Source organism: Phaseolus vulgaris, chromosome 3 (assembly GCF_000499845.2).
Source record: "Phaseolus vulgaris cultivar G19833 chromosome 3, P. vulgaris v2.0, whole genome shotgun sequence".
Lineage (NCBI taxonomy): Eukaryota > Viridiplantae > Streptophyta > Magnoliopsida > Fabales > Fabaceae > Phaseolus > Phaseolus vulgaris.
Window position 1 is genome coordinate 20,392,085 of NC_023757.2, and position 70,965 is coordinate 20,463,049.

The window sequence follows — 70,965 nt, forward strand, 5'->3', positions numbered from 1 at the left end:
AAATAGTTTTTTCCTGAAATGCAACGTAAGAATATCCACTGAGTTTGGGACAAAACGCCACAAATTTCATGTCAAGCGGAAGAGTATTCACCCACGAAAAAAACCAAACAGTTTCGCACACAAACGATCCTTCATTTCAGCCCTAACAGTGATGAATTAAAAATTTATTGCCATCTTGTGGCACGAATGTGGGGCTCAAATCCCGGCAAAAACTCAACAGACACACTGACGAACGTCTGGGAAAAATTTCAGACAAAATTACCCAAGGAGTAAGGCGTAGTAAGTCCTAGACCGAGAGTAAACAAAACTGGTTTTCCGAAAACAGAAGGTCCCGGCTTTTCATCCCTGTATCTTCTTTTTGTGATTTTTTACGGACGTGCGTCCTTACTTGGGTGCAAACAACATACGAAAGTACTTGTGTGAAATTTTTCAGTGCAATACGGACCCTGAATAAAATTGTAGAAAGTAGGGCGAAATTTCACAAGTTTTGGTAGACGATAGCCATGATTTGCACAAAATTTCTGAAAAATTCTCCGAAAATAGTTTTTTTCCTGAAATTCCACGTAAGAATCTCCACTGAGTTTGGGACAAAACGCCACAAATTTCAGGTCAAACGGATGAGTATTCAACCACGAAAAAAATCAAACAGTTTAGCACACAAATGAACCTTCTTTTCAGCTCTGGCAGTGATGAATAAAAAATTTATTGCCAATCTTGTGGGTTGAATCTAGGGCTCAAATATCAGCCAAAACTCAACAGACACACTGACGAACGTCGGGTAAAAATTTCGGACCAAAATACCCAAGGAGTAAGGCGTAGGAAGTCCCAGACCAAGAGTGAACTAAACTGGTTTTCCGAAAATAGAAGGTCCCAGCTTTTCTTCCCCGTATCTTCTTTCTGTGATTTGTTTACGGACGTGCCTCCTTACCTGGATGCAAACAACATATGAAAGTACTTGTGTGAATTTTTTCAGCGCAATACGAACCCAAGATAAAATTGCAGAAAGCAGAGCGAAATTTCCCAAGTTGATAACTTTGGTTTGCACAAAATTTCTGAAAATTCTTCGGAAATAGGTTTTTCCTGAAATTCCACGTAAGAATCTCCACTTGGTTTGGGACAAAACGCCACAAATTTCAGGTCAAACGGATGAGTATTCTCACCCACGAAAAAATTCAAACAGTTTCGCACAGAAACGAACCTTCCTTTCAGCTCTGGCAGTGATGAATAAAAAATTTATTGTCAATCTTGTGGGACGAATCTGGGGCCCAAATCTCATCCAAAACTCAACAGACACATTGACGAACATCTGGTAAAAATTTCAAACGAAAATACCGAAGGAGTAAGGTGTAGTAAGTCCTAGACCGAGAGTCAACAAAACTGGTTTTCCGAAAACAGAAGGTCCCGACTTTTCTTCCCCGTATCTTCTTTTTGTTATTTTTTTACGGACGTGCCTCCTTACCTGAGTGCAAACAATATATGAAAGTACTTGAGTGAATTGTTTCAGCGCAATACGGACACAAAATAAAATTGCAGAAAGTAGGGCAAAATTTCACAAGTTTGGTAGAGGATAGCCTTGGTTTGTACAAAATTTCTGAAAAATTCTCTAGAAATAGTTTTTTCCTGAAATTTCACGTAAAAATTTCCACTGAGTTTGGGACAAAACTCCACAAATTTCATGTCAAACGGATGAGTATTCACCCACGAAAAAATCAAACAGTTTCGCACAGAAACGAACCTTCCTTTCAGCCCTGGCAGTCATGAATAAATTTTTTTTTTGCCAATCTTGTGGCACGAATCTGGGGCAGAAATTTCAGCCAAAACTCAACAGACACACTGACGAACGTCTGGGAAAAATTTCAGACCAAATTACCCAAGGAGTAAGGTGTAGTAAGTCTTAGACCGACAGTAGACAAAGCTGGTTTTTCAAAAACAGAAGGTCCCGGCTTTTCATCCCCGTATCTTGTTTTTGTGATTTGTTTACGGACGTGCCTCCTTACCTGGGTGCAAACAACATATGAAAGTACTTGTGTAAAATTTTTCAGCGCAATACGGACCCTGAATAAAATTGCAGAAAGTAGGGCGAAATTTCACAAGTTTTGGTAGAGAGCCTTGGTTGGCACAAAATTTCTGAAAAATTCTCCGGAAATAGTTTTTTTTCCTGAAATTCCACGTCAGAATCTCCACTAAGTTTGGAACAAAATGCAACAAATTTCAGGTCAAACGGATAAGTAATCACGCACGAAAAAAATCAAACAGCTTCGCACAAAGACTAACCTTCCTTTCAGCCATGGCAGTGATGAATAAAAAAATTATAGCCAATCTTGTGGGACGAATCTAGGGCTCAAATCTAAGCCAAACTCAACAGACACACTGACGAACGACTGATAAAAATTTCAGACCCAAATACCCAAGGAGTAAGGCCTAGTAAGTCCCAGACCGAGAGTGAACGAACTGGTTTTCTTAAAACAGAAGGTCCCGACTTTTCATCCCCGTATCTTCTTTTTGTGATTTTTTACGGACGTGCCTCCTTACCTTGGTGCAAACAACATATGAAAGTACTTGAGTGAATTGTTTCAGCGCAATACGGACCCAGAATAAAATTGCAGAAACTAGAGCGAAATTTCCCATGTTTCGGTAAAGGATAGCCTTGGTTTGCACAAAATTTCTGAAAAATTCTCCGGAAATAGTTTTTTTCCTGAAATTCCACGTAAGAATCTCCATTGAGTTTGGGACAAAACGCCACAAATTTCAGGTCAAACGGATGAGTATTCAACCACGAAAAAAATCAAACAATTTCGGACACAAACGAACCTTCCTTTCAGCCCTGGAAGTGATGAATAAAAAATTTATTTTCCAATCTTGTGGCACGAATCTAAGACTCAAATCTCAGCAAAACACAACAGACACACTGACGAACGTCTGGTAAATATTTCAGACAAAATACCCAAGGAGTAAGGCCTAGTAAGTCCCAGACTCAGAGTGAACCAAACTGGTTTTCCGAAAACAAAAGGTCCCGACTTTTCTTCCCCGTATCTTCTTTTTGTGATTTGTTTACGGACGTGCCTCCTAATCTGGGTGCAAAAAACATATGAAAGTACTTGTGGAATTTTTTCGCGTAATACGGACCAGAATAAAATTTCAGAAGATAGGGCAAAATTTAACAAATTTTTCTAAAGGATAGCCTTTGTTTGCACAAAATTTCTGAAAAATTATGCGAAAGTAATTTTTTCCTGAAATTCCACGTATGAATCGCCACTGAGATTTGGACAAAACGCCATAAATTTCAGGTCAAACGAATGAGTATTCACCCACGAAAAAAATCAAACAGTTTCGCACACAAACGAACCTTCCTTTCAGCTCTGGCAGTGATGAATAAAAAAATTATTGTCAATCTTGTGCGACGAATCTGGGGCTCAAATCTCAGCCAAAACTCAACAGACACACTGACGAACGTCGGGTAAAAATTTCAGACCAAAATACCCAAGGAGTAAGGCGTAGTAAGTCCCAGACCGAGGGTGATCAAAACTGGTTTTCCGAAAACACAAGGTCCCGAGTTTTCTTCCCCGTATCTTCTTTTTGTGATTTTTTTACGGACGTGCCTCCTTACGTGGGTGCAAACAACATATGAAAGAACTTGTGTGAATTTTTTCAGCGCAATACGGACCCAAAATAAAATTGCAGAAAGTAGGGCGAAATTTCACAAGTTTTTGTAGAGGATAGCCTTGGTTTGTACAAAATTTTTGAAATTTTTTCTAGAAATAGTTTTTTCCTGAAATTTCACGTAAGAATTTCCACTGAGTTTGGGACAAAAATCCATAAATTTCATGTCAAACGGATGATTATTCACCCACGAAAAAAATCAAACAGTTTCCCACACTAACGAACCTTCCTTTCAGCCCTGGCAGTCATGAATAAAAAATTTATTTGCTAATCTTGTGGCACGAATCTTGGGCTCAAATCTCAGCCAAAACTCAACAGACACACTGACGAACGTCTGGGAAAAATATCAGACCAAATTACCCAAGGAGTAAGGCGTAGTAAGTCCTAGACCGAGAGTAAACAAAACTGGTTTTCCGAAAACAGAAGGTCCCGACTTTTCATCCCCGTATCTTGTTTTTGTGATTTGTTTACGGACGTGCCTCCTTAACTGGGTGCAAACAACATATGAAAGTACTTGTGTGAAATTTTTCACCGCAATACGGACCCTGAATAAAATTGCAGAAAGTAGGGCGAAATTTCACAAGTTTTGGTAGAGGATAGCCTTGGTTTGCACAAAATTTCTTAAAAATTCTACGGAAATAGTTTTTTCCTGAAATTCCATGTAAGAATCTCCACTGAGTTTGGGATAAAACGCCACAAATTTAATGTCAAACGGATGAGCATTCACCCACAAAAAAAATCAAACAGTTTCGCACACAAACAAACCTTCCTTTTAGCCCTGGCAGTGATTAATACAAAATTTATTGCCAATCTTGTGGGACGAATCTGGGGCTCAAATCTCAGCCAAAACTCAACAAACACACTGACGAACGTGTGGTAAAAAAATTTCGAACTAAAATACCCAAGGAGTAAGGCGTAGTAAGTACCAGACCGAGAGTGAACAAAACAGGTTTTCCAAAAATAGAAGGTCCCAACTTTTCTTCCCTGTATCTTCTTTTTGTGATCTTTTTACGGACGTGCCTCCTTACCTGGGTGCAGACAACATACGAAAGTACTTGTGTGAAATTTTTCAGCGCAATACAGACTTTGAATAAAATTGCAGAAAGTAGTGCGAAATTTCACAAGTTTTGGTAGAGGATAGCCTTGGTTTGCACAAAATTTCTGAAAAATTCTCTGGAAATAGTATTTTCCTGAAATTCCACGTAAGAATCTCCACTGAGTTTGGGACAAAATGCCACAAATTTCATGTCAAACGGATGAGTATTCACCACAGAAAAAAATCAAACAGTTTCGCACACAAACGAACCTTCCTTTCAGCCCTGGCAGTGATGAATAAAAAAATTATTGTCAATCTTGTGCGACGAATCTGGGGCTCAAATCTCAGCCAAAACTCAACAGACACACTGACGAACGTCGGGTAAAAATTTCAGACCAAAATACCCAAGGAGTAAGGCGTAGTAAGTCCCAGACCGAGGGTGATCAAAACTGGTTTTCCGAAAACACAAGGTCCCGAGTTTTCTTCCCCGTATCTTCTTTTTGTGATTTTTTTACGGACGTGCCTCCTTACGTGGGTGCAAACAACATATGAAAGTACTTGTGTGAAATTTTTTAGACAACTCACGCAAGCCTACTAAACGAATCTCATAAGTAAACGCCTGTTCGCATCGCAACTAATAGAAAAAAAACGACTAGACTAGTAGTGGAGTGCTCCTTGTTGTTCGGATCTTGACCGGGTCCGAGCTTCCGACCCTGAATAAAATTGCAGAAAGTAGGGCGAAATTTCACAAGTTTTGGTAGATAATAGCCTTGGTTTGCACAAAATTTTTGAAAAATTCTCCGGAAATAGTTTCTTCCTGAAATTCCACGTAAAAATCTCCATTGAGTTTGGGACAAAACGCCACAAATTTTAGGTCAAACGGATGAGTGTTCACCCACGAAAAAAATCAAACAGTTTCGCACACAAACGAACCTTCCTTTCAGCCCTGGCAGTTACGAAAAAAAATTTATTGGCAATCTTTTTGGACGTATCTGGGGCTCAAATCTCAGCCAAAACTCATTAGACACACTGACGAATGTCTGGTAAAAATTTCAGACCAAAATACCGAAGGAATAAGGCGTAGTAAGTCCCAGACCGAGAGTGAACAAAACTGGTTTTCCAAAAATAGAAGGTCCCGACTTTTCTTCCCCATGTCTTCTTTTTGTGATTTGTTTACGGACGTGCCTCCTTACTTGGGTGCGAACAACATATGAAAGTACTTTTGTGAATTTTTTCAGCGCAATACGGACCCAGAATAAAATTGCAAAAACTAGGGCGAAATTTCCGAAGTTTTGGTAGAGGATAGCCTTGGTTTGCACAAAATTTCTGAAAATTTTTTTGGAAATAGTTTTTTCCTGAAATTCGATGTAAGAATCTCCACTGAGTTTGGGATAAAAAGCCACAAATTTCTTGTTAAACGGATGAGCATTCACCCACAAAAAAAATCAAACAGTTCCTTTCAGCCCTGGCAGTGATTAATACAAAATTTATTGCCAATCTTGTGGGACGAATCTGGGGCTCAAATCTCAACCAAAACTCAACAGACACACTGACGAACGTGTGGTAAACAAATTTCGAACTAAAATACCCAAGGAGTAGGGCGTAGTAAGTTCCAGACCGAGAGTGAACAAAACAGGTTTTCCAAAAACAGAAGGTCCCAACTTTTCTTCCCTGTATCTTCTTTTCGTGATTTTTTTTACGGACGTGCCTCCTTACCTGGGTGCAAACAACATATGAAAGTACTTGTGTGAAATTTTTCAACGCAATACGGACCCTGAATAAAATTGCAGAAAGTAGGGCGAAATTTCACAAGTTTTGGTTGATGATAGCCTTGGTTTGCACAAAATTTCTTAAAAATTCTACGGAAATAGTTTTTTCCTGAAATTCCATGTAAGAATCTCCACTGAGTTTGGGATAAAACGCCACAAATTTAATGTCAAACGGATGAGCATTCACCCACAAAAAAAATCAAACAGTTTCGCACACAAACAAACCTTCCTTTTAGCCCTGGCAGTGATTAATACAAAATTTATTGCCAATCTTGTGGGACGAATCTGGGGCTCAAATCTCAGCCAAAACTCAACAAACACACTGACGAACGTGTGGTAAAAAAATTTCGAACTAAAATACCCAAGGAGTAAGGCGTAGTAAGTACCAGACCGAGAGTGAACAAAACAGGTTTTCCAAAAATAGAAGGTCCCAACTTTTCTTCCCTGTATCTTCCTTTTGTGATCTTTTTACGGACGTGCCTCCTTACCTGGGTGCAGACAACATACGAAAGTACTTGTGTGAAATTTTTCAGCGCAATACAGACTTTGAATAAAATTGCAGAAAGTAGTGCGAAATTTCACAAGTTTTGGTAGAGGATAGCCTTGGTTTGCACAAAATTTCTGAAAAATTCTCTGGAAATAGTATTTTCCTGAAATTCCACGTAAGAATCTCCACTGAGTTTGGGACAAAATGCCACAAATTTCATGTCAAACGGATGAGTATTCACCACTGAAAAAAATCAAACAGTTTCGCACACAAACGAACCTTCCTTTCAGCCCTGGCAGTGATGAATAAAAAAATTATTGTCAATCTTGTGCGACGAATCTGGGGCTCAAATCTCAGCCAAAACTCAACAGACACACTGACGAACGTCGGGTAAAAATTTCAGACCAAAATACCCAAGGAGTAAGGCGTAGTAAGTCCCAGACCGAGGGTGATCAAAACTGGTTTTCCGAAAACACAAGGTCCCGAGTTTTCTTCCCCGTATCTTCTTTTTGTGATTTTTTTACGGACGTGCCTCCTTACGTGGGTGCAAACAACATATGAAAGTACTTGTGTGAAATTTTTTAGACAACTCACGCAAGCCTACTAAACGAATCTCATAAGTAAACGCCTGTTCGCATCGCAACTAATAGAAAAAAAACGACTAGACTAGTAGTGGAGTGCTCCTTGTTGTTCGGATCTTGACCGGGTCCGAGCTTCCGACCCTGAATAAAATTGCAGAAAGTAGGGCGAAATTTCACAAGATTTGGTAGATAATAGCCTTGGTTTGCACAAAATTTTTGAAAAATTCTCCGGAAATAGTTTCTTCCTGAAATTCCACGTAAAAATCTCCATTGAGTTTGGGACAAAACGCCACAAATTTTAGGTCAAACGGATGAGTGTTCACCCACGAAAAAAATCAAACAGTTTCGCACACAAACGAACCTTCCTTTCAGCTCTGGCAGTTACGAAAAAAAATTTATTGGCAATCTTTTTGGACGTATCTGGGGCTCAAATCTCAGCCAAAACTCATTAGACACACTGACGAATGTCTGGTAAAAATTTCAGACCAAAATACCGAAGGAATAAGGCGTAGTAAGTCCCAGACCGAGAGTGAACAAAACTGGTTTTCCAAAAATAGAAGGTCCCGACTTTTCTTCCCCATGTCTTCTTTTTGTGATTTGTTTACGGACGTGCCTCCTTACTTGGGTGCGAACAACATATGAAAGTACTTTTGTGAATTTTTTCAGCGCAATACGGACCCAGAATAAAATTGCAAAAACTAGGGCGAAATTTCCGAAGTTTTGGTAGAGGATAGCCTTGGTTTGCACAAAATTTCTGAAAATTTTTTTGGAAATAGTTTTTTCCTGAAATTCGATGTAAGAATCTCCACTGAGTTTGGGATAAAACGCCACAAATTTCTTGTTAAACGGATGAGCATTCACCCACAAAAAAAATCAAACAGTTCCTTTCAGCCCTGGCAGTGATTAATACAAAATTTATTGCCAATCTTGTGGGACGAATCTGGGGCTCAAATCTCAGCCAAAACTCAACAGACACACTGACGAACGTGTGGTAAACAAATTTCGAACTAAAATACCCAAGGAGTAAGGCGTAGTAAGTACCAGACCGAGAGTGAACAAAACAGGTTTTCCAAAAACAGAAGGTCCCAACTTTTCTTCCCTGTATCTTCTTTTTGTGATCTTTTTACGGACGTGCCTCCTTACCTGGGTGCAGACAACATACGAAAGTACTTGTGTGAAATTTTTCAGCGCAATACAGACCCTGAATAAAATTGCAGAAAGTAGGGCGAAATTTCACAAGTTTTGGTTGAGGATAGCCTTGGTTTGCACAACATTTCTGAGAAATTCTCCGGAAATAGATTTTTCCTGAAATTTCAGGTAAGAATATCCACTCAGTTTGGGACAAAATGCCACAAATTTCATGTCAAACGGATGAGTATTCACCCCAGAAAAATATCAAACAGTTTCGCACACAAACTGATGGAGATCAAGCCCAAGAGAACATGGAGGCCACTCATCAAGCTCAAGAAGAGGTGGAGGCACAAATGGAGGACGCCCATGGAGGTCAAAGTCCACCTCAAAGGATTACAAGAAGCATGTTCAAAGCCTTGGGAGCTAGAGGACATTTATTTTCTCTTTTTGTAGTGTCTTTAGTTGAAGGTGCTTAGAGGGAAACCTTAGAAACCTCTTTTGTTAAAGCATCTTTTAGTCTTTAGTTAAGAGTCTTAGGGGGGGTGTATTAGTAGATAGGTGTAGGAGTAAATAAGGAGGTGCCAAAGTGAGAGAAAGGATCACACCTTCCTCATGCCTTGTTTTAGGCGCAAATTCTAGAAGCTTTTTGGGAGGGAGTTTTTTTTGAATTTGTGTAGCTTACATTTCAGCACCTTAGGCTATAAATAGAGGTGCTCTCTTTGTAAAATTCAGATTTGAATTTTATCTAAAGAAACTATACTCAAAATTGGAGTGAGCATTTGGAGAGCTTTGAGCTTCTTCTCTAGTCTTATCTTGAAGGACCATGGTTTCCTCAAGTGGCGGCTTCCACACTCATCTAGGAGCATCCATACTTCTAGTGGCGTGATCATCCAACCATTCTTCCATCTCCATGAGCATTCTCTTCTCCTTCCTTTCTTCTTCTTCAATTTGTTCATGTTGCCTTGTGTTTTGAGTTGTTTTTGTTTCGGTTCTTCTAATTTTCCAGCACCTATATTCTGTTTGTTTCTTAATTCTGTTCGGTCTTTTCTTTTTAAATTCCTTTGTTGATTCAATTTGACAATATTTGGTTCATCCAAATGAGTTTGGGATTTGGTACTTGTTATTGGTGAGTTCTTGACTTAGAACCATGATCCAACTTCTAAGAAAGTGCCTCTATATTTTCCAGCTCAAGGTGATTCCTAAAAATGTCAAGAATCTTGTTCTATGTGGCTATTGGAATCACATCATGTGGTATCATGAGTCTTAGGTTCATTCTTGTTTAATTGTTGAGTTGTGTGCACTTTATTTCAAGAGCTCTTTTTAATTTCTTGCAATTTAAGTTTCTGTTTTAGAATTTTAATTGAGTATTCTTGCTGTTTTTTTTTTTCTTTTGCTCCAAGTGTTTGTGGAAAGGTTTATGGCACTCATAATTCTTATGAGTATGGTTGCTCTTTTGGAATGGCATTATCCTTCCTAGAGTTTACCTTAAGCTTCCTTTCACTTGTTACAATTTGTGTTGTGTCTTTTAATTTTTGAATCATGTCAAGTTGTGTCTTAGTCATGTTATTCCATATATGTCATTACTTCTAGTAGTACTTTTATTGTTTTGATTGTTTCTTGCTTTGGTGTCATATAATTTTCTGAATTGATGTTGATCCTTTGTGCATTTTCTTTTTAGAATTGAGTTCATACTTGTATTCTAGACCTATACAAGTTCCACTACATCATTTTCTATTATGTCTTTGCTAGTTCATCATCCTGTTTTTTATTCCTATTAGGATTCCTCTGTTTCTGAAAAAAGTGCTTACTGTTTTTCCTTATTGCAACTGATTTACGTACTGTAAAATTCTGAAATTCTGGATTTGAGATATTCAAAGTGTTAGAAAAGAATAGAAAAAAGAATCATTCAAAAATATGAAGTACACAAAAAATGATAAATAAAATAAAAAAAAGTGTACATTCCTGCCGAAAAAAATACGGTAATCTGGTAGTGATTTAAAAAAATTTATTTCTCTCAATTGGCTTACTGTTTTTAATTGATTCCAGTGCCATTTTTGAGTTAACATCTTGAAGTTTCTGTGGTATAAATTTCATAATCCAGTTCGCTCTACAACGTTCCAGTTAAATCAGTGAATATCAAACACAGTTTGCATAAATTTTTTTTTTTTTTTTTTTTTTTTCCAGTAGCTAAAATTTTTTGTTTTCTTCATCTACTCTAGTGCTTTTCCTTAGGTATTCTTTTGTGTGCCTACTTTTCTCATTGAGTTCTTTATTTTCTTGATTGTCTTTCATTCTTACTCTTTGAGTTTGTCTTACATATAGTATTCCTTTTGCAATTACCTTTTCCTTGCTTATACCTTTTCTTGTTTGTCTTTATTGTTTCTTTGGTTTTGTGGTGGTTTGCTCTTAAGATTGGTGTGCTTGCTTTGACATATTTCATTTGAGGATTCCAAGGCCTCAAGATCAGATTGGTGCAAGAACATTATTTCTTTGAGAGTGATATCTTTTTCAGCCTTAAATTCACTTCGGCAGTTTCAATTGCAAAGCTCACTGTTTTTGCTAATTTTTAACTTGTTTGCTGTTTTGTGTGTTTGCTGTTTTTTTTTTTTTTTAATTACAAATGGCTGGATCTTCAAGTGATGCATCCTACAAGCAGAATTCTCCTTCCAAAGCTTCCATTCTTGGTGAATTACATGAAGCTCAAAGAACAATTAGAAGGTTGGAGGAAAAAATGCAAAAGATGGAGGTCCAACAAACTAGACCATCTCCTTCTATCCATGATGGACATCATTCTCATAGACCTTCTTCAAGAGCTTCTTCAAATGATGTTGGCCGTGAAGATGAGCATAGGAGAAGGAGACCTCCACCCCAAGTCCATGGACAAAGACATCATCACCAAGGGGAAAGAATTCACTACGGCAATGGCTTCTACCATGATGCAAAGTCCAAGCTTCCTTCGGTCAAACTACCTTGCTTTAATGGTTCTAGTGATCCAAATGTGTATTTAGATTGGGAGGCTAAGTGTGAACAAATTTTTGAGATCCATGAGATCCAAGATGAGCATAAGCTCAAGCTAGCCACCCTAGAGTTTAGTGATTATGCCATGAAATGGTGGCATGGAATTGTAAAGGACATTATCTATCACAAGGGTCCTCCCGTGGACTCTTGGAACTCTTTAAAGGATCATATGCGCGCTAGGTTTGTGCCCCCACATTTTAGGAAAGACCTCATGTTGAGACTCCAACGGTTTCAACAAGGCACGCTAAATGTGGATGAATATTATAAGGAGCTTGAGACGCTTGTGCTTAAAATTGAATTAGAAGAAAGTGAAGAAGCCATGGTTGCTAGGTTTGTGAGTGGTCTTAGGAAGGATATCCAAGACATTGTTGAGTTACAAGAGTATTCATCATTGGGCTCTTTAGTTCATCTTGCAATGAAGGTGGAAGCCCAACTTGCTAAGCAAAACTCTTTTAAAAATGCTTCCAATAATGGATACTACTCCAAGTCTTGGAGAAACAAAACTTCTTTTTCAAAACATCCTTCCAAAGATTCTTCTTTCAAACCCAAGGAATCTAAGCCATCAACATCTAGACCTAAGTCTCCCACTAGAACATCTAACACTAAATGCTTTAAATGTATGGGTTATGGTCATATTGCTGCAAATTGTCCTTCAAAACGAAGTATGTACATGCATGAGGGCATTGTAGTTAGTGAGCATGATTCGGATTCTTCAAAGCATTCATTGCATTCTCATGCATCTAGTGAGGAAGAGAGTGAATGTCCACTTGAAGGGGACTTGTTAGTTGTGAGAAGACTTCTTGGACAAGTTTCACAACCTTTTGATGAAAGTCAAAGGGAAAATATTTTCCATACAAGATGTCTTATTCAAAACAACATTTGTTCCTTGATAGTGGATGGGGGTAGTTGTGCAAATGTGGCTAGTACAAGAGTAGTAGATAAGCTTGGATTGCCTACTATCTCTCATACAAAGCCCTACAAATTACAATGGCTTAGTGAAGTAGGAGAAATAATTGTTAATAAACAAGTCCTCATCCATTTCTCCATTGGAAAATACAAAGATGAGGTATTATGTGATGTTGTGCCCATGGAAGCCACTCATGTTCTTTTGGGAAGGCCTTGGCAATTTGATAGAAAAGTTTTACATGATGGCTTTACCAACAAATTATCTTTTGAATTCCATGGTCACAAGGTTACTTTAAAATCTCTCTCTCCAAGAGAAGTCCATGAGGACCAAGTTATCATGAAGAAAAAGAGGGAGAGTGAAAAAGATAAAAAAGATAAAAAAGATAAGAGTTCTAAGCCTACACTCCTTGTGTCTAGGCGTGACATTGAAAGGGAAATAGTGGCTCATCATCCTCTTTTTTTAGCCATCCCTAGAACTCTTAGCATAGAAACACTTGTTGATAGTCCTCATTGCTTGGAAAATTTGGTAGAAGAGTTCAAAGATGTGTTTCAAGATCCTCCAAATGGACTTCCACCTTTGAGAGGGATTGAGCACCAAATTGATTTGATACCGGGCTCTTCTTTACCAAATCGTCCCGCATATAGGACCAATCCAAGTGAAACCAAGGAAATTCGCCAACAAGTTGAGGCTTTGATTGAAAAAGGGTGGGTGCAAGATAGCATGAGTCCTTGTGCTATGCCTATCATCTTAGTGCCAAAAAAGGATGGCACATGGCGAATGTGTTCGGATTGTAGGGCCATAAATAACATAACCATTAAGTATAGGCATCCCATACCTAGACTAGATGATTTGTTGGATGAATTACATGGTTCAAAAATCTTTTCAAAGATTGATCTTAAAAGCGGCTACAATCAAATCCGTATCAAACCGGGTGATGAATGGAAGACGGCTTTTAAGACCAACTTTGGTTTATATGAGTGGTTAGTTATGCCTTTTGGTTTAACTAATGCACCAAGTACCTTCATGCGCCTCATGCATCATGTTCTTAGACCTTTCATTGGTAAGTTTGTTGTGGTTTACTTTGATGACATTCTCATTTATAGCTTATCTTTGAATGACCATAGGTTGCATGTTAGGCAAGTTTTGGAAACCCTTAGGAAGGAACATTTGTATGCTAACCTTGCTAAATGTATGTTTGCTCTTGATCATATAGAATTCCTAGGGTTTGTTGTGAGTTGTAAAGGGGTCCATGTGGACAAAACCAAGGTGGTGGCCATTCAAAATTGGCCTACACCGAAATCTTTGAATGAGGTCCGAAGTTTTCATGGGCTTGCTTCTTTCTATAGAAGATTTGTCCCAAACTTTGGTACCATTGCCGCACCACTCAATGACATAGTGAAAAAGGATGTGGTCTTTCATTGGGGAGAAGCACAACAAAATGCTTTTGATACTTTGAAAGAAAAATTGACTAATGCTCCCATCTTGGCCCTTCCTAATTTCACTAAGACATTTGAGATTGAGTGTGATGCTTCAAGTATAGGTATTGGGGCTGTTCTCCTTCAAGAGGGCCACCCCATAGCCTATTTTAGTGAGAAATTGAAGGGAAGTCATCTCAACTATTCCACCTATGATAAGGAATTATATGCACTTGTTAGGGCTTTGTTTACTTGGCAACACTATCTTTTTCCAAAAGAGTTTGTGATACATAGTGATCATGAATCTCTTAAATATTTGAAAAGCCAAAACAAACTTAACAAGAGGCATGCTAAGTGGGTGGAATTCATTGAGCAATTTCCTTATGTGATCAAACACAAGCAAGGCAAAATAAATATTGTGGCGGATGCTCTTTCTAGAAGATATACCTTGCTAAATCTTTTAACCTCTCAATATCTTGGTTTTGATCACATTAAGGAACTTTATCATGATGACCTTGATTTTTCTCTCCTCTATCAAGAGTGTCTTAAGGGAGGACACAAAGACTTTTTTATTCAAGATGGCTTTCTTTTTAAAGGAAAACGTCTTTGTGTTCCCCAATGTTCTATTAGATTATCTCTTGTTAGAGAAGCTCATGAGGGTGGCTTAATGGGACATTTTGGGGTTGCTAAAACTTTGGATGTGTTGCATGAACATTTCTTTTGGCCTCATATGCATAAACATGTTCATAGTTTGTGTGATAAATGCATAGCTTGCCGCAAAGCTAAATCTAAAATGCATCCCCATGGTCTTTATACTCCTCTTCCTATCCCTTCAATGCCTTGGGTAGATATATCTATGGATTTCATCTTAGGCTTACCCAAGACATCAAAGGGAAAGGACTCCATTTTGTGGTAGTGGATCGTTTTTCAAAGATGGCTCACTTTATTCCTTGCCACAAAGTGGATGATGCATGCCACATTGCAAACCTCTTCTTCCAAGAAGTGGTTCGCTTGCATGGGATTCCTAGGTCTATAGTGTCCGATAGAGATCCTAAGTTCTTGAGTCACTTTTGGAAGACCTTGTGGGGCAAGCTTGGAACTAAGCTTTTATTTTCTACCACTTGCCATCCACAAACCGATGGTCAAACCGAGGTGGTGAATAGAACTTTGGGACAACTATTGAGATGCTTTATTTCGGGGAATCCTAGAGTGTGGGAGAATTTACTACCCCATGTTGAGTTTGCATATAACCGAGTAGTAAATTCTACCACCTCCCATTCTCCTTTTGAGGTGGTCTATGGGTTTAATCCCCTAACACCTCTTGATCTTCTTCCTATTCCCCTTCTTGACGATGTCTTGTGCAAAGATGGGGATGAAAAGGCTTCTTTTGTGAAAACTTTGCATAAAGACATCAAGAAGAGAATTGAGAAGAAGGTTGGCAAGTATGCTGAACTTGCCAATAAGAGGAGAAAAGCATTGTTGTTTGATGAGGGCGATTGGGTTTGGCTTCACTTGAGGAAGGATCGTTTTCCTACTCAAAGGAAGTCCAAACTAATGCCTCGAGGGGATGGACCTTTCCAAGTCCTCAAGAGGATTAATGACAATGCTTATGAGTTAGATATGCCTGATACATTCTTAGGTAGTCATACTTTTAATGTCAGCGATCTAACTCCTTTTTCTGTAGGTCTCCAGAATTCGTGGTCGAATTCTCTCCAACTCGGGGAGTATGATGGAGATCAAGCCCAAGAGAACATGGAGGCCACTCATCAAGCTCAAGAAGAGGTGGAGGCACAAATGGAGGACGCCCATGGAGGTCAAAGTCCACCTCAAAGGATTACAAGAAGCATGTTCAAAGCCTTGGGAGCTAGAGGACATTTATTTTCTCTTTTTGTAGTGTCTTTAGTTGAAGGTGCTTAGAGGGAAACCTTAGAAACCTCTTTTGTTAAAGCATCTTTTAGTCTTTAGTTAAGAGTCTTAGGGGGGGGTGTATTAGTAGATAGGTGTAGGAGTAAATAAGGAGGTGCCAAAGTGAGAGAAAGGATCACACCTTCCTCATGCCTTGTTTTAGGCGCAAATTCTAGAAGCTTTTTGGGAGGGAGTTTTTTTGAATTTGTGTAGCTTACATTTCAGCACCTTAGGCTATAAATAGAGGTGCTCTCTTTGTAAAATGCAGATTTGAATTTTATCTAAAGAAACTATACTCAAAATTGGAGTGAGCATTTGGAGAGCTTTGAGCTTCTTCTCTAGTCTTATCTTGAAGGACCATGGTTTCCTCAAGTGGCGGCTTCCACACTCATCTAGGAGCATCCATTCTTCTAGTGGCGTGATCATCCAACCATTCCTCCATCTTCATGAGCATTCTCTTCTCCTTCCTTTCTTCTTCTTCAATTTGTTCTTATTGCCTTGAGTTTTGAGTTGTTTTGTTTCGGTTCCTTTAATTTTCCAGCACCTATTTTCTGTTTAGTTTTTAAATTCTGTTCGGTTCTTTTGTTTTGAAGTTCAATTCTGTTCGGTTTGTTCTTTTCCTTCTCCTTTGTTGATTCAATTTGACAATATTTGGTTCATCCAAATGAGTTTGGGATTTGGTACTTGTTTTGGTGAGTTCTTGATCTTAGAACTATGATCCAACTTCTAAGAAAGTGCCTCTACATTTTCCAGCTCAAGGTGATTCCTCAAAGTGTCAAGAATCTTGTTCTATGTGGCTATTGGAATCACATCAGACGGTGAAGGAAGTGCAGCAGCTCACCGGTCGCTTGCCGGCTTTGTCCCGATTTATGTCCGCTGGAGGGGAGAAAGGTCACCCATACTTCCAGTGTCTCAAACTCAACAGCAGATTTCTCTGGACGCAGGAGTGCGAGGAGGCCTTCATCAAGTTAAAGGGGTATCTGGCGAGCCCACCAGTCTTGCGGAAACCTCAGGTAGGCATCCCTCTTCGTCTATACTTTGCTGTGACGGAGAGAGCAGTCAGCTCAGTCCTGGTGCAAGAACAAGACCAGACCCACAGGCCTGTTTACTTTGTGAGTAAGGTGCTGCAAGGCCCTGAAACAAGGTACCAGGCCCTCGAAAAGGCTGCTCTGGCGGTGGTGTTTTCAGCCAGAAGACTCAGGCATTACTTCCACAGCTTCACAGTGGTGGTGATGACTGATCTGCCTATCCAGAACGTATTGAAGAAACCTGATGTAGTAGGAAGGATGGTCAAATGGGCGGTGGAATTGTCAGAATTTGACATCCAGTACGAGCCCCGAGGACCGATCAAGGGGCAGGTGTTCGCGGACTTTGTCGTCGAGCTGTCGTTGATCGCGACACCTGCGGAAGGATTAGACTTCCGATGGGTATTATCGGTGGATGGCTCCTCTAATCAGCAGGGAAGCGGCGCGGGAGTCATCCTGGAGGGACCAAACAGGGTACTGATCGAGCAGTCCCTCCGCTTCGCCTTCAAAGCTAGCAACAATCAGGCGGAGTATGAAGCCCTGATCGCAGGAATGTTGCTAGCAAGAGAAATGGGAGCAAGAAATCTGCTGGCCAAAAGCGACTCTTTGCTGGTCACCGGGCAGGTTACAGGGGAGTTCCAAGCAAAAGATCCCCAGATGGCAGCCTACCTGGAGTATGTGCGGCTCCTGAAGACGTCCTTCGCCGAGTTTGAATTAGTGCACGTGCCAAGAGAGCAAAATGCCAGAGCAGACCTGCTTGCCAAGCTGGCCAGCTCAGGCAAAGGGGGGAAGCAGAGGACCGTCATTCAGGAGACCCTGAAGGTGCCGCACGCGTTCGTGTCAGACAACCAGGTACTTCATGTATACAAGTCGATGGAGCGTCTAACGATCGGTCATCGGTCGTTGACCCAAGAAACGCTGAGAGCACCAAGGGTGAGATCGGGACCGTCAAAGACCGATGAGTCGATGGAGGTCCATGCGGGGAAGGAACCCGACACCTGGATAACGCCGTACCAGCTATACTTAGAAGATGGTGTACTCCCGCTCGATGCGGCAGAGGCCAAAAGGATAAAGAGGAGTTCAAGTAAGTTCACTCTTATAGATGGAAACCTCTTTAGATTTGGATTTTCTCACCCTGTGCAGATCTGTGTGCACGGCGAGCAATGCACCAGACTCATGACTGAGCTGCACGAGGGGGTGTGCGGAAGCCACGTAGGTGGTCGCGCTTTGGCAAGTAGAGTACTCCGCGCGGGGTACTACTGGCCAAAGCTGAAGGAAGACTGCATAAGGTTTGCTCAGCGTTGCAAACAGTGTCAGCTGCATGCAGACTGGCACAAGGCACCCCCTGAGGAGTTGAGGTCCATCCATAGCCCGTGCCCATTCCATACATGGGGGATTGACATCCTAGGACCCTTTCCCCTGGCGGTGAGGCAGATGAAGTTCCTCATCGTGGCCATCGAGTATTTCACCAAGTGGGTGGAGGCAGAGCCAGTCGCACACATCACCGCACAGAAAGTCGAGCACTTCGTCTGGAAGAACATTGTCTGCCGCTTCGGAATACCCAAGAGGCTGGTTTCCGACAATGGCACCCAGTTCACAAGTCATCAGCTGAGGAAGATGTGTGAAGAGTTAAAGATACAACAGGTTTTCGCTTCAGTGGAACACCCACAAACCAATGGGCAGGTGGAGTCAGCAAATCGAGTACTGCTCAGGGGGCTGAAGCGAAGACTAGACAAGGCCAAAGGAGGCTGGGCAGAGGAGGTCCCCAGAATTGTATGGTCTTATCACACCACCCCACAGTCCAGCACCCATGAGACACCTTTCAGCCTTGTCTATGGGACAGACGCCATGATTCCTGTGGAGATACAGGAGAGCTCCCCCAGATTCTTGAACTTAGTTGCTGAAGAGTCCAATGAAGAGCGTAAGGTGAATCTGAACCTGCTAGACGAAGTGCGAGAAGAGGCCAGAGTCAGTGCTGAAGCTGTGAAGAGAAGAGTAGAGCGGAGGCACAACTCTAAAGTCAGGCCCAGGCGCTTCCAGGAAGGTGATCTGGTGATGAGAAAGGCGCATCAGAACGACATGCAGAACAAGTTGTCCCCAAAGTGGACAGGCCCGTACAGAGTGGTGGAGACATTGGAGAACGGAGCCTATCGCCTAGAGACTTTGGAGGGAGGAGCAATCCCCAGAACGTGGAACGCCACCCATTTAAAATTTTATTTCAGTTAAAACTGTACAGTAATGGCGTTCTCGCGCTAAAAGATACATGTTTTGTATGTGATGGAAACAGTTGAACAGACAAGGGGGCACTCTTTTCCCTAAGGAGGGTTTTTAACGAGGCCACCCAATTAAAGAAAAATTTCCAGCATATCAAGTGTGCTCAAGTATTAAAGTTAAAGTCCTCCTTGCCCCAGGTGCAAGTGCAGGTGATTGGTTAGGCCCTACTTGCCCTAGGAGCAAGTACTGGCACCGATCCAAGTCTTCCTCACCCCAGATGTGAGCGCAAGCAGTTAAAGGTTTGAAAAGCCAGGGGTGCTAGTAAGACCAAGGGAGGGAAAGGGAAGGTTTTGACGAAATGTCCTTACCCGCTTGGCATGCACCAATATTGGCCCAGTAAAGCCCTTATCCCGAAACCCTTCTCACCCCAGGAGTGAGGCAGGGAATGAATGACTCAACGCCCCGAAGGGTGATGACCTTGGGGAAAGTAAGAGGGGTTAGCGAGAAACACTTTTATTTCCCCAAAGCAAGGCATCACTTCGAGCGATCGATGCCAAGGTTCTCTATGCACTTAGTGCTAGAGCAACAGAGAAGCTAGGTGAAGATCGAGGAACGATCACTGATGAGTCGTCAGTGATTGGTTAGTGGTGTAAAGCAGCGCACGAGGACTGTCAAACACCAAGCTAAGGGAATAGCCAGTCGTGATCAAGTAGAAGCGAAAGAATAAGAGAAGCAGATCGCGCTGAGCCTAAGCTGGTTAACACTTAGTCGTGCGCAAAGTGAAAGACAAAGCTCAAAATCACGCTAAGCCTAAGCTGGTTAACACTTAGTCGTGTGCGAAAGGAAAGATAAAGCCCAAGATCGCACTGAACCTAAGCTAGCTAACAGTTAGTCGCGCGCATAAAGATAAGTGAAGCTCAAAGAAAATACAAGGGAAGAAACTTATGCAAGAAAAGAAGCATTGAGAGTTTGTATTCACAGTCAAGTCTTATACAAATTTTGGGAGTAATAAGAAAAATTGTGCAGAAGTTAAATTTACAGAGAAGAGAAAAGATTAAGGGGCAGGAGGGATGAGTTTTCCATCTACCACTTCATGATAGATGCTGAACTGCGAGAGGTCCAGGTCCGGGAGAACGCATCTGATTTGCTCGAGTGCTAGCTCGAATCCATCAGTAAGGGCATCAACACCCACGTTTATCAAATCAGCATTCTCCGCCTCCAGTTTTTGCTTTGAGGCCTCCGCAGCATCTCTCTCGGTGGTAACGGCAGCAAGGGAGGAGGCAGCTTCAGACAGTTTGCCCACCACCTCCTCAAGTCTCTTCTCCCCAGCAGCAGCTGCTTCTTTGGTGGACTCGAGCTCCCCCACTAATTGAGAATTCAGTTGGCGTAGGGAGGAGGTCTCGGCCCGCAGCTCCACCATCGTGCAGTCCAAAGAGCTAACAGCTTGCCCCATCAAGATCTCTGTCTTGATGGTCTCTTGGACCTGCGCTAGGTACTCCCTCCTAGCTTTCTCCACCATGCCCCGCATCAACTCTACAGATTCTTGGGCAGCTTCGAAGTCACTTCGCAGTGACTCCTTGTCGTGCTCCAGATCCTTCACCATCTTCTCCAGGGCTAGTTGCTTGCGATGCTGGGTGGAAAATTCCAGAGAGAGCACTACCTGCTTGGCCAAGTGCATATCCACCTCATCACCATTCCATTCGACAAGCTCCCGGTTGCTTATGAGCTGTCGAACCAGGGTGATGACCCTGCTGAAGTTTTCGTGGTTGGCCCCAGAAGTGCTTGGGCGCGAGCTGGACACCCCACCTTCAGCAGTGGCGGTGGGAATTGGCAGTGGTGGTGGTGGACCCCCAGCAGGATGAGCAGGTGGACCAGGTGATGGGCCTGCTGGGGGGGAAGATGGCAGTTGAGAAGTTGGAGGCAACTGCTGGCCTGGAGAAGGAAGACCGGTGGGCTCTGAGGCAGGATGAGCACAAGGAGGTGGGGGAGACCCTTCCTCTACTTCCACTACCTCGATCTCTCCAGGCTGGAGAGACGAAGCCCCCTCAACTGGTGGCTTCTTCCTCTGACGGTGTATAAGGGGAGAGCCAGAGCTCTCCTCTTCAGTTGAGGCCACGGTAGTAGCAGCAGCAAGTGAAGTGGAAGCCTTCACCAGCCTTTTCCTTTTCTTTCCTAGCTCGGGGCCTTCAGCTGGCGCGACCGAGAGTGGAGGGGCTGCGATGGGCTCAGTCGTAGAAGAGGAGGACCCAGTGCCCTTGGTTCCCCGACGCTTGGCAAGCTCTAGCAAGGCCAGCCTCCTGTCTTTCCCCGTCATTGAGTCTGCATAGACGAGAAAAGGAAGGTTTAGTTGGCCAAGTTATGCAAGTAAGTCAAAAAGCACATAAAAACATGCATGAGAAGAGACAAGTATCCTAAGAAGTGCAAGAAGAGCTACCTATATATTTTTTCAGAGCCACCACATCAAATTCATCCTTGATGAGGCGGGCGGAGTTGTACTTGGCCCCCAGGAGCAGCCCACATAGCTCGCGCCCGTAGGGGGCCATAGCTTCGAGGTCCCTGGACTTCTTGAATTCAACTCCAGGAACCCAGTAGAGGGGGTATCCCTCGAGCAGATTTGGACTTTGAGGGGTAGCAGATATCATGTAGAATCTGCCCTTCCAGTCTTTGAAGGATTGCTGGTACAGGCCTAGGAGCACCCGCCCAGCAACCCCGTTCAGGCTAACCCAGGACCTGTCCCCAGGGTTCTTCGCTTCGAAGAAGTAGAGGAACACGTCCACGGAGGCGTTGTGCCCGAAATGACTGCAGAGGATCTGAAATGCCCGGATGAAGGCCCAGGCATTTGGATGGAGTTGACAAGGCGCGACGTTTAACTCCATCATCAACTCCTTTTCGAAGAAGGTGAAAGGGAGGCGCAGCTTCAACCTCTTGAAGATAGCGGAGTAGATGAAGACGAAGGGCACCCCATTGGTGGCCCTGTCATCCGCGCAGATGGGCATTCCTCGAGGAGGAATGCGAATTCGGATATTGAAGTCATTCTCCCTGTCGATGGCGCAGGAAGGCTCATCAGGATTGTGGCTCAGCAAGGACGTGAGGTGGCCCTGGGGCAGTAGAGTGGAGGTTTCAGCGAGCAACGCCAAGGAGGCCCATTCGTAGACCCTGGCGTTGTCATGGAAGGAAGTAGCAACAGGCGGTGGTGGAGCTGGCGCACTCGCGGAAGGCTGTGCACCAGAGGATGAGGCAACTATGCGCGCAGTTTGTTTGAAGCAAGCCATCGCGAGATAGCTGCAAATGGAGGAAAAACGAAAGTCAGAATGAATGGAGGAAGAGGGAATGATGAATGTTTCGGTGAAAACAGAAAGGGGAAAGGAGAAGGAGGTGCCCAGGTGAAAAGAGGAAGAAGAAGAAGCAGAAGCCAGAGTGAGAACGTGAAAAAACCCTAGCGCGGGTTCGAGAGAGGGAAATAGAGAAGATGAATGCATGATAACCAGAATGATAAATGCAATCGGTAAAGATGACCAAAAAGGGGCCAGGGAGAAGAAAAACCATACCTTTGGATGATCGCAAGAGATTTGGCAGCAGAGAATTTGAGGAAAGAAAGGTGCGCAGAGGAAAAGTTCGCAGAGAGTCTGGGAGTCGAATGAAGAAGATGAAAGAACAGTAAAGGAGCGCGCCAATTTGAATAAGAGAAGCGCTAACGACGCACAGCACTGGCCGTCGATGGGGCCACGTGTCGCGAGATTAAGAGAGGAAGTCCAAACGTTAAAGAAGCAGCACGTGAGGTGGCACGTGAGGCGGCCCCACTTGCCACGTGGACTGAGGGCACAACCACTTAGTCTCTTCGCTGAGAACGAGTTCTCGACTCGAGACTGGGGGGCTTGTGATCCGATCGGTCATCGGTAGTCGATGACGTCAGCAGCAGAGAACCACGTGGACCACTCGCAGGGTGACACGTGGACCAAGTGGCAGAGAGGTCAGGGAGACGATCGCCAAGAGAGGTGATCGGTGGTCAGTAACCAAGTGACCACCGACAGATCAGGCGGCAGAGAGGTCGGGGGACAGATCATCCAGAATGGTGATCGGTGGTCAGTTGCCAAGTGGCCACCAACAGACCAGTTCTCAGACTAACGCCTGAAGGCAGAACGCGAGAAGCAAATAAACACTGATCAGTCGTCGGGTGTATTGTCATCGGGGTCTCGTGTTACACGCAGTTAAACTGGGACTGAGGTTCCCAGCGAGAGCGTTACGCATGGATCTCGCATGAGCACACCTCAGGGAATCATGCACGAGAGTGGCCTGAGGGAACTAGTAAACCAGTCAGTGATTGGTGATTCCCTCAACCCATTACGTGCGTGACATCGTGAAGGGTAAGCTGTATACGCAGAGAGCAACGTCTGGTGAGTGTGCCTAGACCAGCCACACTCGACGTTCTCCTAAGAGTATGCGACTTACCCAGATGAGAGAAATATCCTAAGTTACTCTGCAAGGGCGTAACTTAGGCACACAAAGAGAAGCACTAGAGCCCTTCCAGTAAGTGACACGTGTGTGGTTAGATGTGAGTTGCAGGCCTCCACGTGTCACCATCTGAGAGGGATGCGGTCTAGACAAAAGTGCACTCCGTACCATTAAGGGTACAGACAGGCGCAGCTCAGCGCAGAGACGCGCGGACACGCACAGACACCCACACTCTCTGATTCTGCAGGTACACTGTCTCTGAAAAGCATAACAGGGTTCTGACACATGCCAGAAAAGCATCACAGAATTCTGTTATGCCCAGAAAACAGAGAGAGAGAGATAAAAAGAGGGAATCAGGGAGAGAAGGGGGATACAAAAAAACAGAGAGCAAGAGTTTTTCACACACTACTAGTTTTCTCATTTGGTGGTTCTGTGGACTAACTTGATCGTCGGAGTGCAAACGGCCGCTAGAGGCGCCGTCTGTGTGTTTCGCAGGTCACGTTTGGAGATCCAAGAGAAGGTTCTGAGGGTGATTCTGTAGAAAACGCAGTCGCGTAGACGGGACAGAGTGTGCTACAGAGCGATTCCTCCACGTTCGAGTTGCCGGCAGGATCAATCGCCATCCCAGTTAAAGTGCTCATGAAGAGCTTGCATCTTGCATGGTCTGAACCTCCTACTAACACCATCTGCGTGTGGAACGCAGTGAGGTGCGCCTCAGGATCCTCCATTCCGGTGAAAATCGCCTTAAGCCCCGCGAACGTGTTGGGGATCGCTGCGTCTAAGATTTCCTGCGAGAAGGGAGTGGAGAACTCCCTCGGCGGGGTGAGATGTTCCATCTCATCTGGTTCGCGTTGCCCCGGGTTGTTCCTCAAACCCTGGCGCAGCTCTTCATTCACACGACAAAGCTCTTCGTTCCTCGCATGCGAGGCTTCGAGATCCGCCTGCATGCGCTCCTGTTCCAACTTCGATTCTGCCATATCGTCTTGCAGCCCTCGCATTATCTCCATGACTTTCTGCATGGACATCTCCTCACTCGTAGCGCGTGTAGTACCTCGTCTCGTGGTGGCCATTCTTCACTGTTTTCTCAAACCTCTTCCAACGTTACTGTAACTCGAAAAATCTCCTCAAATTTGTGATGGGACTGATGTTTTATATCGGCCCTACGGTGGGCGCCAAATGTTCCGTCCGGTTGACCTGGGACATCTTTGTGCACAATCTCACCCGTCAGCTAGGGACTCCTTCCCACTGGTTACCTGTGAAATCCTGCAAAGAAGGACAAAAGGGCGCCCTAGCGGCCGTTTGCACTCCGACGCTCAAGTCAGCCAGCAAGAAACACCAAAAACTATGCACCTCCGTATCGGAGCCCCGTGAAGTGTACTCTGAAGGCGGTTAAACGAATTGTGTCTAATGTCTATTTTCTCGTTCTGGCAAAGATCTTTCCCTAGTCTCTTGTGCGTAACCTCAAGGCTCGAGCAAGCAACTAGAGAGTTTCTGGTCAATTTGCCAAAAGTTCGAACCCCGTTCCCAACATTCAAAGCGCTATTTAAGCTCTTCACGCATTCAAAGCACCTTAAAGCGCATTTAATTATAAAAACGCTCAGCGCATTTAAGACGTTCGAAACGTTCGAGAGCATTTATAGTACCTTAAACGCTCGAAACGGAAAACTGTATTAAATAACCTTAATTACCTTGTACCTGACAACGTGGCGTTTCCATTCTGACTTGGCTGCTGTACACGTGGAGGACCTCACAGCACCGTTACCCTATCTGAGGGTGTTTCCTCGCGTGATCCCTCCTACCTGGGAGTGCAACTGCGCAAGGGGTGACTTTTTGGGTGCCAACTCATGCCCCCAAGCCTCTAGTCACTCACTGTGAGAGCGTATCTACCTTCCTCTCGTGCCCTGTGCCTGGCTGCCCTCGGGCATGACCCCTCTCCTGGGTCGTATCTATCCCAAGGGCGTTTCTGGATGGCAGGGGCACTTCACGAGTCAGGTTGCTCTATACTGGCGCTATTTCTGTGGCTTTGAAGCCACCTTTCTCTTATCTTTATCACTGTTCCCTGGTTATCAGGGGTCTGAGGCCTTCCCACGGCGTCGCCCCCTCCATGGTCTTTCCTACCTATGGGTGTCGGGGAGCAGCGCTGTGGTCACCTTGCTTTTGTGTCATTCCACCTTGGCGACACCCTGCTAGGCGACGCCTTATCTTGGCGACGCCCTGCTAGGCGATGCCTTATCTTGGCGATGCTTCCTCTTGGCGACGCTTCCTCTTGGCGACGCTTGCGCTTGGCGTCACCCCACCTGGGCGACGCCTTACGTTGACTTTGACCTCGACGCTGACTTTGACCTTGACTTCATCAACGCCCGGGTATGGGACGGTACATTTCCTTTATTGTTGTCTGTAAAGGTGTAAGTGTTAGTCACTCTTTAATAGGGTTTCTTGGAGTGCAAGGTGTGCTGAAATTGGGTTTTTCAGCTTTGTTGGTATTGTTCTTGTAGGTTTCAAGAACTGTTGTGTTGTAATTGTTTGAAATTGGTTTTTTAGTGGATTTCACCTTGGAGTGAGGTGAAACTGGATGGAGCTCTTTATGAGTGAACCAGTATAAACCGTGCTTGCATAAATCTTCTCAACTCTGCACTCATTTATGGTTTTTATTTAATCTGTGAAGAACAAAATTTGTTTACTTGAAAATAAATCTGTTAATTCTGGGCTTAATAAAAACTGTTCCTTGTGATCTTGAAAAGTTCTTCAATCATAAACAAAACTTTTGAACATAAGTTTGTACTTAGTAGTTATCTTCATTAAATCCTTGATAAAGATTCATTGTCTTTAAAGTCTTGTGTTGAATACTTTTGATTGCTCTTTTGGCATATTTTGTGTTCTACAAAACTGTTAAAAGTGAACAAATTAGTTGTTGCCATATTTCACTGTCTGATCTCAATTATGATCTGAATAGGTTTTACTTGTATTAAAGTGTTGTGAAAAATCAATCTGTTCATTCTAAAATCAATCTGTTCTTTTTCCTCTGATAAACTGAAAAACAGTTTGTGTTTGCGGAAATTTTATAACTTCAATTCACCCCTCCCCTCTTGAACTTAGACATTAATAGACCCAACAAATGGTATCAAGAGCTAGGGCTTGTATTTTGCTCAAGTGTATGCATTATGTATGAGTTTAAAATGACTTTTGCTGAAGGTGCGTCTATAAATAGACCTCCTATGTTTGGTGGTGTGAATTATGCTTTCTGGAAAATTAGGATGAAGATCTTCATGGAATCTATTGACATGGGTATTTGGGATGCAGTGGTCAGTGGACCTTTTATACCTATGCAGGTTGTCAAAGAAGAAACTGTGAATAAGCCTTGGTCTGAATGGAGTGAAACTGAAAGGAAGAAGGCTCCATATGACTCCTTAGCTAAGAACATCATCACCTCTACACTGAATATGGATTAATTCTTTAGAGTCTCCCAATGCAACTCAGCTAAAGAGATGTGGGAAGTACTAGAGGTAACCCATGAGGGCACAAATGATGTGAAATGTTCGAGGAAGGATTCACTCATTCAAGAATATGATTTGTTTAGGATGCAATCAGAAGAAAGCATTGCAGATGTGCAGAAACGGTTTACACATATTGTGAATCATCTCACAAGTCTTGGTAAGGTCTTTGACAAGGAAGAGCTCAACATAAAGGTGCTGAAATGCCTTGATAGGAGCTGGCAGCCTAAGGTAACAGCAATCTCTGAATCCAGAGATTTATCCAAGATGTCTACTGCTGCACTCTTTGGAAAATTGATTGAACATGAGTTAGAACTCAAAAGATTGAAAGAACAATAAACAGTAGGGAAAAGAGCCAAAGGAATTGCCTTAAAGACTACCATGGAACATGATACAAGTGAGGAAGAGAAAATTTTTGAACATGATGAGACCTTGAGTCTGCTCACCAGAAAATTCAGCAGGTTTCTTAAAAGGAAGAACCGAGACAGAACTCAACAAAGAAAAAGGTATTCTAAATCCAATGACTCAAATTCTTCTAGTTATACTTGCTTTGGTTGTGGCAAGCCAGGTCTTATAAAGGTTGATTGCCCAAACAATCAAAACAAAGAAAAATCAGCAAGCAAGAAGAATGAAAGAGGCAAAGGAAAAAGAGCTTATATCTCTTGGGAAGAGAATGATGTATCCTCTCAACAAGTGACTCTTAAAATGGAAGTGAAGAAGCAAATTTGTGCTTCATGGTGAATGATGAAGGATCAACGTCTGATTCAGTAAGTGACTATTGAAATGATTCTGAAAATTATGATCAGCTATTAATTGCCTTTAAGGAAACACATGATGAAGCAAATAGATTGGTTGTCATATGTAACAAACTGAACAGAGTAAATAGGGTACTAGAACCTAAAGTTAAGGCTCTTGAAGAAGAATTACACAAAGCTAAAACTGACTTGGTTAGCCTTGAATTAACATGTCTACATGCATCAATAAAAACTTGTGAAAATTGTAAGAAACTGGAAAAATAGGTTGAATATCTACTAATAACACTATCAAGTTTCACCAAAGGAAGAGAAAATCTTGAAACACTGTTGGGTTCACAAAATGTTGTTTTTAATAAGAATAGTCTAGGATACAATCCTGGAATGAAGAACAATGTTAAAAAGCTATCTAGTTTTTTGTTCCTTCCAAAATAGGTTTTTCTTCTTTTAGCAATTCAAATACTATGCATACTGCATCTTGCTTTTACTGTATGAAAAATGGACATATCTCTAGAACATGTAAAGCTAGAAGGTACCTTGTTCCCAAAGGATTGGCCAAATGGCTTCCTAAGGAAAGGTATTAATCATGTTGGACCCTAGACTAGAAAGGGGTACCATATGTGTTAAATCTGTTTTGTTTTGCAGAAAAATAGCAGGAAAAATCAGTGGTACTTGGATAGTGGGTGTTCAAAGCACATGACTGGTGATGTTGCTCAATTCACAAGTCTGAAACTGAAAGCTGAAGGACACGTCACATATGGTGATAATAATAGAGGAAGAATTCTTGGAAGAGGAGATGTTGGTACTGCAAAGTCAACCACAATTGAGAATGTCCTATATGTGGAGGGATTAAAGCATAGTCTCCTAAGCATTAGCCAACTGTGTGACAAGGGCTAAAAGGTCAATTTTGAAACCAACACTTGTACAATCTCAAGTGAAACTTCTGGTAAGGTGTTGTTCACAGTAGAAGGGTAAATAACATCTATCTCTTAGATATCATGAACAGCTGCTCTGAAAATGAATGCTTGCTATCTAAAAGTGATGAATCTTGGCTGTGGCACAGGAGATTAGCTCATATCCACACTAATCACTTAAATAAGTTGAAGTCTAAAGATCTTGTTTCTGGTTGATCCGGTCGGTCATCGGTAGTCGATGACGTCAGCAGCAGATAACCACGTGGACCACTCGCAGGGTGACACGTGGATCAGGTGGCAGAGAAATCAAGGAGGAGATAAGTGGCCACCGATCAGATCAGTTCCAAGATAAACACCCAGGGGGAGAACGCGAGAAGCAATAGAGCACCGATCAGTCATCGGGTGCATGGTCATCGGGGTTTCGTGTTACACGCAGTTAAACTGGGACTGAGATTCCCAGCGAGAGCGTTACGCATGGACCTCGCATGATCATACCTTAGAGAAAGAAGAGCTCCTCGCCGGTATAATCGTGCACGAGAGTGGCCTGAGGGAGTTAGTAAACCAGTCAGTGATTGGTGACTCTCTCAACCCATTACGTGCATGGCATCGTGAAGGCGAAATCGTGTATGCAGAAAGCAACGCTTGTTGAGTGTGCCTAGTCCAGCCACACCTGGCGTTCTCCTGGGAATGAGCGATTCACCCAGATGGAAGAAACGCGATAAGTTACTCCGCAAGGGAATAACTTAGGCGCACAAAGAGATGCGCTAGAGCCCTTCAGGTAGTGGCACGTGTACGGTTAGATGTGAGCTGCATGCCTCCACGTGTCACTGTCTGAGAGGGGCGCAGCCCAGATAAAGGTGCACTCCGCGTCGTGAAAGGTACACACAGAATACACAGACACCCACGACTTTACTGATTGTGGTACATTTCCGCACAAAAGCATAATAGAATTCTGACACACGCAGAGAATAGCGTAACAGAATTCTGTTAGGCACAGACACAAAGAGAGAATAAAAAGAGAGAATCAGAGAGGGATAGACACACATTATTTTTGTTGGTGATTCTGTGACCTAACTTGAGCGTCGGAGTGCAAACGGCCGCTAGAGGCGCCGTCTGTGTGTTTTGCAGGTTGCATTTGAAGTTCCCGGAGAAGGTTCTAAGAGCATTCTTGCAGATAGCACAGTTGCATAGGCGGGGTAAGGAAGCGACAAAGCAATTCCTCCTCGCTTGAGTTGGCGACAGGATCACTGGTTTACCAAATATAAAGTTTCAAAATAACAGGTTGTGCGATGCTTGTGTAAAGGGAAAACAAATAAGAACTTCCTTTAAATCAAAAGATGTGGTTCCTACAAATAAAGTTTGGAATGTTTTGCATATGGACTTGTTTGGGCCATATAGGACTGCTAGTTTAGCTGGAAATTACTATGCTTTGTAATTGTTGATGACTTCTCAAGATATACATGGACTTTATTTCTTGCTTCTAAAAATGATGCATATAAAGCCTTTAAGAAACTAGCTAAGGTTTTGCATAATGAAAATGAAAATAGAATAAAAAAGATTCGTAGTGATCATGGGGGGGAATTTCAAAATGCAAAGTTTGATAGGTTTTGTAATAAACATGGGATCATACATAGCTATTCTGCTCCTAGGACACCCCAACAAAATGGTGTAGTTGAAAGGAAGAATAGACCATTAGAGGAATTATCTAGGACCATGTTAAATGAATTTGATTTACCTAAATATTTTTGGGCAGATGCAGTATACACTGCCTCTTATGTGCTTAACAGAACCTTGATTAGACCTATTCTTAAGAAAACTCCCTATGAATTGTATAAAGGTAGGAAGCCTAGCATTAGGGTCTTTGGTTGCAAATGTTTTATAATGCATTAGTCATCTTAGCCTAGCATTGTATAAAGCTGTCAGATTGCTCTTAGCATTTTCCAGCATACAAGGATTCAAGTTATTTCAAATGGATGTTAAAAGTGCATTCTTGAATGGTTACATTAATGAAGAGGTATTTGTATCTCAGCCTCCATGGTTTTAAGACTACAAAAATCCAGAACATGTGTACAAGCTCAAGAAGGCATTATATGGATTAAAACAGACACCTAGACAATGGTATGAGAGGCTAAGTGAGTTTCTGCTTTCTCAAGGATATGACCGTGGCAATTATGATAAAACTGTGTTCATAAAGAAGAAAAGAGAAGACATTATACTTGTGCAAGTTTATGTAGATGATATCATCTTTGGATCCACAAATGAAGAAATGTGTGAAGCTTTTGTTGCTGCAATGAAAAGTGAATTTGAGATGTCAATGTTAGGAGAAATGAATTTCTTCCTTGGACTACAAGTAAAACAACTCAAGGATGGAATCTTCATAAATCAGGCAAAGTACTGCAAGGAGTTGCTTAAGAAGTTTGATATGGATAAATGCAAAGCAATGAGCACTCCTACTTTAACAAGCTGCCAGCTAGATCAGGATTGTGCAGGAAAATCAATGATCAATCAAAATACAGGGGTTTAATTGGTTCTTTACTATACTTAACTGCTAGTAGGCCTGACATTATGTTTGTTATATGCTTATGTGCTAGATATCAATTTGATCCAAAGGAATCACATTACAATGCAACTAAGAGGATTCTGAAATACTTGCAAGGGACTAAAGATGTTGGACTATGGTATTCAAACAATGTTTCCTTAAGCTTGACTGGTTTTTCAGATTCTGGCTTTGCAGGTTGCAATGTTGATAGGAAGAGCACAAGTGGAACATGTCACATGCTAGGGTCAAGTCTAATCTCATGGCATTGCAAGAAACAAGCCTGTGTTGCACTTTCTACAGCAGAAGCAGAATATATAGTAGCTGGAAGTTGTTGTGCTCAAACATTATGGCTAAGGCAACAACTAAGTGACTTTGGGATTCTCTTAAACAAGATACCTATAAATTGTGATAACACTAGTGCTATAAATCTGTCTAAGAATCCTGTCATGCATTCAAGAACTAAACATATTGAAATTAGACATCACTTCCTAAGAGAGCATATAGTTAATGGAACTTGTGATATTAAATTCATTGGCACTGAATTTCAATTGGCTGATCTCTTTACTAAACCTCTTGCTAAAGATAGGTTTTACTTTCTTCTAAATGAATTGGGCATCATTAGCTTAAATTGTCCTTTGTAGTAACAATTTCAATCTGTTATTTTATGCTTTAACATGTTGTTTTTCTGTTACAGATTCTCAGACCTGACTAGGAAAGAGAAATAACTTATTTTCTCTCTCCTCTTGACCATTGACTGTTTTTATGGTTATTGACCATTGGTTTTATGACATTCATGTGTTGAAATCCTAACTGATTTGATAACATTTATTGTGCAACAAATTTGATTTACTAAGATGAAACATGTTTCCAACATATTCTTGCATCATTCAAAATCTGCACCTGTTGTACCACACAAGAATAAAATCTGTATTGTATCTGTTTCTCTTGATTCTCCTCTCAAAACCCATGATCTTTGAAATCTGCCTTGTGCCCTGTTCCTGTTGGTTGACTGAAAGGATCTTCGTGCGTTACTTTGACTCGCAAACAAGGACTCCTTCGTCTTCAACCCAGATTTTCACCCTACTCCGTCGTGAGTACCTGAAACAGAGTGAGCAAAGGGCGCCCTCGCGGTCGTTTGCACTCCGACGATCAAGTCAGCAAGCAGGAAACACCAAACACCTCCGTATCGGAGCACCGTAACTGAATGCTCTGAAGGTGTCTAACTGAATTGTAACTAACTTCTCTCTCTCCAATCACTCGTGCGTACAGTAAGTAAGCGAGAAAATGATTAGAGTGAGTGTAAACTGTGTAAAACGTACCTCACTAAGTTTTCAGAGAAGCTTATATACCTTGGGTTTCAGTGCTTACTGCCACGTGGCCCTTTCTGACTTAATCACAACTCCACGTGGAAGGCCTTACGACGCTGTAACCCAACTTAGGGGAATTCCAGCATGTAAGTCTTCCTTCCTCGAAGTGCCTCTGGCGTAAGGGGTGACTACCTGGGTGCCAACTCATGCCCCCCAACCTCTAGTCACTCGCCCTGGGAGTGTATCAGTCTTCCTCTCGTACCATGCACATGGATTACCCTTGGGTGTGGCCCTCTCCCGGGTCGTATCTATCCCAGGGATTCTCCAGAGGTGGCGTGGGTACTTCACGACTCAGGTTACTCCCTACTGGTACTGGGATATGGCCTTGAAGCCACCTTTCTCTTTCCCTCATTACTGTTCTAGGGTACCGAGGCCCGAGGCCTCCTCGTCCGTATCATGGCCTCTTGCTGGGACGCCCCGTCCACGGTCTGCCCTACCCATGGGTATCAGAGGGTGTCACCATCTGAGCCGAAACATACTCTTAGAATAACGAGTCGTGTCTCTAGGATGGGAGACGCCTCAACCTGGCGACGCCCATTCCTGGCGACGCCCAAAGCAGTCAACTCTTACTTTCCTCCTTGGAGCCCCCTTGGTGGGTCCCGCCATATGTTTGACTTTGACTTTGGTCAACGCCCGGGGACGGGTCGGTACACAAGTCCCCCAGTCTTGAGCTGATAACTGTTTTCAGCGAAAAGGCTAAGGTCTCGCCCAACCGTCCACGTGGCATTCTAATGATGTGACATTCTCTGAGCTAGTGAAGTGACATTCTCTGCGCTGGTGATGTGACACTTTAAGTCATGCCTTAATGTCTTGACACGTGGCCCAATTGCACGACCATCACTTAACGCCTCTCGCGCTCCTCAATTTTATGTTATATCTTTCAAAAACGCGCGCTCCCAGTTACTGTTTATCACTTTTCGCATTCCTCAACACTGTTCATCTTCTCGAAGCTCTCTCTGCGTTCTCTCTTCACACCTCAAGTCTTCATCAACCCAATCACTCAAAGGTATGATTTTTCTCCTACGATGGCTCTTCCTCTTGACTTTCTATGTTAATATTACTTCCTGGGTCTGTTTATTTTCTTCGCATTCGCACTTTCCTTCATCATTTCTCTGTTTTCCCCTCTTTTCAATCTCTCACGTGGGTAGGGTTTTTCCTAGCGTTTCTTCCCCTTTTTCGCCTTACCCCCATTTGCTAAACCCTTTCTCTTCTTCATTCTTTAGCTTTCCTCAATGGCGCGTACTAAAACGACTGCCAACCCTCCACCTCCGAGGGTCAACTACAAAGCTCTATAACCTTGGGCCCCTGATGAGTTGCTCAATGAGTGCTCAAGCCTAACCTCCATGAAGGATTGGGGGGACCACATTTGATGGAGATCAAGCTCAAGTGGACATGGAGGCCAATCATCAAGAGCAAGAAGAGGTTGAGGCTCAAGTGGAGGACGCCCATGGAGGTCAAAGCCCACCTCAAAGGCTTACAAGAAGCATGTTCAAAGCTTTAGGAACTAATGGACATTTATTTTCTCTTTTTGTAATTTCTTTGTGTGAAGGTGCTTAAGGGGGAAACATTAGAAACCTCTTTTGTTAAAGCATCTTTAGGTCCTTAGTTAGGAGTATTAGGGGGGTGCGTTAGTAGATAGGTGTAGGAGTAACAAGGGAGGTGCCAAAGTGAGAGAGAAGGTCACACCTTCTTCAATACCATAGTTGGCGCCACTTGCATTTGAATTTGGGGGGAATTTTGAATTCTTTTAGCTTTGCATTTCAGCACCTCTAGGCTATAAATTAAGGTGTTGCCCTTGTACATTGCATATTTGAATTTTAATTAGTGTACCGCAAAGTCAAAAGTCAACGTCGGGGCCAAGGTCAACATGTGGCGAGACCCTGCGAAGGGGTCAAAGAAAGGAAGTCAACAGAATAATTAAGCAAGGCGTCACCAGGACAAGGCGTCACCAAAGAAGGGCATCGCCTTAACATAGCGTCGCCAAGGTAAGGCGTCGCCCAAGCAAGGCGTTGCCAAGATAAGGCGTCGCCTAAACAAGACACCAGTAGTGTCACTCCCCAATACCCATGGGTAGGGAAGACCATGGAGGGAGTGTCGCCATGGGGGCTTCCGGCCCGCCTAGCGCAGAAACAACGATAAAGTAAAGAGAAATGTGGCTTCAAGGCCATAGTCCTAACGCCAGTAGAGAGCAATCTGACTCGCGAAGTGCCCATGTCACCCAGAGCGGCCCTTGGGATAGATACGACTCATGAGAGTGTCACGCCCAAGGGTAACCAGGTGCAGGGTACGAGAGGAAGGTAGATACGCTCTCAAAGCGAGTGACTAGAGGTTTGGGGGCATGAGTTGGCACCCAAAAAGTCACCCCTTGCGCCATATGCACTCCAAGGAAGGAGGACTCACACGACAAAATATCCCCAAGTTGGGTCACGGTGCTATGAGGCCCTCCACGTGTAATAATAGCCAAGTCAGAACAGCAACATCCATTTGTCAGGTATAAGGTAATTAAAGCTATTTAAAGGTAATTAAAGTTTACGTTTCGAGCGTTTTAAGGTACTTTAAATGCTTTAGGCGGTTTTAAACGTCTTAAAGGCGCTGAACGTTTCATAATTAAATGCGCTTTAAGACGCTTTAAATGCTAGAGGCGTTTAAATAGAACCTTGGATGTTGGAAACAGGGTTCGAACTTTTGGCAAATTTTCCCAGAATACACTCTAGTTGCTTGCTTGAGTCTTGAGGCTACGCACAAGGGACTAGAGAAAGGTTGTTTGCCAGAGGGAGAAATAGACACAATACACAGTTCTTTTTACCACCTTCCGATACGGAGGTGCAGAGTTTTGGTGTTTCTTGCTAGCTGACTTGAGCGTCGGAGTGAAAACGGCCGCTAGGGCGCCCATTTGTCCTTCTTTGTAGGTGTTCAAAGATTGCCAGAGGGAAGGTGTCCTTAGCTGACGGGAAAGGTTGCGCACAAAGACGTATCCAAGTCAACCGGTCGGAACAATTAGAGAAACTATACTCAATTTTTGAGAAGAGCATTGGAGAGCTTTGTGTCTTCTTCACTAGTCTTATCTTGATGGTTCAATGGCTACCTCAAGTGGCGGCTTGCACACTTATCTTGGAGTCTCCATCCTCCTAGTGGCATGATCATCCAACCATTCCTCCATCTTCATGAGCTTTCTCTTCTCCTTCATTCCTTCTTTTTTTATGTTCATTCCATAGCTTGTTTCCTTTGAAATTCTGTTCGGTTCCTTTGGTGTTCTTGTTGTTTTTGTTTCGGTTTTATATTTCTGCCGATTCATTCTTGCTTCTTTTTCATTTTCTAGCTTTTATGTTCGGTACATTTCAGTTTTATGCTATTTTGTTCGGTGCAATTGCTTTTCCTTCCATTTCAATCGGTTCAATTTGAAAATATATGGAACTTCCATATCAGTTTGGGTTTTGGTACTAGTTTTGGTGAGTTATTGTCCATAGAACCTTGATCCAATTCTATGATAAAGTTCCTATTTCATATCCAACTCAAGATGATTCCTAAGAATGTCAAGAATCATTCTAATTGTGCTAGTGGAATCACATCAACATTGGCGACCCAAGCGTCTACCAGCACTGAGCCTTCGCTAGGAGGCACGACGTGAACATATATGTGCTTGCCTGTACCCTAGGCAAACCTGTCTGCGGGGACGAGAGGTCCAATAATGGGGTGCCATTCTTTTTCTTTTACAAAAAGTATTCAAGCGCATTGGGATACGTTTGCCTTTTTCTGGGTTCGAGAGGGACCTCTTAACCGATATAAATGTCGCCCCTGCCCAACTACACCCCAACTGTTAGGCCTTCGTCAAGGCATTTGGAATCCTCTACGGGTACTGTACCGCCCTGGTAGTCGGAAGTGATGACGTGGCATCGAGCTATTATATAGGCGTGTTGGATGGGACACCTGGCTGGCGGAAGGGAAGGAAGTCGGGGGGTTCGTGTAGTCGCCAGTTATTAAGTTGGCGTGCTCTGATCTCCAGCATACCTAAACCGGCGGTCACCGGGTTGAAGATGAAGTCGCCAGATGTGAACCCAGGCGACCAAGTAATTAGCGATCGCCGAAACAAGGACATCGCCGAAGATGAAAGCAGATGGTCATTTCCCAGCTGGCCAGAGGATGAGGTCGGGAGACAGCTTACTTGAACATACACGGTGAAGCAGGTAGGGCAGATCATGAAGGCGGCCGGCGAGACCACAGGGAAGGTGTGTACGAAGGCACCCGAACTCGCCACCCAGAAGAGATCACGCTCCAAGGCAGCTATGCACTGAGTTGTATCATGCATAAGTAACTTAGCCCAAAAACCTGAAGAGTAAGAAGTAGCACCCAAGTCAAGGATGCTCCAAATGATGGCACGTGTACAGCTGGATGCGAGCCACGTCTGAGGTACGCACGTTTAGATTGTTTCTTTACACTTGTGAGTCTTGAGTACGCTGAGAGAGAATTTGTGCACGGTTCCTTAGAGTTCTTGAGTTTTCTCTTAGTATTTGGTGGTTCAGTCGCTGACTTGGGCGTCGGAGCGTGATCGGCCGCAGCGGCGCCGTTCTGTCTTCTGCAGGTTCTTGAGGGGAATCGTGGTGAAGGACGGAGGCTAACACGGCGCAGAAGTCGATCCAGGTTTGACGAGGCAAGGCTCCAGCGTTTCAGTCAACAGGCGGGATCATCAGGCGCCCACCGTGGGGCCGTGTAAAACCTGTTCCCATCCACAGCGTGAGTTCTTGGAAATTTCTGCAGTTTCTGTGTGGTTGTGTGCTGGTGCAACCATTCTCCGTCGTTCGTTCGAGTTTTGTTCGGCGTTTTCGTAGTTTCTACCGTTCGTTTGGGTTTGTTCAGTGCCGGGAGGTTTTCCACCGTTCGTTTGAGCTTTCGTTCGGTTTTCTTGGAGTTTCTTGCTGTTCGCGCGGTTTATAATCGGTTGTGCGGTGCTTTTCATGTTCGTTCGCGTTTCTGGCTGGTGCATCGGGAGCTCGTTGAGAAGCGGTGGTTTTGTGTTGAAGTCGCGAGTTTCTGTGGAGGTTTCTGCTGTTTGAGTCCACGTTCTTGAAGTTCTTCGGAGTCCACGAGGTTCAGACCGATTGATTGCTGCATCAGTCGTTCCTGAAGAAGGTGTTGTTCATCGCTCTTTGTGATCTGTTAAGTTTTCATTAGAAAAATGAGAAGCAACCGTTCGAGTCCAGTTGCGCCTGTTGCTGCTGAAGGCGCCATGACTATGGCGCAGATGGTGGAAATCATGCGTTCGCTGCAGGCGAATGTGGAAGCCTCGCGTATAGAGCAGGCAAGAATGCACGAGGACCTGGTCGCCTCTCGAGCCAGGAATGAAGAGCTTAGCAGAGTGACTGAGGAACTGCGTCAAGCTCTTCAGGAGCAGCGAGGGCGTCCAGTCGCTGAAGAGGTTGCGCCGTCAACGTCGCCCCGCGTTTTCCCTATGCCTTTCGCTCAGGCGATTACAGACACGCCAATCCCTGCGAGTGTGGTACCTGTGAAGGCTATTTTTACCGGCGTGGAGGATCCTGAGGCACATCTCACCACGTTCCTGATGAGAATCAAATAAACTAGTGGAATTACATCAGTTCCACACACAGATGATGCTATCAGGGGGATCGGATGTCGTGTACTGCAAGATGTTTGTGAGCACACTCCAGGGAACAGCGCTGGAATGGTTTGTGAGCCTGCCTACAGGTCACATAACCAACTTCCAACAGTTTTCGAAGATCTTCGTCGAGCAGTATATAGTGAACAAGGCGCCGCCTAGGGTGTCTTATGATCTTTTCGACGTAAGGCAGTACCAGGGAGAGTCCCTCAGGGACTACTTGAATCGTTTTGGGGCGCAGATGGTCCGCTCGCCGGCCAAAGACGAAGAGATACTGGTCTATGCGTTCAAGAAGGGCGTGCTGCCGGGACCCTTCTGTGAGGCGTTGATTAGGGCTCACCCCGCCATGTTTGCTGAGGTTCGGCGACTTGCGGTGGCCCACATCGCCGATGAAAGTGAGGTCGCCGAGAAGAGGGGAAGCGTGGCCCCTGCTAGGCCACGTGCCCAGACCAGGATCCAGCCATAGAGGGTGCTGGAGACAACGGCGGCCAAGAGGGATCAGAGGACTCGCCATCCTTACGATCCAAGGAAGAACAAGGGCAGGGGCCCAGGGCGCCCTCAACCAGCACGTCGGGAGTACAATCACCCACCAAAGCATAAGTTTGTCATGGGGTTGGCGGATCTGATCGCCATTCCCAATATATCAGCTAGGCTGAAGGCGCCCGAGAAGGTGGGCGACAAGGTGTTGGGACCAAAGCCAGACGCCTGGTGTGAGTTCCACCAGGGCTTTGGCCACATCGTGGACTCATGTTTGGCTTTAGGATACCAGCTCGACGACCTGGTCAAGAGCGGGTTCCTAAACGACTACTTGCTGGATAGAAGGACGGGGGGCGCGTCGAGCTCCCAGCCCGCAGGTGGTGAGGCTCAGCAGCACGAGATGCCCACTCACAGAGAGATCCACACCATTGCAGGAGGTTTCTCGGGTGGTGGATGCACCGCGTCACAAAGGAAGAAGTATGCGAGGTCTGTGATGACGGTGGACATGTTCGAGGACCACTCGCCGAATGTGGACATTACGTTCACAAAGCAAGATCTTCGGGACGTTGTGCCTCATGACAACGACCCCATAGTCATCTCGCTGATCACGGCAGGAAGGAAGGTCCACAGGGTTCTGGTGGACCAAGGAAGCTCGACTGACGTGATGTTCTGGCCGACTTTCACGCAGTTGGAGCTACCCCTTGACCAGCTGAGGCCCTATGGAGGGTGTTTGTATGGTTTCGCTGGTGACCAGGTGGAGGTCAGGGGGGGTACATTGAGTTGAGGACTACGTTTACGAATGAGGCGGGCTCGAGAACAGAGAAAATCAAGTACCTTGTCGTGAACGCTCCTTCAGCATACAACATTCTGTTGGGAAGACCCACGCTCAACAGAATAGGCGCTATACCTTTGACCCGGCACATGAAGTTGAAGCTGCCATCTATGGAGGGGGTGGTGATCACCATCAAATCCGACCAGAAAGAAGCAAAGAAGTGCTATGAGAATAGCCTGAAGAACAAGAGGTCCGTGAGTTATGTGACAACCACCTCGCCTCCCGGAGTGAAGCCCAGGCCGACGATAATAGAGGAGACCTCCGGAATCGACGTGGTGATGGTGGATGCTGAGTTGGGGGAGGAGAACGCTGGTCTAGAGGAAGAAGAGGTGAGGAATCACCCTAAGGAAGCGAGGGAGCTGGGAATCGCCAGAGCGGTGATCGCCAGAGAAACCAGACCAAAACCCGTCGAGCAGTGGCTCGAAAAGGAGATCGGGGGAAAAATCTTCAAGCTGGGAAGATCTCTGGAGGCTGAGCTCCAGGACCAGATTGCCAAGGTGATAGAGCGGCATCTGGATGCGTTCGCATGGTCCGCTTCGGACATGCCCGGGATCTATCTCGACTTCTTGTGCCATCATTTGGCGATGGACAACCAGGTCAGACTGGTACGACAGAGGAAAAGGAAGTTCAACGAGGAGAGGAGGCATGCGATTAGAGACGAAACCCAGAAGCTCCTCGCTGCAGGCCATATCAGGGAGGTGCAGTACCCTGAGTGGCTGGCCAACGTCGTGCTGGTAAAGAAGAGCAATGGGAAGTGGCGCATGTGCGTTGACTTCACTGATCTGAACAAGGCCTGCCCAAAGGATTCATATCCTTTGCCAAGTATAGATGCCCTGGTCGACAATGCTCCGGGTGTAAGTTGTTGAGCTTCCTGGATGCCTTCTCGGGGTACAACCAGATAAAGATGCATCCTAGGATGAAGAGAAGACCGCCTTCATGACCGAGAGATCGTGCTACTGCTACAAGGTGATGCCATTTGGGCTGAAGAACGCGGGGGCCACGTACCAAAGGTTGATGGATCGGGTACTTGCTCCAATGCTGGGAAGGAATGTGCAAGCCTATGTAGATGACATGGTCGTGACCTCGCCAGAGAAGAGCAAGCACGTTGCGGACTTGGAGGAATTGTTTACTACGATCGCCAAGTTCAGGTTAAAGCTGAATCTCGAGAAGTGCATCTTTGGCGTGGAGGCTGGGAAGTTCTTGGGGTTCCTCTTAACTGAGAGAGGAATAGAGGCCAACCCTGATAAGTGTGCCGCCATCTTGGCGATGAGGAGCCCGACAACCGTGAAGGAGGTGCAGCAGCTCACGGGTCGGATGGCCGCCCTGTCTCGTTTCGTGTCGGCTAGCAGAGAGAAGGGCCACCCGTATTTCCAGTGTTTAAGGCGGAATAACAGATTTTCCTGGACGAAGGAGTGTGAAGAAGCCTTCGTCAAGCTTAAAGAGTATCTGGCGAGCCCGCCGGTTTTGTGCAAACCGCTGGTGGGAACCCCTCTCAGGTTGTATTTCGCTGTAACTGAGAGGGCGGTGAGTGCGGTGCTCGCCCAAGACCAAGATCAGGCTCAAAAGCCTATTTATTTTGTCAGCAAGGTGTTGCAAGGCCCCGAAGTAAGATATCAGGCCTTGGAGAAAGCTGCACTGGCAGTGATTTTTTCAGCGAGAAGGTTACGCCACTATTTCCACAGCTTCACGATACTGGTGATGACCGACTTGCCCATCCAGAAGGTCCTGAAGAAGCCCGACGTCGCTGGGAGGATGGTGAAGTGGGCGGTAAAGCTGTCGGAGTTCGATATTAAGTATGAGTCCCGAGGTCCGATTAAGGGGCAGATTTTCGCAGATTTCGTGGTCGAGCTCTCGTCAGAAGTAGCACGAGTTGAGGGGGATGACTTTCGTTGGGTGCTTTCGGTGGACGGATCGTCGAACCAGCAGGGTAGCGGTGCTGGAGTCATCTTGGAAGGGCCCAACGGAGTGCTGATTGAACAGTCCCTGAGGTTTGCCTTCAAAGCCAGCAACAACCAAGCAGAGTATGAGGCGCTGATCGCCGGAATCTTGTTGGCCAAGGAGATGGGAGCTAGGGTGCTGATGGCTAAGAGTGACTCGCTGTTAGTCACGGGACAAGTAACAGGCGAGTTCCAGGCTAAAGATCCACAAATGGCGGCTTACCTAGAGTATGTCCAGGAGTTGAAGAGTTCCTTTGTCTCCTTTGAAGTGGTACATGTGCCCCGAGAACAGAATGCCCGAGCTGACTTGCTAGCCAAGATCGCCAGTTCAGGCAAGGCGGTAGGCAGAGGACGGTGATCCAAGAAACTCTGAAGACACCCAGAGCATTTGCGGCAGATCACCTGGTTCTTCAGATAAGCAAATCGACGGAGAAAGCGGCGAGGAGTCACAGGTCTTTGACTCAAGAGACCTTGAGGTCGCCAAGAATAAGAGCATGTCGAGGAGAGAAGGTGAACATGACGCAGGTCTGCACGACCCATGAGCCAGACACCTGGGTAACACAGTACAAGCGATGCCTGGCGGATGGCCTTCTCCCGCTGGATCCGACGGAGGCCAGGAAGATAAAGAAGAACTCCAGCAAGTTCACGATGATTGATGGCGAGCTGTATAGGTTTGGGTTCACACACCCACTCCTGGAATGTGTGCACGGAGAAAAATGTACAAGAATCATGGCCGAGCTCCATGAAGGGATTTGCGGAAGCCACGTCGGAGGTCGAGCTCTGGCTGCAAGGACTCTTCGTGCAGGATACTACTGGCCAACAATGAGAGAAGACTGCAAGAAGTACGCGCAGTGTTGCAAGCAATGTTAGCAGCACGCCGATTGGCACAAGGCGCCTCCTGAGGAGTTGAAGTCGATTTACAGCCCTTGGCCGTTTCATACATGGGGGATCAACATTCTGGGACCCTTTCCACTGACGATCAGGCAGATGAAGTACTTGGTAGTGGCGATTGAATATTTTACCAAGTGGATCGAAGCAGAACCAGTGGCCCAGATCACCGCGCACAAGATCGAGAGCTTTGTGTGGAAGAACATCGTGTGCCGGTTTGGTGTGCCCAAGCGCCTGGTGTCAGATAATGGGACTCAGTTTGCAAGTCACCTGTTGAAGAAGCTGTACGAAGGGGTGGGAATTCAACAAGTATTTGCATCTGTCGAGCACCCTCAAACGAATGGCCAAGTAGAGTTGGCCAATCGGGTATTGCTGAAAGGCTTGAAGAGAAGGCTAGAGAAAGCCAAAGGAAGTTAGGCTGAGGAGGTACCCCGTATAGTCTGAGCGTACCACACCATCGAGCAGTCAGGAACCCATGAGACCCCGTTCATCCTGGTCTATGGATGCGACGCAATGATTCCATTAGAAATCCAGGAGAGCTCGCCGAGATTCCAAAACTTTGTAGCGGAAGACTCGAATGAAGAAAGAAGGCTGAATATGGATTTGCTGGATGAAGTCAGGGAGGAGGCGAGAGTGAAGGCTGAGGCGGTGAAGAGAAGGATTGAACGAAGGTATAACTCGAAGGTGATGCCAAGGCAGTTCAGAGAAGGCGACCTGGTGATGAGGAAGGCCCACCAGTACGAGATGGAGAACAAGCTGTCGCCTAAGTGGACGGGACCGTTCAGGATAACCGAGGCGCTCGGGAACGGCGCCTACCGCTTAGAAACGTTGGGAGGAGGGGCGATTCCTCGCACTTGGAACGCCACGCACCTCAAGTTATATTACAGTTAAAAGCTTTGTAAGTAAAAACAAACACGTAGAGTTTGCAAGCTTTCTGTTAAAACAGTTTGAAGGGGGCACTCTTTTTTCCCTAAGGAGGGTTTTTAATGAGGCCACCCAATAAAAGAAGAGTTTTCGAAGTTTAAAGTTGTTTAGATTGCATGCTTGTCGTTATTGCGAAAGTTTTGAAGAAAAAACCTTGTCACTCGAACGTGATTTAGGGCAAGTTTTGAAGTTATGTTGCATGCTTTCTAAAAAGTTTCTAAGTCCCCATCGTTTTTCGGCGATTGGCGGCATCAGTTAAAGTTTAAAGTCCTCATCGTCTTTAGGCGATCGGAGGCACCAGTTAAAAGACCTCAACGCCCTCGCGCGTCCTGAGGCGAGAAAAAGATAAAGACCTCCTCGCCGTCGAGCGAGTGTAGGCGAGTTAGAGTAAAAAGTCCTCAATGCTTCCAGAGGGGAGAAGATGTAGCCTCTGGGGCAATGTAGAGGCACCAGCCAAAAGTCATCAGTGCTTCCAGGGGAGAGGAGATGTAACCTCTGGGGCAATGTAGAGGCACCAGTGAAAAGTCCTCAGTGTTTCTAGGGGAGAGAAGATGTAGCCCCTGGGGCAATGTAGAGGCACGAGTTAAAGACCTTCTCGCCGATGAGCGAGTTCAGGCAAGATAAAATCCTTCTCGTCTCGAACGAGTTCAGGTACGGTGTGGAGGGTGGAAGAAGTTTAAAGGATAGCTAAGGTAGGTTTGAAGAGAACACTTGGCTATCCAGCTTACTGCTCTGAAAGTCAGGGAAGATAGAGAAGGATCCGAAAGGCGCCTTTACCCCCAGATGAGGGAACGATGGCCACGCTATGAAGGCAAGAGGAAGCTGGTATCGGCAAGAATCTCTGGCGGTTAGAAGAAATTCAAGCAATAGAAAGAGTTAAGGCCCGTTTTGATAAGGCAGATCGGGTGAGCTATATTTTAAATTATTAGTTGGGTTGAAATTCGTTGTTTGGAAAGTGGTTCCGCGCTGAGGTTCATTATCTTAAAGTCCACGAGTTGTTAGAAGACTATCGTTCGAGAGTTGGTAGTTCGAAGCAGCTAGAGAACTGTCGCGCTCGCAAAATTGCTAAGTCAATTCCGTTTAGGTGACTTTTTACAAGGAAAAACAATGCCAACAAAGGGATTGAAAGAAAAAGCAGAAAATTTCATAACACAGTGGCATCAGTTCAAATTACATATACAGAGGAAGAAAGTTATTACGAGAAGGTTGTGCAAAAAAAACAGATGAATGAGTGAATGGAGGGAATCAGCTAGTCTTCAGAAGGAATGATCTTCCCATCCACCACTTCGTTGTTTAATGACACCATGGTAAGGTCCAGATCAGGGTATTAACAGGCGAACTGCTCCAGGGCGGCGTCAAACCCAGCAGCGAGGATTTGGGCAGAGCTCAGCCTGAGTTCTTCAATCTGCTTCTTGAGCCCCTCGTTCTGCTGTTTTAGTTCTTCAGCCCTCTCCCGAGCTTGAAGAAGGTCTTCAGTAACCCTCTTGTTCTCCGCCTACGCTTGGACCAGCTCTGCGGCGATCCCTTCGTTTTCCTTTTTGGCCTTGGCGAGCTTAGCCATGGTGTCATCCCTCTCTTTTTCGGTTTTCCCCAAGAGGACCTCCCGATCTACGGACCTCTTCTCAAGGCTTTCTACCTTGGCGGCATCTGCTTTAATCGACGCCTCCAAGTCAGCCACCTTGAGACTATAGGGGACCAGCTTGCTTTCCAGCTCAATTTTCTCTTGAGCTAAGAGGTGCACCCTATGGCGTAGATCGGTGGCTTCCTTGCACGCCACCCGCAGCTCGGTGCTCATAGCGTCCTCCACCCGCAAATGGTCGATCTCCGCCAGCATAAGATTGCAGGATAACTTCTCCGCCTCAATCCTTATTAAGCGATTCTCCTTCTGGAGCACGGAGATGTCATCCTGGAGTTTCTTGCTGGAACTCTCCACAGCTTTTGATATGATGGAGGGGAAATCCTCTGCCATCATCTTGAGTTTCACTGAGAAGGGTTCCCACACCCCTTTGACCACAAGGGAAAGGTTTGCTCGTGGAAGCACTGGGGGAGCCTGTTGCTGGTTCTCGCCACCACCTTCTTGAATTGGTTGGTGAGTTGGAGCTTCTTGGCGTGGTGGTGACGAGGGGGACTCGGTGATGATGATGGGTGAGTTCTGAGCCCCTTCATCCCCGCCTGGTGCAGCTTCCGCAATTGTGGCTGTTGAAGGAGGACCCCCTCCAGCAGATACAAATGGCGTGGAGGCGCTCGGGGGGTTCTCCATGAAGTTGGGCTCAGTAGCCTCAACCACGGGAAGTGCAGCCGCCAAAGGAACTGCTTGAACCGGCGATGTTGCAGCTGGCGGAGAAGTCGGTATCGGGGTAGGAGTGGGCGGCGAGGGCGGTGTTGATGTTGGAGGAGGAGGTTGAGCAGGCTGTGAAGAAGGCGCCACCCTTCTTCTCTTGGTGATGAGGTCGTCCTCAGTTGCCTCATCGTTTTCTTCTTCATCCTCGTGGATCACCTGAGGGGTTTTCCTCTTTGGCTTCCTAAGGATGAGTTTTTTGCGTTGTTGGGCGGGCAGGGCCTCTGAAGGAGCTGGGCCTTTAGGGGGCGATCTGCCCTGGGCAGCGGCGATCTCCACCACTGAGTTGGGCACAGTCTGGGAGCCCGACGCCAACCCATGGGCCCGGGCGAGCGCCCTCAATTCAGCCAGTTTTCCTTTGCCCAACATGAGATCTGCATAATACAAAGGTATACAGGTCAGCTCAAAGAGAAAGATAAACACGTGAGTAGATAGGCAAATGAGGCAAACAAGTGATGCAGAAAATAAAAACCAAGTCTTGAGCACAACAGACAAGACGCCCAACAATAGTTAACAGAGGTACAACACAGGGCAATGACTTAGATGTTAAGGTAAGCTCTAACCTATTCGAGCCTCGAGTTGGCCCTCGAAGAACTCAAAGGAGATGATTGCGGAGGTAAGAAAGGTAATGTTCGCGGCTGCCACGCTCTTCCAGAAGAGGCACAGGTCTTTGTCCAAAGCGCCCATGTGGTCGGGGCTTCTTGGCTTCCTGAAGCTTCCCTTGGAGTCTTTGTTTCCCTTGTTTACCCAGTACAAGGGAAAGCCGTCGAGCAGCGAAGCGTCCTGGTCGTTTTGGCGCACTTGGACAAATTTGCCTTTCCAATCCTTGTATGACTGCTGGAAGATAGAGAGGATCGACCTCCCAGCAATCCCGTTCAGGCTCACCCAAAGGCGATCCCCAGGGTTCTTGGCCTCGAATAGAAAGAGGAACACGTCTACCGAGGCCGGTAGTCCCAAGTGCGCGCATATAATCTGAAACGCCCGCACGAATGCCCAATTGTTGGGATGGAGCTGGGCGGCGGCGATGTCGAGCTCGGTTAGTAGCTCCCTTTCGAAACGAGTAAAGGGAAACCTAAGTTTCACCTTCTTGAATAAGGTGGTGTACACAAAGCAGAACAACTCGCCGTTGTTCCCTTTGTCGTCTGCACAAACTGGCACGTCGGGGGGGCAAGGTAGCACCATCAGCTTGTCGTCATGCTCCTTGTGGAATGAAAGGTTGGGCTCGTCCCCTTTCTTCACTCGAAACACCGCCAGGGGAGAGTTTACTGAAGAAGTCTCCTTCAGCAAAGTCGAGGTGGCCCATGGGTACAGCTTCTTGTAGTCTGGGGAAGGAATGGAGACACCTCCGGCGATGGGTGGAGTTGCCTGAGCAAGGTTGGGATGAGAGGTTGCAGGCCTCTCAGCCTGGGAGGAGGAAGCACCAGGTGCTCGCGGTGGGTTATGAGCTTGAGATGGAGGATTTCGTGACGAGGGAGGAGGATTCGGGGTGATCTTTGAACGTACCATCGCGGAAACTGCAAAGGAAAAAAAAAGGGAAAGGTGAGCGAAGGTTGCAGAGGCTGACTCGATTGTGAAAGAAGGATGAAAAACGAACGAACGAAAGTTCGTTGTAATGGAGACGAAGCCCTAAGTTACGAGAAGGGAGAAGCAGAAGAAACAACCCACAGCGTATGCACCAGGCAGTTAATGGATGATGCGAATCGGTTAAAATGCAGGAAAACTCAACAGAAGAAGTAAAGGGAGTACCTTTCGATGATCAGAAGAACGCTGAAGGAAGTTGAGGATTCAGAAGGTTGAAGAGCGTCGTGGGTTTTTGCAGAAGAAACTCAGAGCGTTTGAGAAGGCAAAGAGGTGATGGAACAGTAGAAGTGAAATGGGTTTAAGGGTTTTTCAAATGATTTTTGGAAGCGTAAACGACAACTAAAGATGACCGTTGATGAAGCCACGTGTCGAGCGATTGGGAGAATGTTTGGTGGAGCGTCAGGAAAGCAGAAAGTACGAACGTTTGGAATTCTGCGCCAGCGCCACGTAGATCGGTAGTGACGTGACTTCTTTAGTCTTTTCGCTGGACAAGTCTTCGCTTAAGACTGGGGGGCTTGTGTACCGCCCTGGTAGTCGGAAGTGATGACGTGGCATCGAGCTATTATATAGGCGTGTTGGATGGGACACCTGGCTGGCGGAAGGGAAGGAAGTCGGGGGGTTCGTGTAGTCGCCAGTTATTAAGTTGGCGTGCTCCGATCTCCAGCATACCTAAACCGGCGGTCACCGGGTTGAAGATGAAGTCGCCAGATGTGAACCCATGCGACCAAGTAATTAGCGATCCCCGAAACAAGGACATCGCCGAAGATGAAAGCAGATGGTCATTTCCCAGCTGGCCAGAGGATGAGGTCGGGAGACAGCTTACTTGAACATACACGGTGAAGCAGGTAGGGCAGATCATGAAGGCGGCCGGCGAGACCACAGGGAAGGTGTGTACGAAGGCACCCAAACTCGCCACCCAGAAGAGATCACGCTCCAAGGCAGCTACGCACTGAGTTGTATCGTGCATAAGTAACTTAGCCCAAAAACCTGAAGAGTAAGAAGTAGCACCCAAGTCAAGGATGCTCCAGATGATGGCACGTGTGATGAGAATCAAATAAAGGAGGCTTTTATTAATGGAGGAAGAGGACATCCACCCTCACATTTGAAGTTCTTCCTTCTAGTCTTCTCAAAATTAAAAGAAGACATAAAATAAAGATGAGGCCCAAGCCCAAAGCCCAAGCCCAAGCCCAAGAAGGCCAAAGCCCAAAGAGCCCAAGTCCATCCCATGAGGGGCAAGGCCAAGCTTTGAAATACTCTTGTATAGTTTTAGGAGGTGTGGTTATTAAATAAAGGTGTGTGAAAATGTAAAATAAAGTCACATTGTCCATGTGACTTAGGAGAGTGGTGTAGGTGTAGTTTTTGGGAGGTGTCATAGTAGAAAAAGGTCACACCTCCCATGTGACTTGTTTTTGGTGGGAATTTCAAATGAGTTTATTTGAAATTTCCCACCTATTTTTCAGCACCTTAGGCTATAAATAGAGGTGCTTCCTTTGTAAAATTCAGATTGGAATTAATCTAAGAAAACTCTACTCAAATTTTGAGTGAACTTTGGAGAGCCTTGAGCCTTCTTCTCTAGTCTTATCTTGATGGATCAATGGAGTCCTCAAGTGGCGGCATCACTCTCATCTAGGAGCATTTCACACTTCTAGTGGCGAGATCATCCATCCTCCTTCCATCTTCATGAGCATTTCTTCTCTCCTTCCTTTCTCCTCTTTCATTTGTTTTTGTTAGCTTGTGTTCTTGAGTTTGGTTTGGTGTTCTTGCTGTTTTTATGAGTATTTTGGTTCGGCAGTTTTATAATTCTGTCCATTCATCTTGTTTCTTTGCTTTTCTTACTCTTTTGTTCGGTTCAATTTGACTAAAATTGGTTCATCCAAATGAGTTTGGGATTTGGTACTAGTTTTTGGTGAGTTCTTTTCTTAGAACAATGATCTAACTCTAAGAAAAGTGCCTCTATAATGTCCAACTCAAGGTGATTCCTAAGAAGGTCAAGAACCTTTCTCTATATGGCTAGTGGAATCACATCATGTGGTATCATGAGTCTTAGGTTCTTCTTGTTTAATTGTTGAGTTGTGTGCACTTTAATTTCAAGAGCTCTTTTAATTTCTTGCAATTTAAGTTTCTGTTTTAGAATTTTACTTGAGTATTCTTGCTGTTTTTCTTTTAAATCAAGTGCTTATGAAAAGGTTTATGGCACTCGTAATTCTTATGAGTATGGTTGCTCTTTTGGAATGGCATTATCCTTCCTAGAGTTTACCTTAAGCTTCCTTTCACTTGTTGTTAAAATTTGTGATGTGTCTTTTAATTTTGTAATCATGTCAAGTTTTGTCTTAGTCATGTTATTCCATAATTGTCATTACCTCTAGTAGTACTTTTCTTGTTTTGATTGTTTCTTGCTTTAGTGTCTATAATTTTCTGAATTGATATTGATCCTTTGTGCATTTTCTTTTTAGAATTGAGTTCATACTTGTATTCTAGACCTATACAAGTTCCAATACATCATTTTCTATTATGTCTTTGCTAGTTCATAATCCTGTTTTTTATTCCTATTAGGATTCCTCTGTTTCTGAAAAAAGTGCTTACTGTTTTTTCCTTATTGCAATTGATTTACTTACTAGAAAATTCATAAATTCTGGATTTGAGATATTCAAAGTGTTAGAAAAGAATAGAAAAAAGAATCATTCAAAAATACGAAGTACACAAAAAAGGATAAATAAAATAAAAAAAGTGTACAATTCTGCCGAGAAAAATACGGTAATCGGGCAGCGATTTTGAAAAATTTATTTCTCTCAATTGGCTTACTTTTTTTAATTGATTCCTGTGCCATTACTGAGTTAACATCTTGAAGTTTCTGTGGTTTAAATTTCATAATCCAGTTCGCTCTACATCATTCCAGTTAAATCAGTGAATATCAAGCACAGTTTGCATTTTAAAAAAAAAAATTCCAGTAGCTAATTTTTTGTTTTCGTCATCTACTCTAGTGCTTTTCCTTAAGTATTCTTTTGTGTGCCTACTTTTCTCATTGAGTTCTTTATTTTCTTGATTGTCTTTCATTCTTACTCTTTGAGTTTGTCTTACATATAGTATTCCTTTTGCAATTACCTTTCCTTGCTTATACCTTTTCTTGTTTGTCTTTATTGTTTCATTGGTTTTGTGGTGGTTGCTTTTGAGATTGGTGTGCTTGCTTTGACATATTTCATTTGAGGATTCCAAGGCCTCAAGATCAGATTGGTGCAAGAACATTAGTTCTTTGAGAGTGATCTCTTTTTTCAGCCTCATTTCACTTCGGCAGTTTCATTGCCAAGCTCACTATACAGCTGGATGCGAGCCACGTGTCCAGGTGTGTAACTGCCAGGAGAGAGAAAGTGCCCAGGTATATAAGAGTTTCTAACGAACTTCTGAGGTACGCACGTTTAGATTGTTTCTTTACACTTGCAAGTCTTGAGTACGCTGAGAGAGAATTTGTGCACGGTTCCTTAGAGTTCTTGAGTTTTCTCTTAGTATTTGGTGGTTCAGTCGCTGACTTGGGCGTCGGAGCGTGATCGGCCGCAGCGGCGCCGTTCTGTCTTCTGCAGGTTCTTGAGGGGAATCGTGGTGAAGGACGGAGGCTAACACGGCGCAGAAGTCGATCCAGGTTTGACGAGGCAAGGCTCCAGCGTTTCGGTCAACAGGCGGGATCAGGTACTTTGGCCAGCACCTCTCAGTAGACATCTTCCTTCACTTCTTCGAGGTGAAGAAGCAAGGGAAAAGCTTATGGGTGAGCTTCAGTGGCATTGCTGGGCGAATCCTCTTCTCCCTATTCCAGCAATCCTACAAAGGATGGAGGGGAAAGTTCTTCAGGGTGTGTTGTACTGAGCACGACCACGCCGCTCTGGACGGATTCCCTTTGTACTGGGTGCCAGAAGTAAAGTTGACCAAGCCTAAGACCTTAGATGAGTTGCCCTCGACCGATCGAGAGGTTTGTCGAATTCTGGCCAGCGTGGGGGTCCTCGATACCTCTGTGCTGATAGCTCGTGAATACGATGCTGAGGCCCTCACCAAATACATAAGTATGGGAACCATTCCTTACTCAACTGTCTTTATCTCTGCTTTTTCTTGTTTGTGAATTATCTATTTACTTCATGTCTTTAGCTTTGCTTGTGTCTAACCCTTGCTCTGTTTTCTTTTTGGTGCAGATTCTAAAATGGATAGAAACAAGAGACTGAAGCTTGCCCAAGCCTTGAAAACCAAAGGCGAAGCTACATCCAAAGGAGTTGGGGACTCCACACTTCCAACCTCCGAAACTGCTCCCACCTCCCCAACCTCTTGCCCACAAAACCCACCTCAAACAACACCTCCACAAACACTTCCCTCTCCAACTCGCACCCCAAACTCTCCCCGTCCCCTAGCGGTCGTGCAACTTTCCTTGGCCGAAATTGTCGCAACACCAGCCCCCCTAGACAAAGGCAAAAAGGTGGTGGTGTTGCCTTCAGACGATGAAGAGGACTCTGCTGAAGGGCAAGTCTTCAAGAGGAGGAGAACCGCCAAGGTCGTCACCTCCACCTCCTCCTCAAACCACGGTGTTGATTCGCTAAGGGAGCACCCTCAATGCGCCACCAAACCTCCACAACAACTGCCCTTGGAGGGCGGGGTCGAGTCTGCACTTGCTCAAGCTGCATTTGCACCAGAGCTTCCACCACCAGTCCAAGAAATGCTGCGAGGTTACTTTCACAAAGTTTTTCCGTGGGCCAATCCGAGGGGGCTAGGAAGGAAGGCATGAACTTCTATCTTGGTGCCTTCATGGCCTGTGCCAACACTTGGCACGATCAGGCCAGGGCCAAGGCTAGCGAGGTCTCTGCCCTTCAAGCTCCTGAAAAGGAGTGCGCTTCTCTGAAGGAGGAAAAGGAAACCTTGGCACATCGCTGGGCTCGCCAAGAGGAGGTGATGTGATTCCAATAGCAAGATATAGATGATTCTTTGACATTTTATGGAATCAAATTGAGTTGGAGATTGGATAGGCACTTTTATAGAGATCGATCAATGTTCTATGTTTCAAGAACTCACCAAAACTTGCACCAAACACCAAACTCACATGGAAGTTCCATTTCTTGCCAATTGAACCAATTAAATTGAACAAGAAAGTAAATGAACCGATTGAAACTCTAAAGAAAGCAATTGAACCGAACAAAACATGAAAAGAAGCTACTGAACCGAATTAAAACAGTGAGAAATTGAAAAGAACCGAACAAAAGTGTAAGAAAAGGAAGATGAACCGATTAAAAGAAACTACACTTGTTTTGGAGTTGATATGGACATGGAAATGGAAGAACTAGATGGAAAAGAGAGAAGACTTATGTGGTTGAAGAACTTGGTTAATGAACACGCCACCTGAAGTATGAATGCTCCAAGATAAGTGTGGGAAGCCGCCACTTGAGAGAACCAAGGCACTCAAAATAAGACAAGGTGTAGGAGAAGACAAAGTTCTCACAATTCTCTCTCAATTTGAGTAGAGTTTCTCTATTACAATTTCCAAATCTGCATTATGAAGGACCTAAGCCCTCCTTTTATAGGAGCAAGGGCTGGTCATGAAGCTTACAAAACAAGCTAACCAAAAGTCCCTTGCATGCTACTCACTTCTAGCACCTAAAGTGAAGCATGAAGAGTCACCTTCTAGAAAATTCTAAACTAATGCCTAAAGATGCTTTTACAAAAGAGGTATCTAAGGTTTCCCTCTAAGCACCTTCCTAAAAACTATATATTTAAACATTCTACATTTTATAAAAGAAACTATAAAGAGAGATATTTATTTGAAGCCCATTCTTTGTCGGCTTGTAGACTTCTTTGGCTTTAGGCTTGATCCTTACTTTATTTTATGTCTTCTTTTAATTTTGAGAAGACTAGAAGGAAGAACTTCAAATGTGAGGGTGGATGTCCTCTTCCTCCCTTAATAAAAGCCTCCTTTATTTGATTCTCATCAGGAGGCCTACAAGGACTCCTTGAAACTGGCTCAGAAGGCCAAAGAGGAGGCTAGCAAAAGATTGCACGAAGCGGGGCAAGCCCATGCTGAACTCCTGGGGTAGGTGGTGCCTCTCCGTGTGCAGATAGTGGACCTCAAAGACGCGGTGGAAACTTCTAAGGCTCAAAAGAAGAAACTTGAAGACCACTGCGTCGATCGAGAGCAGAAGCTGGCCAAGACTGAGGCAGCACTTGAGGCCAAGACCAATACTTGTGACTTGCTAGAGGCTGAAAACACAACGTTGCGGGCGAAGATGGTCAAGGCTCTAGAGGCTAAAGATCAAGAGCTGGTCGAAGCTTTAGCGGCCAAAGACCAAGAGCTGGCCTCTCAAGCTGAGCAATTTAAAAAGGCGGAGCAAGAGCTGGTCCAAGACGCCGCGAGTGCGTTCGTCGATGGGTTTGCTGAGGCCCTTGCCCAAGCTGCCTGCACGAACCCCGAGATCAACGTCTCCGAGTGCAGCCCTTTCAACGAAATTGTAGAGGGCAAAATAGTGCCCTTAGAAGCTCATGAGGACTAGCCCCTTTTTGTGTGACTTTGTAAACACTTGTAACACCGTACATGTATATATAATTGTTCTTTTTTAACTTCTTGTTTTTGTAACTTTGTATTTGCTGTGAACTCTTACTTTTGCCCATTTGAATATAACTGATTGGCTTCATACTCTTGTGTGTTCTTTCTGCTCTTATTACCTTTGATAACTTATATTTATGCTTTATTCACCATCGCCTCTTCCTGCTTTGGGCTACGCTTTCTTTTTGCTCTTCAAATTCCTTCTGCTTCTTTGACTTGCAACAATTTCATCTTCATCGTTACTTACTCTTCTTAGGCCCTGAGGCACTCACTGCCAAAGGTGTTACTGGCCTCGTCATCGTTTAAAGATGAAGGAGGGCTCATCTCTTCTATGGCCTCGACATCGCTCGAGGGCGAGGGAGGACTAAACTTGGCCGAAGCCTGCTTACCTGCACTGGGTGTCCACGCTCGAGGAGAGACCTGCTGAACGCACAGTCGTTTCGTCCTCAGCATGATATGATTCCAATAGAACAATTTGAATGATTCTTGACATTTTTAGGAATCATCTTGAGTTGGATATGAGATAGGCACTTTATCATAGAATTGGATCAAGGTTCTATGAACAAGAACTCACCAAGTCCAGTACCAAAACCCAAACTCATATGGAAGTTCCATGTATTGTCAAATTGAACCGATTAAAATGGAACAAAAGGCAAGAATACCGAATAGAATTGCTGGAAAATTAAAAGCACCGAACCAAAATCAAGAACAAAAGAAGAACAACCAACTGAAATTAAAAATGCCGAACCAAAAAGACAAGGAACACAAACTAAGACATGAACATGAAAAGAGAAGGAAGGAAGGAGAAGAGAAAGCTCATGAAGATGGAGGAATGGTTGGATGATCACGCCACTTAGAGGATGGTGACTCTAAGATGAGTGTGCAAGCCACCACCTGAGGTAACCATGGAACTCTCAAGATAAGACTAGTGAAGAAGACACAAAGCTCTCCAATGCTCTCTCAAAAATTGAGTATAGTTTCTCTAATTAAAATTCAAATCTGAATTGTACAAGCTAAGCACCTTTATTTATAGCCTAGAGGTGCTGAAAAATAGGTGGGAAAATTCAAATAAACTCATTTGAAATTCCCACCAAAAACAAGTCACATGGGAGGTGTGACCTTTTTCTACTATGACACCTCCTAAAAACTACACCTACACCACTCTCCTAAGTCACATGGACAATGTGACTTTATTTTACATTTTCAAACTCCTTTATTTAATAACCACACCTCCTAAAACTATACAAGAGTATTTCAAAGCTTGGCCTTGCCCCTCATGGGATGGACTTGGGCTCTTTGGGCTTTGGCCTTCTTGGGCTTGGGCTTTGGGCTTGGGCCTCATCTTTATTTTATGTCTTCTTTTAATTTTGAGAAAACTAGAAGGAAGAATTTCAAATGTGAGGGTGGATGTCCTCTTCCTCTGTTAATAAAAGCGTCCTTTATTTTATTCTCATCATACTCCTCGAGTTGGAGAGAATTCGTCCACGAATTCCGAATCCCTGCATATAACAAAGTCAGTTTATTCTTACAATTAAAAGTGGAAGAAAAAGAAAAACATGACTTAGCATTTGGAAACAATGGGATTTCAGAAAAGGAGGTTCTATAAAATGACCAAGTTGGAAAAATTTGTTTAGGAATGATGATATCTTTTGGAAAAAGTCCTCTTAAATGGTGACAACCATTAGGAGGTATGAAAAAATCATCCCTAACATTTTTAAACCAAGATGGTGGTGAAGTAAGAACCTTTGGTAATGAAAAAGATAAGGAAGGAAAACACCTTGGATGTGAAAGTATAAGACCCATGTCAACTTGGCCTTCCTTGTCTTTTTCATTTTTACTTGTGGTAGGTGGGTGAGTGAGGTCTTGTTTTACCTTGTTTAGCTTTAAGATTTGCTTTTGTGGACAATGAAGAGCTATGTGCCCAAAACCTAAACATTTAAAACATTTGATATTTGACGTTTTGGTAGGTGACTTAGGAGTAGAAACTTTTTTTGGAAACAAGGTTTGTTTGGAAAAATTGGAAGGAGAATTTTGAGTAGAAATTTTGTTGGCATCCTTCCTAGAAGAGTGGTAGAAATCATCATCATGAGTATTTTTGAAAGTTGTTTTCAAAAGATAGGATTCCGCCTTGATGGCTTTGCGAAACACTTTCTTTAAAGAAGAATACTCATTTAATTCTACAAATTCTTTAAGATCTCTTCTCAAACCACGTACAAACCATTTTATCTTTGACTCTTCATTAGCATGTATATTCATTTTAGTCAAAGTTGTTTCAAAATCTTTAAAGTATTCATCTACCATCCTATGTCCTTCAGGAAGCCTTTGGAACTTCAACAAGTGTTCCTTCCTAGAAGGAGGAACTGTACCGTCCCGCCCCTGGGCGTTGACCAAAGTCAAAAGTCAACGTCGGGGCCAAGGTAAACATGTGGCGAGACCCTGCGAAGGGGTCAAAGAAAGCAAGTCAACAGAATAATTAAGCAAGGCGTCGCCAGGACAAGGCGTCGCCAAAGAAGGGCATCGCCTTAACATAGCGTCGCCAAGGTAAGGCGTCGCCCAAGCAAGGCGTTGCCAAGATAAGGCGTTGCCTAAACAAGCCACCAGTAGTGTCACTCCCCGATACCCATGGGTAGGGAAGACCACGGAGGGAGTGACGCCATGGGGGCTTCCGGCCCCCCTAGCGCAAAAACAACGATAAAGTAAAGAGAGAGGTGGCTTCAAGGCCATAGTCCTAGCGCCAGTAGAGAGCAATCTGACTCGCGAAGTGCCCATGTCACCCCTGAGCGGCCCTTGGGATAGATACGACTCATGAGAGGGTCACGCCCAAGGGTAACCAGGTGCAGGGTACGAGAGGAAGGTAGATACGCTCTCAAAGCGAGTGACTAGAGGTTTGGGGGCATGAGTTGGCACCCAAAAAGTCACCCCTTGCGCCAGATGCACTCCAAGGAAGGAGGACTCACACGACAAAATATCCCCAAGTTGGGTCACGGTGCTGTGAGGCCCTCCACGTGTAATAATAGCCAAGTCAGAACAACAACATCCATTTGTCAAGTATAAAGTAATTAAAGCTATTTAAAGGTAATTAAAGTTTACGTTTCGAGCATTTTAAGCTACTTTAAATGCTTCAGGCGATTTTAAATGTCTTAAAGGCACTGAACGTTTCATAATTAAATGCGCTTTAAGACGCTTTAAATGCTAGAGGCTTTTAAATAGAACCTTGGATGTTGGAAACAGGGTTCGAACTTTTGGCAAATTTTCCCATAATACACTCTAGTTGCTTGCTCGAGTCTTGAGGCTACGCATAAGGGACTAGAGAAAGGTTGTTTGCCAGAGGGAGAAATAGACACAATACACAGTTCTTTTTACCACCTTCAGAGCACCATCCACAGTGTTTCGATACGGAGGTGTAGAGTTTTGGTGTTTCTTGCTAGCTGACTTGAGCGTCGGAGTGCAAACGGCCGCTAGGGCGCCCATTTGTCCTTCTTTGCAGGTGTTCACAGATTGCCAGAGGGATGGTGTCCTTAGCTGACGGGCAAGGTTGTGCACAAAGATGTATCCAGGTCAACCGGCCGGAACATTTGGCGCCCACTGTGGGGCCCATTTAAAACATCAGTCCCATCGTAATTTATCAAAGCTACCATAACGACTGGGGAAGTTCAGAGGAAAACCTTTGAAGGATGAAGGCCACGAGACAAGGTTCCGCACGCGCAGCAAGTGAGGAAATGTCCATGCAACAGGTCATGGGCATGATGCGGAGGCTGCAAGATGAAATGGCGGAATCAAGGGCGGAGCAAGAGCGTATGCAGGCGGATCTCGCGGCTTCCCACGTGAGAAACGATGAGCTCCATCGTATCAATGAAGAGTTGCGTCGTGGTTTGGGTGATAACCAAGGGCAACGTGACCAAGATGAGACCGAGCGTCTCACCCCACCAAGGGAGTTTTCCACACCCTTCTCGCAGGAGATTCTGGAAGCAATGATCCCCAACACGTTCGCGGGACCCAAAGTGATCTCACCGGGATGGAGGATCCTGAGGCACACCTTACTGCATTCCACACACAGATGGTGCTAGTAGGCGGCTTTGATGCCTTGAGGTGCAAGCTCTTTATGAGCACCTTGACGGGGATGGCCATGGATTGGTTCATCAGCCTTCCAAACGACCATATCACCTCCTTCCAGCAGCTGTCGCGGTTGTTCAGGGAGCCATACTTAGCGAACAGGGCCCTGCCGCCAGTTTCGTACGACCTGTTTGATGTGAAACAATATCAAGGAGAGACCTTGAAGGAGTACATCAACCGTTTTGGGGCCCAAGTCATAAAGGTTGGCACTACGGAAGAGCCCATGATCGTGTACGCATTCAGAAACGGCGTCTGTCCTGGACCTTTTTGCGAATCCATCATTCGCAATCGCCCCAGGACCTTTGCTGAAATAAGGCGTCGCGCAGTGGAGCATATCGCCTCTGAGGGAGAGGTGTGTGAGAAGCGCACCAGCGTCGTACCCTTACGCCCGAGAGTGTAGACGCGGGCTCAACCTATCAGGGTCAACGAGACCACGACGGGGAGGAAGAAGCCAGAGGGGAGACGCCCCTATGAGACAAGAAAACCCCAGCCCAGGGGTCTAGCAGGAGGAAATCGCTCGGCCAGGGAAAGGGCAAGGCCAGCGAGGTACGACTTTGTGGTGGAGTTGAAGGATCTGATTGTCGTGCCCAATATAGCTGAAAGGTTGAGGCGACCGGCGAAGACCGACAAGGTGCTAGGGCCTCGCAAGGACTCTTGGTGTGAGTTCCATGAAGCTTTCGGCCACCACATCAACAACTACCTGTCGCTGGGATACCAGCTAGATGAGTTGGTGAGAAACGGGTTTCTGAAGGATTACATCGCAGAGCCCGCCACGACCGCGACCCTGCCAGCACCAGTGGAAAAACAAGCGCACGAGATGCCAGTCCTTGGCGAAGTCCACACCATTGCTGGTGGCTTTTCTGGGGGAGGACACACTGCCTCCCAACGGAAGAAATATGCGAGAGGGGTCAATTCAATTGAAGAAAGAATCTCAGGTAACCAGTGGGAGTCAGACCTCGTGTTCACGAGGGTAGATCTACAGGATGTTGTGCCGCACGACAATGACCCCGTGGTCATTTCGGTTGTCACGGCTGGCAGAAAGGTGCACAAGGTTCTAGTCGACCAAGGAAGCTCCGCAGATGTTATGTTCTGGTCGACATTCAACAAGTTGCGGTTGTCTCCTGACCTTTTGAGACCCTACACAGGGTGCTTATATGGGTTCGCTGACAACCAGGTGGAACTACGACACTACCTGGAATTGAGGTCGACATTCTCGGATGGAGCGGCCTCACGTACCGAAAACATTAGGTACTTAGTCGTAAACGCCAACTCAACCTACAACATCTTGTTGGGCAGACCGGCGTTGAACAGGCTGAATGCAGTAGCCTCCACGCGCCACATGAAGATGAAGCTGCTGGATCTCAGCGGCACAGTGATCGTCATCAAGTCAGATCAGGAGGAAGCGCGGAAATGTTATGAGAACAGTCTGAAAACGAAGAGGGGCGTGTTCATGGTGTTCGAGCGTCCGCCAAGTGCAGACACGGCGATGGAGGTAGAGGTAGAACCCTTGAACGAGGCGACACCAACGGTGAGGGCGACGCCCGAAGCAGACACGCACGCAGAGGAGAGGCAGGACGCCCCTTAAGGAAGATAGCAGGGATCAGCCGGCGGCCAACGGGGTGGAGAGGTAGTATGGCGGCAAAGCGTTCAAGTTGGGGCGTTTGTTGAGCCAAGAAGAACAGGATGAGGTGGCGGAGGTGATTTCACGTCATTTAGATGCTTTTGCATGGTCCACCTCCGACATGCCGGGCATCGACCCTGACTTTCTGTGCCACCACCTTAGCATGGATGCCACGGTCCGCCCCGTGCGACAAAGAAGGAGAAAGTTCAATGAAGAAAGACGGCTTGTGATAAGGGAAGAGACGTAGAAGCTGTTGAGCGCCGGACACATACGGGAAATCCAATAGCTCGAGTGGCTGGCCAACGTCGTCCTAGTGAAAAAAGAAAATGGGAAGTGAAGGATGTGTGTAGACTTCACGGACCTGAACAAGGCATGCCCCAAGGACTCGTATCCACTACCCAGCATCGATGCCCTGGTGGATAGTGCCTCAGGCTACGAGATGCTAAGTTTCTTGGACGCTTTTTCGGGGTATAATCAGATCAAGATGCACCCGAGAGATGAGGGTAAAACAGCGTTCATGACCGAGACGTGTAGCTACTGCTACAAAGTAATGTCGTTTGGATTAAAGAATGCGGGCGCCACCTATCAGAGGCTAATGGACAAGGTCCTGGCACCCATGTTGGGAAGGAACGTGCAAGCCTACGTAGACGACATGGTGGTAACTTCGCGCGATAGAAGGCGACATAGGTGGTAGCACCCAGCCCTACGCGTGTCATCATCTGAGCTAGGGTAACTCGAGCGTTATTCTCATACCGCATCCAACCCTACACGTGTCGCCATCTGGGTTGGAGGCAACTTGAGCGTTGTTTCTGTGTAGTAACCAGCCGCGCGGCTAAGTCCTCTACTCAAGGAGCAAGCTAGCACGCAATATGCCCTAGACATCGCTTGTCGTTAGTGCTGCCTTCCTTATTGCCGCACCATGCATGTTCTACCTGGGGGAACCTTGCCACCAGCAAATGTCCACTCTGGAAATCCTGTCGCTTGATGGACAAGCCATTCCCTTCAACCTACTCGACCCCCATGCCCCATGCTAGCGCAACAATCATCTCGTTGGACTTACTCTTTTGAGTTCCCAGCAGCCTTAACTGAGTCTGTTGGGAAACCCGACGACGTGCTTCTTGCGGCGATGTCAAGCCACCCGGTCACCAATCGTCTAACACGTCAACGTTATACAATCTCGGCGACAGCTGATCATGTACGTTGTAGCACGCCGCTTCCACGAGCGGCGACCACACTAGCTTCTGAACCACTTACCCTTCTCTAGCCACGTGCTCTGCTAAACACGCCTCACGTAGTCACGTGTTGGACATGTCATCACACCCGATGACCTGGTCGGTACAGTGGCAAACAGCTCCTTCAGGTCAGCTGTGTGTCGCCCTCTCTCCTGGGAGGTCACCACCATGTCATCAACATAGGCTTGCACGTTTATTCCCAACATAGGTGCGAGGACCCTATCCATCAGTCTCTGGTAGGTGGTGCCTGCGTTCTTCAGCCCAAACAACATGACCTTGTAGCAGTAGCTACACGTCTCGGTCATGAACGCCGTTTTGCTTTCATCTCGTGGATGCATCTTGATCTGATTGTACCCCAAAAATGCATCCAAGAAAATCAGCATCTTGCAACCCGAGGCGCTGTCGACCAACGCGTCGATGCTAGGTAATGGATATGAATTTTTGGGTCACTCCTTGTTCAAATCTGTGAAGTCGACGCACATTCTCCACTTTTCAGTCGCCTTCTTCACTAAGACGACATTGGCCAGCCACTCAGGGTATTGGATCTCCTTGATGTGCCCAGCACTCAACAGTTTCTTCGTTTCTTCCTGCACGATGAGGCGCCTCTCCTCGTTGAACTTCCTCCTCCTCTGTCGTACAGGACGGACCTTGGGATCCATGGTGAGATGGTGGCATAGAAAATCTGGGTTGGCAGCTTCATCTTCATGTGGCGTGTGGAGGCCACTGCTCTTAGCCTATTCAGCGCAGGCCTACCCAACAAAATGTTGTAGGCTGAATTGGCATTCACTACTAAGTATCGAATGCTCTCGGTACGTGACGCCGTTCCATCCGTAAACATCGTCCTCAGCTCCAGGTAGCCACGTACCTCTACTTGGTCCCCTGCGAACCCATACAAACATCCGGTGTATGGCCTTAGCAGGTCAGGGGACAACTGCAGCTTGTTGAAGGTGGACCATAACATGACATCTGCGGAACTGCCCTGGTCCACGAGAACTCAGTGCACCCTCCTTCCAGCGGTGACGACCGAAATGACCACGGGGTCATTATCATGTGGGACGACATCACGTAGGTCAACCTTGGTGAACACAAGGTCTGACTCTCACGGGTCATCTGAACCCTCCTCAGCTACTGAATTAACTGACCTCACATACCTCTTGCGCTGAGAGGTAGTGGGCCCTCCTCCTGAGAAGCCACCAGAGATGGTGTGGACTTCTCCATGGATCGGCATCTCGTGTGCCTGATCCTATTTTGGTACCGCCAGAGCTGCGACCGTATAAGACCCGGCCAAATAATCCTTCAGAAAACCATTCTTCACCAGCTCATCCAATTGATGGCCCAGCGCCAAGCAGTTGTTGATGTGATGCCCAAACACCTGGTGGAACTCGCACCACGAGTCTTTGTGAGGTCCCAACACTTTGTCAGTCTTCACTGGTGGCCTCAGCCTGTCTGCTATGTTAGGCACGGCGATGAGATCCTTCAACTCTACCACGAAATTGTGCCTCAGTGGCCTATTCCCCTCCCTCGCCGGCCTATTTCCTTCTGCTTGCCCCCTAGCCTGGGGCCTCCTCGCCTCATAGGGGCGCTCTCTGCCCTGACTGTGCACGCAACGATGCTCTTAGGCGTGCGGGTGCAACACTTGTGTGCTTCTCGCATACCTCGCCCTCAATGGCGATGTTTTCCATGGCGCGACGCCTAATCTCAGCAAAGGTTCGGGGGCGACATCGGATGATTGACTCACAGAATGGTCCAGGGCACATCCCCTTCCTGAATGCATATACAATCATCGGCTCCTCTGTGGTGCCAACCTTCACCACTTGCGCCCCGAAGCGGTTGATGTATTCTTTCAAGGTTTCGCCTTGATACTGCTTTACATCGAACAAATCATATGATACCGGTGGCGGAGCCCGATTTGCTATGTACTGTTCACAAAACAGTTGTGAGAGCTGTGCGAAAGAAGTGATGTGGTCGTTTGGAAGGCTGACAAACCAGTCCATGGCCATTCCAGTCAGCGTGCTCGTGAAGAGCTTGCATCTTACGGCGTCAGAGCCGCTTACCAGCATCATCTGCGTGTGGAACGCAATGAGATCTTCCTTGGGATCCTCCATTCCCGTGAAAGTTACCTTAGGACCCACGAACGTGTGAGGGATCACCACCTCCATGATCGACTGCGAGAACGGTGTGGAGAACTCCCTTGGTGGAGTGAAGCAATCACGATCATCTGCATCACGTAGCCCTGACTGTTGCGCAACCCGCGACGCAGCTCCTCATTCGTACGGCACAATTCGTCACCCGCAAGGTCCGCCTGCATGCGCTCCTGCTCTGCCTTCGATATGGCCATAGCCTCCTGAATGCCCTGCATGATCTCCATGACCTGTTGCATGGTCATATCATCACTCTCAGCGCGCGTCGAACTTTGCCTGGTTGTCCTCATTTTCTGCGGTTTCTTTGAAATCTTTAGACTGTTACGGTGGTTCTTGACAACTCTTCTGGTGAAAACGAACGGTAGAAACTTCAAGAAAACGAAGAACAAACAGTTGGAACCGATCAAGATCAAAGAAAACGGTGGAAACCGCGCTGGGCTAACGAAACAATCGATGAAAACTAAGCTGAATCAAAAAACAATCGGTGAAAATAGAGCAAACTGAGAACAAAACACGAACAACGGTGGATCTTGAGCGAACTTCAAACAAACTACGAACAAACGGTGGAAACTGAGCAGACTTCCACGATGAACGATGATCTAAACTGAACTTCGGCAACAAACAACAAAAACTCGCACTGAACCGAAAGCGATCGGTGAAACTGCGTAAACTTCATGATGAACGGTGGATCTTAGAAAATTCTTGAAGAACTCTCTCGAAAACTGCTACTGAACCTCCCTATACTTGCGATGGGACTGATGTTTTAAATCAGCCCCACGGTGGGCGCCAAATGTTCCTGCCGGTTGATCGAAAGGATCTTCGTGCGTTGCTTTGACTCGCGAACAAGGACTCCGTCATCTTCAACTGAGATCTTCACCCTACTCCGTCGTGAGACCTGAAACAGAGTGACCAAAGGGCGCCCTCACGGCCGTTTTCACTTCGACGATCAAGTCAGCAAGCAGGAAACACCAAACACTTCTGTATCGGAGCACCGTAACTGAATGCTCTGAAGGTGTGTAACTGAATTGTAACTAACTTCTCTCTCTCCCCAATCACTCGTGCGTACAGTGAGTAAGCGAGCAAGTGATTAGAGTGAGTGTAAACTGTGTAAAACGTACCTCATTAAGCTTTTAGAGAAGCTTATATACCTTGGGTTTCAGTGCTTACTGCCATGTGGCCCTTTCTGACTTAATCGCAACTCCACGTGGAAGGCGTTACGACTCTGTAAACTTAGGGGAATTCCAGTGTGTAAGTCTTCCTTCCTCGAAGTGCCTCTGGCGCAAGGGGTGACTACCTGGGTGCCAACTCATGCCCCCCAGCCTCTAGTCACTCACCCTGGGAGTGTATCAGCCTTTCTCTCGTACCATGCACATGGATTACCCCTGGGTGTGGCCCTCTCCCAGGTCGTATCTATCCCAGGGACTCTCCAGAGGTGGCGTGGGTACTTCACGAGTCAGGTTACTCCCTACACTGGGGATATGGCCTTGAAGCCACATTTCTCTTTCCCTCGTTACTGTTGTGGGGTACCGGGGCCCGAGGCCTCCTCGTCCGTACCGTGGCCTCTTGTTGGGACGCCCCCTCCACGGTCTTCCCTACCCGTGGGTATCGGAGGGTGTCACCATCTGAACCGAAACATACTCTTAGAATAACGGGTCGTGTCTCAAGGATGGGAGACGCCTCAACCTGGCGACGCCCATACCTGGCGACGCCCAAAGCGATCAACTCTGACTTTCCTCCTTGGAGCCCCCCTTGGTGGGTCCCGCTATATGTTTGACTTTGACTTTGGTCAACGCCCGGGGACGGGTGGTACATGCCCTATATTAATCTGGTTTATTTCAAATTGCTTTTCACACTTTCACTTTTTGTTACTAGTTGTCCAGGTTTCAACACTATTGCTTTAATTAGTTCTGATTTTGTTTCTGTACTGTCTAGGCCGAAAGGTCAACCGAAAGTCTTGACCGACCGAAAGGTTGTACGGCCGAAAGGTCAGCCCAAAGTCTCGACCGACCGAAAGGTTGTACGGCCGAAAGGTCAACCGAAAGTCTCGACCGAAAGGTTGTGCATAAAAAGTAAATAAGTAAAATTAAATTAGTGATTATAGCAAAGCCCATGAGATGGGCCCAAATATACAGGTGTGTGTTTTCAAAATGTTAGATGCAAAAAGAAAAGACCTAAGTAACTCTTAAGCCCAATAAGAGAGCCTTATAAATAGAGGTTCAACTCAAAAGGTAAGGAGGATTCAATTTATCTGATAAACATAAAACTATATCTGACTTTGGCATCGGAGCACCTTGCAGGTACACACACCCACCTGTGAGGAGAAGAAGCCGAGAGCCCAACCCGAGAAGAAGCCTAGAGCACTTAGCTGAAGGAGAAGCCGAGAGTACCTAGCTGAAGAAGAAGCCGAGAGCACTTAGCCGAAGGAGAAGCCGAGAGCACTTAGCCGAAAGAGAAGCCGAGAGCATCTACCTTGAGGAGAAGTCTAGAGCACCCAATGTGAGAAGAGACCGAGAGAATCCAGCCCAAAGTTCGGAAGATTTGTATAAGAGTTAATCTTGTCAACCTAATTTTAGTGTTCTTGGTCCTTGTTGTAAGAACAGTTTCTATTAATCATATGAATTGTATGCTAATTTTTCTCTCTAGCTGGAACTGTCCATTTGTGAATAGGTGCTGAGAACAAATGACTTGCAATGGCATCCTCTTCACACAGAAACAAGAAGTCCAAAGAACAACCTAACAGCAGCCAAGGTATTCTGGAAAATTGGTTTGCTGGAGATTCTGAAGCTATGAAAACGTTCATACATGAGACAAGCATAAAGCAAATCAATGTACCTAAGGTGCAGGAATTCTCATAGCTGAGAGAAGAAAATCTGACAGAAGCAAGAACTCTTCTCAAGCATAAAAAACTGAAAAGTTTTCTGGAGATGACTGGAAATGTTTATGCAGACCTAGTGAAGGTGTTCTATAGCAATCTTGAACAAGATGGTAAGAATCTTGTGTCCTATGTGAAAGGAGTAAAGCCAAAAATCACTAGAGAAATTTGGAGCAGTGTCGGTGGAATCAAATGCTCAGGGCTGAAAGTGAGCAAAGGGAACACTGCTGAAATACAAGGGTTCAACAAGTGTGAGGAACCCTACTGAACTAGTGGCTAGGTTTCATGCAGGTAACTTGACTTTAATTCCAAGACTCTTAGCTCACATCATTACTTGGCAACTCACTCCTAGAGGAAGCAATCATGTTGTTCTTCATGAGGAAGACCTGATTTTGCTGTACAGCATAATGAATCAGCTTAAGGTAAATTGGGTAAGCACTATGGTGGAACACATGCTCAAATCCACAAGGCTCCCTGATTATCGCTTTCCATTTGCAATATTTGTGTCCAAACTAATTGATTACTGTACCGCCCTGGTGGTCGGGAGTGATGACGTGGCACCCTGCTACAGTATAGGCGTGTTGGCAAGGCGCCAGGTTGGCAAAAGGGAAGGAAGTCGGGGGGCTCGTGAAGCCGCCAGTTATTAAGTTGGCGTGTTCCGATCTCCAGCATATCAGAATAGGCGATCACCGGGTTAAATACGAAGTCGCCAGATGTGAACTCGGGCGACCAAGCAGTTGGAGATCGCCGGAGAAAGCACATCGCCGAAGATGAAGGAGAAGTAAGTTATGAAGGCGGCCGGCGAGACCACAGGGAAGGTGTATGAGGACACCCTAACTCGCCAACTCCAGTAGAGATCGCACTCCCAAGTTAGCTATGCACTGGGCAGTACCATGCATTAGTAACTTAGCCAAAATGAGAGTAGAAGCAGCGCCAAGTCAAGGAGGCTCCAGATGATGGCACGTGTACGACTGGATGCAAGCCACGTGTCCAGGTCTGTAACTGCCAGGAGAGAGAAAACAACCAGGTATATAAGAGTTCTCAACAGACTTTCTGAGGTACGCATGTTCAGTTTATACTCTTTACGCTTGCGAGTTGTAGAGCTGACTGTGAGAGAGGATTTGCACGGTTCTTGTTCTCTTAGTATTTGGTGATACCGTCACTGACTTGGGCGTTGGAGTGCGATCGGCCGCAGCGGCGCCGCTCTGTTTCTTTGCAGGTTCTTGAGGTGGATCTCGAAGAGGAACGGAGGTTCGAAGCGGTGCACACGTCGATCCTTTGACGAGGCAGTTTCCAGCGTTCTGGTCAACAGGCAGGATCATCAGGCGCCCACCGTGGGGCCGTGTAAAACTTGCTCCCATCCACAGCGTGAGTTCTTGGAGGTTTTCGAAGTTTTCTGCGTGGTCGTGTGCTGGTGCAACCATCGCTCGCTAATTGCTTGAGTTTCGTTCGGTGAGTTCACGTTTTATACCGTTCGTTTGGGTTTTCGATCGGTGAGGTGAGGTTTCCTGCTATTTACACGTAATCTGTTTGGTGGAAGTTCGAGTTCTTTCGCTCGTTTGGTTGTCCGCGGAGAAGCGGTGGTTTCTGGTGAAGTTGTGGTTTTCTTTGAAGGCTTACGGTGTTCTTGAGTTTTCTTGCGCAGTTTCGCACTGTTTTCTCCGATTGATCGCTGATTCGATCGTGGTTAAAGTGTCGTTCGCTGCATCCTGTGATTCGCTGAAGTTCATGAGAAAAATGAGAAGCAATCGTTCAAGCCCCATGGCGCCTGTCGCTGCTGAAGGCGACGCCGCCATGACCATGGCACAGATGGCAGAGATGATGCGTTCGTTGCAGGCAACTGTGGAAGCCTCACGCGTAGAGCAGGCGAGAATACATGAGGACCTGGTCGCCTCTCGCGCCAGGAACGAGGAGCTTAGCAAGGTGATTGAGGAGCTGCGTCAAGCTCTTCGGGAGCAGCAAGGGCGTTCTTCTGCTGAAGAGGTGGCGCCGTCAACGCCACCTCGTGTTTTCCCTATGCCTTTTGTTCAGGCGATTACCGACACGCCTATTCCCACGAGCGTGGTTCCGGTTAAGGCTGTCTTTACCGGCGTGGAGGATCCAGAGGCTCATCTGACCACGTTCCATACGCAGATGATGCTGTCGGGAGGGTCAGACGCCGTCTACTGCAAGATGTTCGTGAGTACGCTCCAGGGAACGGCGATGGAGTGGTTTGTGAGCCTGCCTAACGGCCACATAACCAATTTTCAACAGTTCTCGAAGATTTTTGTCGAGTAGTACATCGTGAATAAGGCACCGCCCAGGGTGTCTTATGATCTGTTTGATATAAGGCAGTACCATGGGGAGTCCCTCAGAGATTACCTGAATCGCTTTGGAGCGCAGATGGTCAGATCGCCGGCCAAGGATGAAGAAATGCTGGTCTATGCCTTCAAGAAGGGCGTGCAGCCAAGATCATTCTGCGAGGCCTTGATCAGGGCTCACCCCGTGACGTTTGCTGAAGTCAGGCGACTTGCAGTGGCTCACATCGCCGACGAGAGTGAAGTCGCCGAGAAGAGAGGCAGCGTGGCTCCCGCCAGGCCACGCGCCCAGACCAGAATCCAGCCGCAAAGGGTGCTGGAAACAGCGGCGGCGGCCAGAAAGGACCAGAGGACTCACCATTCTTACGATAGGAGAAACAAGGGAAGGAGCCAAGCACGCCAGCAACCAGCACGCCGGGAATACAATCGCCCGCCTACGCACAAGTTTGTCATGGGACTAGCGGATCTGATCGCCATTCCTAACATATCTGCTAGGTTGAAAGCGCCTGAGAAGGTGGGCGACAAGGTGCTGGGGTCAAAGCCAGATGCCTGGTGTGAGTTTCACCAAGGCTTTGGCCACGCTTTGGACTCGTGTTTGTCTTTGGGATATCAGCTCGACGATCTGGTTAAGAGCGGGTTCCTAAATGACTATCTGCTGGACAGGAGGACGGGGGGAGCGTCGAGTTCCCAGCCCGCAGGTGGAGAAGCCCAGCAACACGAGATGCCTATCCACGGGGAGATCCACACCATTGCAGGGGGCTTCTCAGGTGGTGGATGCACCGCATCGCAGAGGAAGAAGTACGCGCGATCGGTGATGACAGTGGATATGTTTGAAGATCACTCGCCGGAAGTGGACATTACGTTCACCAAACAGGATCTTCGGGACGTTGTGCCCCATGACAACGATCCCATAGTCATTTCGTTGGTTACGGCGGGAAGGAAGGTCCACAGAGTTCTGGTGGACCAAGGGAGCTCGGCAGACGTGATGTTCTGGCCGACTTTCACGCAGCTGGAGTTGCCCCTTGACCAGCTAAGGCCCTATGGAGGGTGCCTATATGGGTTCGCTGGTGACCAGGTGGAGATCAGGGGGTACATTGAGCTGAGAACCACGTTTACAGATGAGGCTGGGTCGAGGACGGAGAAAATCAAGTACCTCATTGTGAACGCTCCTTCAGCATACAACATCCTGTTGGGAAGGCCCACGCTTAACAGGATAGGCGCCATCCCGTCGACTCGGCACATGAAGGTAAAGTTGCCGTCCATGGAAGGGGTGGTGATCACGATCAAGTCTGATCAAAAAGTAGCGAAAAAGTGCTATGAGAATAGCCTGAAAAACAAGAGATCGGTGAGTTATGTAACAACCACCCCACCTCCCGGTGTGAAGCCCAGATCGACGGTAACAGAGGAGGCCGCCGGAAGAGATGTGGAGATGGTGGACGCTGAGCTGGGGAGAAGAATGCTGGTCTGGAGGAGGAAGAGGAGCGGAATCGCCCTGAGGAAGCGAGGGAGCAGGGAATCGCCAGGGCGGTGATCGCCAGAGAATCCAGGCCAAAACCTGTCGAGCAGTGGCTCGAAAAGGAGATCGGAGGAAAGATCTTCAAGCTGGGAAGATCTCTGGAGGTCGAGCTCCAGGACCAGATCGCCAAGGTGATTGAGCGGCATCTGGACGCGTTTGCATGGTCCGCTTCGGACATGCCCGGGATTGATCCCGACTTCTTGTGCCATCATCTGGCGATGGACAACTTGGTGAAACCAGTACGACAAAGGAGAAGAAAGTTCAACGAGGAGAGGAGGCAGGCGATCAGGGACGAAACACAGAAACTCCTCGCTGCAGGCCACATCAGGGAAGTCCAGTACCCTGAATGGCTGGCAAATGTCGTGCTGGTAAAGAAGAGTAACGGGAAATGACGCATGTGCGTCGATTTCACCGACCTGAACAAAGCTTACCCAAAGGATTCGTATCCTTTACCAAGCATTGATGCCCTGGTCGATAGTGCTGCAGGGTGCAAGTTGTTGAGTTTCCTGGATGCCTTCTCGGGATACAATCAGATCAAGATGCATCCCATGGATGAAGAGAAGACAGCCTTCATGACGGAGAGATCGTGCTACTGCTATAAGGTGATGCCGTTTGGGCTGAAGAACGCAGGGCCACGTACCAGAGGCTGATGGATCGAGTACTTGCACCAATGCTGGGAAGGAACGTGCAAGCTTACGTCGATGACATGGTCGTGACCTCGCCGGAAAAAAGCAAGCACGTTGCAGACTTGGAAGAATTGTTCACGACGATCGCCAAGTTCAAGTTAAAGCTCAATCCGGAGAAATGCATTTTCGGCGTGGAGGCTGGAAAGTTTTTGGGTTTCCTCTTGACTGAAAGAGGAATAGAAGCCAACCCAGACAAGTGTGCCGCCATCTTGGCGATGAGGAGCCCAGCTACGGTGAAAGAAGTCCAGCAGCTAACAGGTCGGATGGCAGCCCTATCTCGCTTCGTGTCAGCTAGCGGAGAAAAGGGGCATCCCTATTTTCAATGTCTGCGGCGCAATAATAAGTTTGTTTGGATGAAAGAGTGCGAGGAAGCTTTCGTCAAACTGAAGGAGTATCTGGCGAGCCCGCCGGTTCTGTGCAAACCGCTGGTGGGAATCCCTCTCAGGTTGTATTTTGCTGTAACTGAGAGGGCGGTGAGTGCGGTGCTCGCCCAGGATCAAGATCAGGCTCAGAAGCCTATCTATTTTGTGAGCAAGGTGTTGCAGGGCCCCGAAACGAGATATCAGGCCCTGGAGAAGGCTGCGCTGGCTGTGGTGTTTTCGGCGAGAAGGTTGCGCCACTACTTCCATAGTTTCACAATACTGGTGATGACTGACCTGCCCATCCAGAAG

General features: G+C 46.0%; 3 protein-coding genes across 3 annotated transcripts; all 3 read left to right on the forward strand.

Annotated features, from left to right (window-relative positions):
- Positions 1-27,472: 27,472 nt before the first annotated feature.
- On the forward strand, positions 27,473-28,740 carry LOC137839314 (uncharacterized). Its single transcript, XM_068648435.1, has 3 exons — positions 27,473-27,784; positions 27,898-28,038; positions 28,489-28,740. Exons 1-3 carry the CDS (start codon positions 27,473-27,475, stop codon positions 28,738-28,740), a joined length of 705 nt encoding a protein of 234 aa, XP_068504536.1.
- A 2,447-nt stretch (positions 28,741-31,187) lies between these two features.
- LOC137839315 (secreted RxLR effector protein 161-like) lies at positions 31,188-32,021 on the forward strand. The gene is made up of 2 exons (XM_068648436.1): positions 31,188-31,882; positions 31,991-32,021. The coding sequence occupies exons 1-2, from the start codon at positions 31,188-31,190 to the stop codon at positions 32,019-32,021; spliced, it is 726 nt and encodes a 241-aa protein (XP_068504537.1).
- A 26,725-nt stretch (positions 32,022-58,746) lies between these two features.
- On the forward strand, positions 58,747-59,514 carry LOC137839316 (uncharacterized). Its single transcript, XM_068648437.1, has one exon. It carries the CDS (start codon positions 58,747-58,749, stop codon positions 59,512-59,514), a length of 768 nt encoding a protein of 255 aa, XP_068504538.1.
- The last annotated feature ends 11,451 nt before the right edge of the window (positions 59,515-70,965 follow it).

Excerpts from the sequence above, each read along its gene's own strand:
- LOC137839314 (XM_068648435.1), top strand. The coding sequence starts at position 27,473 with ATGGAACATGATACAAGTGAGGAAGAGAAAATTTTTGAACATGATGAG. Across the intron at positions 27,785-27,897 it reads ATGATGTATCCTCTCAACAA|CTATTAATTGCCTTTAAGGA; the intron begins GTGACTCTTAAA and ends AATTATGATCAG. Across the intron at positions 28,039-28,488 it reads ACAAAGCTAAAACTGACTTG|AAAAATAGCAGGAAAAATCA; the intron begins GTTAGCCTTGAA and ends TTTGTTTTGCAG.
- LOC137839316 (XM_068648437.1), top strand. The coding sequence starts at position 58,747 with ATGCCAGTCCTTGGCGAAGTCCACACCATTGCTGGTGGCTTTTCTGGG.
- LOC137839315 (XM_068648436.1), top strand. The coding sequence starts at position 31,188 with ATGCAAAGCAATGAGCACTCCTACTTTAACAAGCTGCCAGCTAGATCA. Across the intron at positions 31,883-31,990 it reads AAACCTCTTGCTAAAGATAG|ATTCTCAGACCTGACTAGGA; the intron begins GTTTTACTTTCT and ends TTTCTGTTACAG.